The sequence below is a fragment of the Phyllostomus hastatus genome, unplaced genomic scaffold (genome assembly GCF_019186645.2).
Source record: "Phyllostomus hastatus isolate PE091 unplaced genomic scaffold, TTU_PhHast_1.1 phas_contig_80, whole genome shotgun sequence".
Classification (NCBI taxonomy): domain Eukaryota; kingdom Metazoa; phylum Chordata; class Mammalia; order Chiroptera; family Phyllostomidae; genus Phyllostomus; species Phyllostomus hastatus.
The window spans coordinates 24,611,118-24,683,206 of NW_025333960.1; positions in this window are offsets into that span (position 1 = coordinate 24,611,118).

The following is a 72,089-nucleotide window of genomic DNA, read 5'->3' on the forward strand; positions in this document are numbered from 1 at the left end:
ATACTGTGAAGCTGACTCATTTGGACTTTATAAGGAGTGAATCTATTACAAAAAAAAGGTTATTGAAGAAAAGTGTATTCTTAGCAATGTAGATAATTGTAATGACATTTATTAATGCTCACAGTAATAGTAATGGCAATGTATCACCCTTAACTGTTTGCCACAGTCAAAACTGTTCAGCAGAATAGTGTTCCTTGCTTATTGTTCCAAAAAAAATGGAGATGAACAGACAGGAACAATGCCACCACCATCAGTCTCCTGTCATGATACTCGACTACAATACATCAGGCATGTTCTTAAAGTAATGATTCTTTTTTTTTTAAAGATTTTATTTTATTTTATTTTTTAGAGAGGGAAAGGAGGGAGAAAGAGAGAGACAGAAACATCAATGTGGGGTTGCTGGGGGTCATGGCCTGCAACCCAGGTATGTACCCTGACTGGGAATCGAACCTGTGACACTTTGGTTCACAGCCTGCACTCAATCCACTGAGCTATGCCAGCCAGGCCGAAGTAATGATTCTTAATGACTCTCCTTAGTGTGGGAAGATGGTGACCTAAGTGAGATGTTTAACAACCCAGAGCAAGGGTGTCAACTAACTTTCAGACAATGCAATATGAGGAAAACTGCAATTACTACATGATATACCAATAATAAAACAAGTTCTTTGTGTTCCATATCAATCACTGCATAATACTTCTGGAAATAATATCTAGCAAAAATAGAAAGACATTAACTATAGAGGACAGTTGAATTCAATTGTGCACATTTGGTAGTAGATAAGAACAACTGATGGATTAAAACAAAAAGGAAAATTCTGGGGGAAAAGAATATGTTAACTGTGGCAATATCAGAGTTCAGAAAGAGGAATGAATGAAGAGGACAAAGGTTCATGGTGAAGCCTTTACATTGGAGAAGAGACTGTTATTCTCATGTATCAGTGAGCAAAGAAAAACAAAAAGCTAATTTAGAGAACTGAGTTGAGAAACTCTAAAAGAGGGAACTATAAATGCGATTTTCGGTGATCTCCAGAAGAATGTAACTCAACTACAAAAGCTGAGGGTTCTGCAAAAACTATGTATAGTCAGGAAGAGAGTCAACAATAACTTCAGAATAGAATTGTGGAATATGTTCTAAGTGATCAGCAATATGCAATCCTCCAATATCCAAAGCTTTATTGTCAAACTGAAGTGGGTGTTTTGGATGTGTTTCTAAGGAAAAGGAAAAGTAGACAGTGTATAGTGAGAGGGAACAGGCACAACTAGCACACGGGAGGCTCTTTCTTACAGAAATCTTTAACTGGTGGCCAGAGATCTAACATTTAGGATGTAAAAATACTCTCAAGGCATTAATGTCAATTAAAAGTCAAAATGTTGGTAAATGAAGCACGTGTTAACTACTGGTTCCAGCCATATGAGGTGAGTGGCATTCTACACGAGGTCCCTATCATCTCCCACCCGGTTACTGGAATAACCTTGATTGTCCTCCCTGCTTCTACATTTGCAACCGAGTAGTCTGTCTCAGAATGAAAGACAGAGTTGTCCCTTACAATTATAAGGATTATTTCATTTCTCTATTCCAAACTCAGTAAAGTTTCCCATTTTACTAAAAATAAATGCACAAATGCTACTCAAAGGTTTTACATGATCTGGCCCCTGTTCCTTTTCTGAACCCATCACCCACTACACTTTGCTTTGTTCACAGCTTTCTCGATACTCTGGGCCCCTCACCATTCCTTGAGCACACTGCACAAACTCTTACATAAAGCCCCCTGTCCTGGCTGTTCATTCTGCCTGGAAGTCTCTTCGGTCAGACATGTGCATGGTGAAGGCCCCATCTCCTTCTGGTTTTGTTTGGATTCTACCTTCTCAGGGAGACATTCAGAAGTAACCATATTTGAACTTACCACACTCCATATACCCCTGATTCCTATTACTCTGATCTACTTTTCCTTTTCTTGTAGAACTTAACACATTTTAATATTCAAAATAAATCATTTATTTATTATGTCTCTCCACTGTTCATCACTACCTGCTAGAATATAAGCTCAGAAAGGCAGTAATCTGTTTTAATCATCAACGTATCTTAAATACATCAATGTGTGCCTAGCATTTCATAGGCACTCAAGAAATGTTTGATACATAGTGAATGAACAAATATACTTTTTGAGGCTCAAAAAAATAAGAAAAAATTATATTTATTCAACAAGAAAAGAGCAGGCATAGGTTTCCCACCAATATCTTTACAATTTTTAAATTAACATGTTGTCCCTTAGTATTTGAGATTATCCTAGGTAAACTAGAAATTCCATTCCAATTTTTTAGAAGAAATAATTATTGTAGCAGAATAAGCTAGATAACACCAATAATCTGTTCCTCTGGTTGTTGTAAGAGAGAAACTGCCTAGCCAGGGATTACCTCTCTCTGCCATAAAACTAGTTCCTATCCCTGGAATCTGAGTTTAATATATATATATTTATATATATATGTATGTATGTATATATATAATATGTATATATCACTGCCAAACCAAGTGATATACATAAGTGAATGCATTTAATTCTAAACCATCTCTTTATCTGTTTGTCAGCTGGGAGAACAGGACTCTGAGATACTGGAGGATAGTATGCCACAAGATAAAAAATCCTGAATCCCTGAATATTACATGGAAGATAGACACCTGTCAATCATTAACACCTGCATTTGACAGTTATATGACTGGCAAAGACACATTTATTGTGTAAGTCACAGAAATCTGTGAGTTTATTTGATATAACAGCTGGTATGACCTTAATGTAAAAAGAAAAATTGGCTAGGGCATAAAATTGGACATCATAAGTTTGTATATGTCACAACTACAGAATTCTTGGTGGTCTAGAACTGTGCATTATGCAGTTGAAGTGGCCAGGATGAACCATGTACTTAGTGATATTGGTGGAGTCAAATGGTTGAAGAAGCTGTTCATAAAAATAGAACATACAAAAAGCCTAATTTCACCACTATATTTATTTGGAATACAAATATAAGATAAAAGAAACATTAACTTTAACACAGAACTCTAACCAAATGTTAGGGCAAAACACAATCATTGTCAAGTGCTACTCAGTACTCTGATCATTTTATTTACCCAAAACTTCAACTCGATCTTAACATAAAGCTGTGTATAATTGAAATTCCAATGTTATAAGAAGCAATAAAACTAGACAAATTCTAAGGAATTTATTTCTAAGTCACATTTACTTATTACATAATGAAAAGAGTATGAATTTAGGGATTATATCATCTGCTAAAAAGAGTTTGCAAAAATCCTGCTTGGTATGAATTAAGCTAAAAAAGTATTCAAATGCTTTACTGTAGGGTTCACAGAATGAACAGAAGATTGGCAATTATAGGTAGACTGTCATGGACATATTTTCCTCATATATTTTAGAAACATGTTATAAGTCATAATATACTGCACATGTACTTATTAATTAGAATATGTTTCTCTATTTGAAAGAATACATTGCTGAATACAATGGCAAAAGGCTTCTATTTTTAAAATATTATAATTTAATTCCATTTACAGATTTAAGCTTGTAACAATTATAGTTTCTTAGTACCTTTTTCAAAGCCTATTTATTATTCAGTTGCACTCATTGGAGAGCATTTCCATATTAAAGTTAACTTTAATTAACTGTGGTGGAGTAGTGAGTAGTACAGAAAATAGTGTTTTTTGAAGTTGAAATAGGTTTGGCATTAAAATTTTGGGGTATGTACTAGCAGACCAACATAGACCCTGTGGTCTTTAGTGAGTGCAAGTAAGTAATGGATAATTTTCTAAAGAGCTATTATGACACTGTGTTTTGGGGCGGAACTCACTGTGGGAGTGGGGGATGGGGTGGGTGGAGGAGAGCAAAGGGGGAAAAATCAGGACAACTGTAATAGTACAATAAAATATTTAATGAAAAAATATATATACTACATGAATTAAATAAGTGTGGTTGATTGGAGGTCCTGGTAAAGGCTTAAGCCATGTTTAGTTCACATGGGGGATTAGTAAAGGATTGTATAATTTATATTATGAAAGAGGAAGCTCTAGTTTGTGATCTTGAAGATTGTATAGTTACATATGAACCGCAGTTTTAGAAAGTGATAAATCACTAAAGGTTGGTGGCGACAGAGTGAAAAATACTTAATTTCAGGAATAAAGTGTGCCTTCCATAGAGATATTGCAATTTTTGAGGAGAATTTTCTGTTTATGATGAAATACTTTCAAAAGACTAAAATTGGTCTGGAACAGCATAAGTTTGTCACGGTGATGACTAGAAAACAGATGTATAGTTTAATGACTAATTTGAATGGAAAGAAGTAAAAGGAAGAAGAAAAGCAAGTGGAAACTTGCCTATAGAACTTCGAACAATTAGGTCCTAATGTCTTCAGTGCAGGGGAGTCAAAACTAAAGTTTTCATGAGACAAAATATCTTCAGCAGTAACCTCAGATTTTACTGAATACAGTAATAGTGTATACTGATAATATTTTTGCCCTAATTATTTGATCATGTTCCTAATGCATATTGATTTCTTTAACAAATGGAACCTAGCAATATATGCTTTCTTATGTCTTTTTGGACTGTGACATCCTTCTGAGAAGATGTTGAGTATGCATTTTAAAAATAAATTAATAAAGGTACAAGGAATAAGAAGCACAAATGGCAGGTACAAAATGGGCAGGGGGAGGTTAAGAATAGTATAGGAAATGGAGAAGCCAAAGAACTTACATGTATGACCCATGGACATGAGCTAAGGCGGCGGGGGGGATTCTGATGGGAGGTGGGTGCAGGGCAGAGGGGAGTAAAGGGGGGAAAATGAGACAACCATAATAGCATAATCAGTAAAATATGTTTAAAAAATAAATAAATGAATGAGAGGATGTGTGAATGACTGTCTCCCATAACATGTACAAAAATAAGTAATGAATATATCATTATCAGATGGATATAAAAAGAATTCATAAACTCATTCTTCAGTTGCTTATCTAGGTACCATCACTTTCAGAGTTTTAAAATTTCAAAAGAAAAAACAAAGTTCTTCCCTCTAGCAAAAGTAAAAATGCTTTTTCTACATGTGATCTTTGTGCTTAAAAGAAGGGAATTAATCTGGCTAGGGTGGCTCAGTGGATTGAGCACTGGCCTGCAAACCAAAGGGTCATCAGTTTGATTCCCAGTCAGGGCACATGCCTAGGTTGTGGGCCAGGTCCCCAGTTGGGGGTGCATGAAAGGCAGCCACACAATGATGTTTCCATACCCTCCTTCTCCTTCCCTTCCCCTCTTTTTAAATATAAATAAATAAAATCTTTATTAAAAAAGAGGAAAACCAGAACCTTTTGTAGATGTGAGTATCCCAAGCTGATGATTAATCTTAATAAAGATTTATAGGTATCATAACTATTCATAACTTAAAAGATTGAAAATATAAAATTGTACAGTAGCAAATTATTGTAGTGGAAACATCTATAAATCAAAAGTTAGAAGATATGAGTTCTAGATCATATTGCATCTGGTAATTATAATGACATTTTACCATTTGTACCTTATATTTTAAAAAATGAAAAACAACATAGCAAATATTCTGTCATAGTAATTTTCAGGTAATTAACTGGATAAAAATTGTTTTTTTTATGTTCTAGATGTCATGAAAAACTCTTTATTACATTATTTAATTTATTTCATTACTTATATTTTATTGCTTATGCTATTACAGTAGTCTCCAATTTTTCTCCTTTGCCCCCCTCCATCCAGCACCCCCCACTCCCTCAGGCAACCCCCATACCATTGTTCATGTCCATGAGTCATATGTATGAGTTCTTTGGTTACTCCATTTCTTATGCTGTACTTTACATACCAATCACAATTCCATAACTACAAATTTGTACTTCTTAATTCCCTCATCTCTTCAAATATTCCCCTCATATACCCCTCCCATCAGGTAACCATAAAAACACTCTCCATATCCATTATTCTGTCTCTGTTCTTGTTTGCTTAGTTTGTATTTTAGGGTCAAGTGTTGATAGATAGGCACTTATTATCATTTTATTGTTCATAGTTTCCATCTGTTTCTTTTTCTTAAATAAGTCCCTTTAACATTTCATGTAATAATGGTTTGGTGATGATGAACTCTTTTAGGTTTTTCTTGTCTGGGAAGCTCTATCTGCCCTTTGATTTTAAATAATAGTTTTGTGAGTAGAGCAATCTTGGCTGTAGGTTCCTATTTTTCTTAACTTTGAATATTTCTCACCGATCCCTTCTAGACTGCAAAGCTTCTTTTGAGAAATTAGCTGACAGTCTTATGGGAACTCCCCTGTAGATAACTAACTTCTTTTTTCTTGCTGCTTTTCAAATTCTCTCTTTATCTATAACCTTTGGTATTTTAATTATGATGTGTCTTGGAGTGGGCCTCTTTGCATCCATCTTGTTTGGGACTCTCTGTGCTTCCTGGACTTGCATGTCTGTTTCCTCCACCAAATTAGGGAAGTTTTATTTCATTATTTTTTCAAATAGATTTCCAATTTTTTGCTCTCTCTCTTCTTCCCTGACATCTCTATGATGTGAATGTTGGAATGCTTGAAACTGTCCCAGTGGCTCTGACACTATCCTCAGTGTTTCTGGATTCTTTTTATTTCTTGTTGTTCTGACTGGTTGTTTTTTGCTTCCTTATGTTCCAAATCATTGATTTGATTCTCAGGTTCATCTACTTTACTGCTTTTTCCTTGTAAATTCTCCTTTGTTTCAGTTAGTGTATCCTTCATTTCTGACTGGATAACTTTTGTGCTGTTGAGGTTCTCACTGAGTTCCTTAAGTGTCATTATAACCAGTGTTTTGAGCTCTGCATCTGATAGATTGCTTGTTTCCATTTTGTTTAGTTCTTTTTCTGGAGTTTTGATCTGTTCTTTCATTTAGGCCCTCTTTGTCTTCTCATTTTTGCAGGGTTCTTTGTCTGTTTTTATGTATTAGGTAAGGCTTCTATGACTCTCTATCTTGGTAGCATGGCTTAATGTAGTAGGGTCCTGTGGCACAGCCTCCCCTGTTATCCAAGCTGGATACTCGAGGTTTGCCCTTTGTGTAGTTTGAGTACAATCTCATCTTGTAGTTGAGCCTTGATTGCTGTTGGCAGATCAATGGGAGGAATATAACTAGGCCAGTCAGCTTCAAGGACTGGCTGTGATCACTCTCCACCACCTCTGCCCTCTGTGAAGGACCAGCTATACAGGGGCAGGGTGGGGGTGCTTCAGTATGATCTGTAGCTGTCGACTGGGTTATAGTCTCTGGTGTTTCCTAGATGGTACAGACCAATGTTCCCCCATCTGTATTCTGCCCAGGGCCACCCTGCATGAGTTGTAAAGCAGTCTGAGATGGCTGCTACTGTGCTGGGCTTGGAGGTTCCTAAGTGAAGCCAACCTGTGAACTTGGGCTGGCTGCTGCTATTGCTGGGCCTGGGCCACTTAACAAGAGTTAAGGGACCTGGAGGCTATGGAGGCCAGCTATTGCTTGTTTGAGATGATTTGGTAAGTTGTGAAGCATGAGCCATGACCAGCCTTTCATATACAATAGCAGCTTGGGTGGCCAATAAGTTGGGTGGGATGGAGTCTCTGGGGATCTCCAGCGTGGAGCAAACAGTGTTAGCTGGTTTGATGGGGTCTCAGATATGGCACCAGCCAACTGGCTCTGTGGCTCTGTGGAGGGAGGGTTCAGAAAAGGGACAATGGCTTCTGCTTGCCTATCAGCCTGGGAGAAAGCTGTCTCCCAGCTCTTGCCTTTATGCCAGACACTTCAGTTTTTCCCTGTATGCTACTGGTGGCTTTCAAGCTGATATCCTAGTGCTGGAGCACTGAGTGAGATTGTCTGAGTGAGTCTGTGTGGGGTTCTTTAAGAGGAACTGCTTGGGACTCCAGAAGTTTCTTCCACTAACTCAATCCCAACTGGTTTTTGCTGCCAGAAGTTATGGGGACTCGTCCTCTTTCACTGGAACCCTGGGCTGGGATCCTGCAGTGCTGATGCAACTTCTTGGTTCCCAGATATCCCTCCCAAGTATTTATCTACCACATGTGGATGTGGGACCAGCCTGTTTCACAACTCTGCCCATTCTATCAGTCAGCATGGATGTGGTTTCTTTAATTCCATGGTTGTTGGATTTCAATTTAACTCTATTTCTAACAGTTCAGAGTGATGGTTGTTGTATAGCTTAGTTGTTATTTTCAGTTTTGTGAGTGGGCAAGCCATGTGTACCTATGCCACCATCTTGACTGGAAGTCTAATCTGTATTTGAATAATAACCAAGTTTTATTATGCCCATTCCTTTGGAACTAAGGGAAATGAAGCATACAGAATTAAGTGACCAGCCCAAGGCTATGCTGAATGAATATTTGAAGTAGATTCTCTGTCTGCAGACCCTGAGATCTTAATCAGTATGCTGTTCTGCTTCTCTAATGCCAAAAAATATATGTGAAAATATTCCTTCACAATATATGTGCCCATGATGGGCATACTCCATTCACCATAGATACTCATATGTATTATAATTTAAATACTTATCATTCTACTTAAATTGTCCAATTGCCTCCATCTTCAATATCTACATATATAGACAAAGTCTGTTTATCATTTAAGACCTATGTCAAATACAATCTCCTTTGTAAGGCAATCCCAGCTGATGAATAAAAAAACATCTCCTATCTCTGATAACACTTTTAAAAATAATTTTCTATAGTAAAGGTTGTAACTATTCTGAATAAGAGATTTTAGCCAGATAGCTTACTATCCAATAAGAGTGTGATTGCCCAGTCATTAGAAAAATTATTGTAGTCACTTTTACTGCTCAGCTTTATTGAGGAATAATTGACAAAAAATTTATATATTGGAGGTATACAACATGATGTTTTCATATGCATATTCGTTGTAAAATGATTCCCACAATGCAGCATCTCACCATGCATACCACAATAGCGATATTCATCATCTCAGCTGCATTTTTGTATGTGTGCAGGAAAACATATAATATCTATGATCTCAGTACATTTCAAGTACATAATACAGTGCTATTAACTATTGTCACCAAGCTATACGTTCAATCTGCTTAATTTTTTAACCCTGTGTAACCGAAACACTTTACTTTTTGACCAATATCTATTACCCCTTCCTCCCAGAGCCTGGCAGCCACCATTCTACTCTCTGCTCATAACAGTTTGCTGTTGCAGGTGCCACATAATGAGATATTTAGTATTTGTCTTTCTGTGTCTGGCTTACTGTACCTCACATATTTGTCCTTCAGTTTCATTCTTATTCTCATAAGATTTCCTTTTTTTAAGGCTGAAAAATATGTATTTGCATATATAATACATATATGCACATATATGATATATAGTCATAATGTATAATATGCACATATGTACTATACAATATTTGTGTGTATGTATAACATGTATATGTACATGTGAAATTTTATTTATCCATTTATATATTCATAACACTTATGTTGTTTCCATATCTTGGCTATTATGAATAATCATGCATTGAACATAGGAGCACAAATATCTCTTTGAAATATTGGTTTTATTTCCATTGAATATACCCATAATGGGATTGCTAGAGCATGTGGTCATTCTAGTTTCAATTTTTTGACAAATCTCTGTACTTTTTACATAATGGCTATACCAAGTTTTATCTTTGTTATAGATAACATGTATAAGGGTTCTTAGGCATGTTTTTATTCTATGGAGGCTTGCTTGTAGTAAGCAATTGACCATTGAATAACTGTGTTATTAAAGCATTTTGAAAAAGCCTAAGTTCTGAGCAAATGAGAGATATTGTCAGTTGTCATGATTATTGAAAATTTAACAAGTCTTCCTAAAATTCAAAATAAAAATATATTATAAGATTTATTTTATAATATAGAGTATATCCTATTTCCATTCTGCCATACTAAACAAGTTTTCTGAAGAAAACTTCCTCAATAAGATTATTAATTTAAAATCTGAACATCAGGACATGACAATATCATTGCCCCAGTTTAGATCCTATGTTTAGAGTCAGTTAAAAAATCTTTAATTTCTGAAGCTAGGAAAATTGGCTGAACAGCTAGCTGACTGGTTCAGTCAGCTAGAAATCAGTCAAATTTCAAAGACATGAAAAAATACATTTCACAGTAGCAAGAATCATAAAGTTGCTGAGCTGAGTAGGAGTTAAAAGAACCTGGGCAAATTAAAGCTGGCTTGGTAAAATAAGAGCAAATCAAATCCTCATTGACCTTCTCAAGCTAAACTAATACTATGTCTAAAACTTGGACCAACTGCACTGAATTTTCCATTGTAAACCTTCGTATTGTAATAAACATTTAGTCTTTCAAACTTTCAGTTTATGGTCCTCTTCAGTCATCTTTCTTGGTTTGCTCCCCATGTTCTGTCAAACTACCTCACCATATCAGCATACAAATTTCCCTTATTTTGCTTTATTTGTGTATTTTTGTCTTTGGTGGAAGGGAATGCCAGTGTTTGTCTAGAATCTTATGACTACAATGCAGGATGTGACTCCCTCCAGCTGAGGTGCAATGTAGAATGTCTCCTCCTCTGTCTTGCTGGGAAGTCGAGAGGAAGTTTGTCATTCACACTGTTTAATGTATTTCCTGTAAGTGTGTAGGAAATGCCCATTTGAAGTTCTGAAGCAAGCTACCTTGATGTTCAGAGAGATGAGATAAACTACTTGATGAAAGAAATCATGTTCAAGGAAGAATGCTATGAGAGAAAGGCAACCTGTTTATTTACATGAAGATCAAAGAACCTTTACATGAATTGGAACTACATATTTTTTCCTGAGTAATTGGCGGAGGATAATCTACATGGCAGAAAGAAAAGTGGTAAGTCTTTAATGACTGTAATTTGATTTTATGTATTAAAAGGTTACTAAACTAACTAAAAAAATATGCTTGCAGAAATTTTATTTTTAAGGAAATATTCTATACTTTCCATAATTATCAATATTAAACTATAATGGAATAAGTTAAAATTCATTAATATTACATGTTTTACTTTTAAGAAAAAAAAGCAATTGGGCTTGTCAACCACAAAGAAAGTTACACTTAACAAATAAATGTTATCAATGATTAAAATCTTTTATAATCAAAGCCAGTAGAGTATTGTACAGTACAGATGCCAGGATAATTTAATACAACAAACAAAATCTCTCTAAGTACCCAACACCATAATGATGTGCTACCCAATATAATATTTTTTCTCTCTATAAAAGGATAAATGTTACCCCCTCCTCCAATGAGAAACTTAAGAGTAATATTACATGTGAGGGAAAACCACACATTCTTAAATCATTAGCGTTTCCCTGTATATGCAATCTATCTCCTTTTCTCTCTTACTAAGATTGACTGAGTTTCAAAAAATAAGGCAGGGAAAAATGCAATCAACTTCAAAAATTACTTTGGCACAGCATGGCAAAACACATCCAATTAAAACATTAAACACTGTGCTAATAATTATGTTTCCTATGGAGCCTTTTTATCAAGGATTTCAAAGTCAAATTTACAGTTTCTCCGCTGTGCTTTGGACATCTCTAATTCTGATGGCCGACAAGTATTCCTCCCCTTTCACCTTCTTAACCTGTGCTCAGAGTTCTAATGAACTGGATGGACAATCATTCTGCCACCAGATCTGTGACTTGGAGGCTCCTTCATCTTCTTTTGCCTTTGCTCAGCTAGCCAAGTGGCTGATTCTCAGTAAGCACAAGTTGGCTGATTTTGAAATCTTAAAAATTTGAACTATAAGCTTTTAAAAATGAATGAACTTTTATGATTTTCAGTCATAAGAGCTTAGTTTGAAGTACACTACCAAAAGTCTGCCTTCACAAGCAAAAGGTAATTAGCAAGGAGCATAAGTGAAACATTTAAATTAGCTCTTTTAAAGCTTTTTTAAACAATGGCATTTCTAAGTACATTGTCTGTAAACATGTGCCACTGCCTTCATAGTCTATGTATTTTTTAATATGCCCTCTCTTTTTTAAATAAATAGATGTTGTGTTTGGCTCAACTATTACATATATTATCAAAATTCCTATACATATTATTAAAATTAACTAAGAAAATTTCACCTTGTTCCTATAGTCATGCTGCTTATGATCTTTGATCTCTCAACAGATCCTTTCTGGGATTCTGTGACTAAATTTATTTTCCTTGGTTTAAAAAATAACTATCTTGTTATATTTATATATAAATATTTTTCTTTTTATATTTTCATCAGGATGAAAATATTTCTTACTGTTTTTATGCCATTTTATTTTGGATGCTTGGTGTTAAACTGCTCTGATACTTCTAATTTCCTTGAAATTTCTTTGCATGATTCAAATATAATGGTTGCCTTAAACTGAATTAGACTCCTTTATAACCATAGTTTTAAAACCACTCAATGTAAAGCCCTAGATCATCTAGAGTCTAATTTCAATCTGTTATTAACTAGCCTGGATCATATAGCAATCCAGAAAAAGTACAATAGTATTTAGTGTCTTTATTGTTAATACAAAGTGAATGACCTTAATACATTTTTTAGTGTTAAAAACTATACGGTTCAAAGTTAAAGCTTAATGTTATGCATCTTGAGGTTCCTGATACTTCATTTGCTAACAACAATGATACAATCTGCACTGAAGGTCAGCTCTCTAGAAGGTACTGTGGAGGATGCGTTAATATGAAGATGAACAAGAAATGCTTATATTGGTACAATATTTACCTGTCTGTTTCCATATATATTGACTTATTTGGTGCTCATAGCAACTTATGAATTAGAAAGGAAGCTATTATTTGTTCCATTTATGAGATAAAGGCAGGTAGCTACAAAGGTCAAGTAGTTATCAGGAAATTCCAGACCTAGTGAGAGAGGCAGAACTAAAACTACATAAGATGTTATTATTGTTACATATTGATTAGTGTACACTGTTCTTGAATGACATTTTTTAGACTTCTCTTCCTGAACCACATAATATTGTCCCGCTGTGAGAAAGGCATTATAATTTTGTATTTACTCTAATGTATCTCAAAAGGAACCTTGTTTAATGACATAACATTTGTAAATTTCTTGGAATAAAGGAATCATTTAAATGCAAAGTACTGCTGAACATTATCCCCTGTACTCTCCCACTGGGCACATTAAAATCAAATAGAGCTGGCTGTGATCTTTTAGAAACGCAAGAGTGTCATAAATTGACTTTTTGCAACTTGCTACACCACCCCCTGGAGAAACTGTGCGCCTCAGGCAGATCTCCGAGAGGGGTTATGATGCCCAGGCCACAAGTTCTCCATAGAGCATGACAGGGGTAAGAAACTGAGAAGTTGAAAACCTTTCCTAAACTTGCACTTAGTTTCAAATCAGCAGGCACTGGGAATTAGTTTCTCACATAACTTGAGCAAATGCATGCACAGAGATCAAAGTTGCATAGGAGGAGAAATGTGACTCTTAAAATAAAAAAAAAAAATGATGCTGCAAGTCTGAGAAAAAGAACTCTGCATGATTGACCCCTGTTGGTGCCATTGGCCATTTCATGGACCTCCTTCTACCTATTTTTCTCTTATTTTCCATTGTCACTTTCAACACAGACCTTCAAATAATCTGGCATTGGTATCCGATCGGGTTTGCTGCTCAGGTTTCTTTAATCATCTAAATTTCCCCAAATCCAATTATCATAGATTCCTTCCTTGCCCAGGATGTACCCCTTTTTCTATCTAATATAATCCCTAAATTTCAGTTTGGGATAGAAAACACTTCACAAGCAGTGCCTGATTTTCCTGTTTCACCCAGGCTGTTATTCTTGAGGCCCTTTTGCTTATTTAATGTTTCTCACATGTTTCCCAAATTTATTTCAGTTTTATCTACATACCAAATATCTCACAAAGTTCTGTTAGACACACCCTTCATATTTTTAAATTATTGATGCAAAATTTATATACAATGCTTTAAATTAAAAACTCAGTAAGTTCTGACAAATGTATACATCTTGTAAACAAGACCTCAAATAAGATATGGAACGGTTCTACCACTACAGAAAGTGCTTATCCAGTAAATCCCCATGACCCCATAAGGTGCATCTTTTCTGATTTTTATTTCCATAGGTAATTTTTTTCTGGTCAACTTCAAGAAAATGAATTCAGTAAGTACGCTTTGCTACTATTTCTGTTTTCTTTGCAATTCTAGATAACATTTAGCAGGTTGAGGAATTTTTTTTCTATTTTTGGTTTGTAGAAGGATTTTATCAAGATTGCACTTTAAACAGTGTCAAATACTGTTCTGCACTGAAATAATAACATATTTTCCTGCATTGTTCTGCATTATTCTTTCCTGCATAAATTAACTTTTATCAATTGTTAAAATATTAAATATTTAAATTTACAAGATAAATCCAACTTTATATTGTGGTATTATCTTTTTATATATATTATTGGACTTAATTACCTAAATTTTAAAAAACTTGTATAAATATTCATAAGTGATTTATACATTTTTTTCTGTTGTCTTTGTCCAGTTGGTACCATGGTAATTCTCGCCCCATAAAATCAATGGAGAAATGTGTCTTCCCTCTTCCTCTATTTACTGAAAGATGTTGTTTAAGACATAATTTCTTCTTTGAATGCTTGATATAAATTGCTAGTGCTGTCATATTGGCTTAGAATTTTTTTTGTGAGATGGCTTTTAATTAACATTTCATTTTCTTTAATAGACATAGGAAGCTTTAGATTTTTTTATTTATTCTTGAATCAGTTCATCTGGTAACTTTAGAATTTCAAAATTTTTATTACATCTAAGCTAGTTAATTAATTGGCATAAAGTTGTTTATCATATTTCCTTATCTTCATTTTGTTGTCTTTATGATCTGTAACAATGGCTCCTTCTTTGATTTTGATATTGGTAGTTTATATTTTATCTCTCTTTTTATTGATTTATCTAGCTAAAGCATAATCAATTCTATTTTTTCAAAAAACAATTTTTGTTTTTTCTCATAGTTGTTCATTTTCTATTTCATTGACTTATACTCTTATAAATATTACTTCCTTCTTATGTAAGTTTGGATTTAATTTGCACTTCCTTTTCTATCTACTTAATTGGAAAGCTAGATTTTGATCCTAAACATCTCCTTATTTAATGTGAGCATTTAAGGTATAGTTTTCCCTCTAAAATCTGTGAAAGATATAGTTTTGCAGATTGTGTGTGTGTGTATGTGTGTGTGTATATATATATATAATCATGTAATACATATAAACATATTTGGCATTTAATTTATGTAAAGTTCAAAATATTTTCAAATCTTCCTTGTGATTTCTCATTAGACCTTAGATGTATAAGTATTTTAACAGCTTTATTCAGATATAATCTATATACCATATACTTCACTCATTTGAAGTTTACAGTTCAAGGCCATTAGTATATTAAGAGTTGTGCATTCATCACCAGAATCAATTTTAGATTATTTTCATTATTTCAGAATGAAGCTCAGTATCCCGTAGCTGTTAACCACTTAACTTCTCTCTTCACAGCCCTAGACAACCACTAATCTACTTTCTGTCTATATAGACTTGTTTATTCTTGACATTTCATATAAATGTATCGTATCATATGTGGTCCTTTTGACTGGTTTCTTTCACTTAGCGTAATGTTTTCAAGATTCATCTATGTGGTAGCATGGTGCATTTTATTATCCATTCATCAGTAGATGGATAGTTAGTTTGTTTCCAAAATCTACATCTTGGCTATTAAGAATAATGCTGCTATGGCCCTGGCTGTCGTAGCTCAGTGGATTGAGCGTGGGCTGCGAACCAAAGTGTCGCAGGTTCGATTCCCAGCCAGGGTACATGCCTGGGTTGCAGGCCATAACCCTCAGCAACTGCACATTGATGTTTTTCTCTCTCTCTATCTCCCTCCCTTCCCTCTCTAAAATTAAATAAATAAAATCTTTAAAAAAAAAGAATAATGCTGCTATGTACATTTGTGTACATGTTTTTGTATCTATATATGTATTTATTTCACTTGGATAAATACCTAGTTATAGAATTGCTAGATCATATGGTAACTCTATGTTTAAGGAACTGCAGACCTTTTTCTTTTCTTTTTTAATGGAGAAATTTTTTTATATTTTTTAAGATTTTATTTATTTTTAGAGAGGGGGAGGGCAGAGGTGGGAGGGGAGAAAGAGAGGGAGAGAAACATCAATGTGTGGTTGCCTCTTGTGCACCTCCTACTGGGGACCTGCCCTGTAACCCAGGCATGTGCCCTGACTGGGAATGGAACTGGAAACCCTTTGGTTATCAGGCCAGCACTCAATCCACTGAGCTACACCAGCCAGGTGCAGACGGTTTTTTTTTTTCAAAAAGGCCAGATTACTTAATATTCCACAAGCAATGTACAAGGGTTCCAATTTCACCATTCTCACCAACGCTTGTTATTTTCTGTCTTTTTGATCCTAGCTATCCTGCTGGGTGTGAATGGTATCTCATTGTGGTTTTGGTTTGCATTTCTCTGATCTCTAATGATAATAAGCATCTTTTTTATGTACATACTGGTCATTTGTATATCTTCTCAGAAAAAATGTTACTTCAGATCCTTTCCTCATTTTTAAATTAGGATGTGTTTTTATTGAGTTGTAAGAGAATGGTACATATTCTTGATATAAGTGCCTTATCAGGTATATAATTTTGAAAATATCTTTTGACATTTTGTGAGTTGTCTTTTCATGGTATCTTTTGAAGCACAAAAATTATTGTTTGATGATGTCTCATTGATTTGTTTTCTTTTGTTGCTTATAGTTTTGATGTTACGTCTATGAATTCATTGTCAAATTCAAGGTCATAATCTCTCTCTTTTAACTGGTGGACTTTGAGAAAAACAGATCACCCTCTATAATGTGGGTGGTCCTTATTCAATCAATTGAATGCTTGAATAGAACAAAAGACTGAGCAAGAAAGAATTCCCCAGAAGACTGTTTTTGGATTTTATATGCAACATCAGCTCTTCCAGTTTCTCATAGTACCTTGCCAGCCTTTCTATGAACTGGAATACGGGCTCTTCTGGGTCTCTAGCCTTCCAGCCCACCCTGTAGATTTTGCATTTCCCAGTCTTTATAATCATTTAAGCCAATTCCTTATAATGAATCCCCTTGTACACATATACACAGATCCTGCTGGTTCTGTTCCTTTGAAGAATCCTAACTGATACACATTTTTATATAGAGAGTGGTTCTACAGCAGGGGTGTCAAACTCATTTTCACCAGGGGTCACATCAGCCAAGCAGCTGCCTTCAAAGGGCTGACTGTAATTTTAGAACTGTATAAATGTAACTACACCTTAACAGTTAAGCGAGAGCTTGGCACTGCTACCAGGTAGTAACAAGGTGCCAGGCCAGGTGAAACAAGGTGGAGGGCAGGATTCAGCTGGCAGGCCTTGTGTTTGCCACCTGTGTTCTTATGGAACAAAATTTTAGGGATGAGTTTTTTAAATTGATTCTGGGGTTTCTAGAATAACTGCTTAATCTGATTAGATTTAAAGATACTAATAATCTATTTCCAGTAGTAAATAGAGCACTGATAATCCATGGCATGATCTGTCAATAGAGATAAGCAAAAACATCACCACTGTATGCTCCTAATCAAATACTTACAGGAAGCGAGGAGCTACTTTAGAGTGTACAAGATCTGGCCAGAAAGTATCCAGCCATGTAATATGAACAATAGAGACATTTATTAAAGAAGATACAGGATACAAGAAACAATGTACATAAGAAAATGACACCTCAGTCCCCTTCAAAGTAGGCACCTTGGGACTTCACAGAGTTGTCACAATTCCCATCAGCTACCCCATAGTATTTTCCTGAATCTCATTGAGGGTCTGAAATCTCTTTCCTTTGAAAGGTGATTTTATCTTGGGGAAAATCCAAAAGTTGCAAGGTGCTAAGTTTGGGCTATAGGGGGCTGAGTTACCTGTGTGATCTGATGTTTCACCAAAAAACTCTGCATGAAACATGATGCATGAGTGGGTGCATTGTCATGATGAAGCTGCCAATCACCGGTTGCCCAAAGCTTTGGCTTTCTGAATCATCTGAACAGTTTCTATGGAGCAGTGTTCAAGCTTAACACAAAATTTGATGCAGGTTCATTGCTCTGCTTAGCTATTTTGAATGTGATGGCCACACAGTATACATGCTCACTCACTGGTGTCTACTGCCCCCACTGACAAATACAGTGAAGTTGTCATTGTTCACACATGAGCATTTCAGTTCATTCTCTTTGGAGGCAGGTTGCACTGATATTGTAAAAACCATTGCCATTATATTAACAATGATTGTACTTTTCCAGACAGACATATTTTCATATGATACTTTTCTAAAATGAGATTGGCTGGTTGCTCCTAATGTTGCTGGATAAAACAGGGAAGTCAGGGACAAAAAATGAAGTCAGGGATTAGAATTCCTAGTTTGAGCACCATGTAAATGACTGAAAGTTTTCACGTGTGCCCCAGAAGAGACCCCACCCCCTTTTACCTATAACCATAGGACTGAGATGGTTGAAAAACAAATCCAAAGTCTCCACCTGTGAATGGCTGAATTACAAGCCAAATTGAATTCTAAGCCTGACATGGTATCTACTTTTATTAAGTAAGAGCACAGATTGGGGAGAAACGGGATCCTCAAAACTGGACTTGGGATGTATGCAGAGAACATGATGATGCTGGGGACATCGAGCCCCTAAATTCGAATGTGCCCGTTGAAATAGCCTCACTGCATCCATCTGAGGGAATTCACCTTGTATTACCTGAAGAAACTCTAATGGCCTCCCCTTAAACAGTGGCCTTGCAAGACACCACTGATTCTTCTCAGGACTCATCCCCACTAACCCTTTTTGCTACTGTACTGATAACTAGATTCAAGTCCCGCATAACCCCAGAGCATGACCCACAAGGAGATGTGACTTAAATGTTCTAATTTATAGAGACAGAAATTCAGAGAATATGCATGGGGATGGATATTAAGGGAGTGTGATAATGGTGAAGGAAATATAAATATAGGTCAGCCTAATTTATTAATATGGGCCCATTAAGCAGAAATTCTGCATTTAATATTACAGCTCAGGGAGTTAGAAAGGGCTCTAATAAGATTGGGAAGGGCTGGTTGCCTGAAACATGGACCAAAATGAGCTCACAGTAAAATGAGTTAGAAATGCAATACCTGCCTTGGTATGCTATAGAGGAAGAGATGCAAGTATGTGGGGAATTGGGAATCTTAGAGTAGATTTGTCATCTAAGAACTATCTGAGAGGATTTAGAAAACATGCCTCACACCACTGATGGTAACAAATAAAATATAATCATTTGTACAGAATTCTGCAGTGGCTCTTCTCTGTAGGGCACATCTCATAGTGAGAACTCTGGTCACTGAACTGAAAAACACAATGAAATGGGAGTAGTAATCGGGTCCACGGTATCAAGCACAAAGCAGCAGCACTCAACCGCTGAAGTCAAAATAGACATACTTATCTGAATGGGCATCAAAGTCAGAGCAGCTCTCAAAGTCTCATGACTCAGGCAGACTTATGGTGTTGGCTAGCTCATCAGGTTGTTCCTAGAAGTGAAATAGACAGAAAGTCTACTGAAGTTTTACTTGGTCTGTATAAGTAAATGAGTTTTAGGTTGAGTTATTAAAAGTCTAACCTGAATTATAAAAAGAGAGAGTCTTGGCCCTGTCAAATCATTCTTAGACATAAGCCAATTTGTAGACCTTCCCCAAAAGGACTGTGTCCTTTTACAAAAGGAACTATGTAGCGGGGAAAAGGAAATAACCAGACATTTCAGGAACTTCTAGACTCTGGCTCTGAACTGGAACTAATTCCAGGAGGCCCCAAATGTCACTGTGGTTTAATAGTAAGCAAAGGGGCTTACGATAGTCAGGCGATCCATGAAGTTTCATCTCAGGTCTTCTTCAGTGTGTCCCCACCACATCCTGTAATTACTTCCTCAGTTCCAAAAGAAATAATTGGATTAGACAAACTCAACATTTGGCAGAATCCCCACCCACATTGGTTTCATTACCAGTGGAATGAGGACTATTGCTGAGAAATGGCAGGTGGAAGACATTAGAATCGCCTCTACCTTGGAAAATAGTAAACAAAAAGCAATACTCCATTCCCGTAGAGAGTGCAAACAACAGTGCCACCATTAAAGACTTGAAAGATGTTAGAGTAGTAATTCTGACCACATCCTCATTCAAGCAGTTGCCTATTTGGCTTGTGAAAAAAACAGGTGGTACTGCTCTTGGCAAATGACAGAGAATTATCACACGACTTAATCAGGTGGTGGTTCCCATCGCTATACCAGGAGTGGTTTTGTTGTTTATGCAGCTTTAGGCATTTGCTGGTGCTTGATATGCAGCTATTGATCTGGCAAATGCTTTATTCTCCGTCCGTGTTAATGAAGACTCTCAGAAACAGTTTGTTTTCAGATGACAAGGCGAACAGTACAGCTTCATTCTCCTACCTCAGGAGTATACCAACTGTATACTTCTGCTGGGGCTGACATTTTAAAAAAAAACAGTACCACAGACTACATGCCTTAAACAATACAGATTTATTTTCTCACAGTTCTAGGGGTTGGAAGTCAAGGTGTCATCAGGTTTGGTTGCTCATAGGACTTTTCTCCTCGGCTTATGAATAGTTAGTTACCTTATGGCTCTGTCCGCACCTGGCCTTTTCCCAGTGCACGTGCAACCCTGGCATCTCTCTCTCTCTCTCTCTCTCTCTCTCCTTACAAGGTCACCAGTCTTATTGGGTAAGGGCCTCACCCTCATGACATTATTTAATTTTAATTACCTCCTTAAAAGCACACTAAGGAGGTATATTTGAGTTTGAAAATGTTTGAATATGACTACACATAGAAGACATAGTGAAATAATAACAAAACGAGCTATGATGATACATGGAGCCTAATATTTGACATGAACTGAAGTTTCGTAGTAATAGCTGCTATTCACCTCCAGGTGATTGTTGTTAGGTCTTAATTTTATGCTAGTGTTATCACATCTAATTTTCCATAAAAATCCAGACTTTAGAATTTTGATATGTAACGTATTTATTTTTACATAATTAATTTACCTCCTTAATTACAACCACATTGGAGGCTAGGGCTTCAACATAAGGTTTATAGGGGACAAACGTCAGTCCAAAACATACATTCTCCAGTCCTATTCAATATAAAGTTCACAGGAATCTTAATTGCCTTTTCCTTCTACAAGATATCACACTGGTCCACTACATTGGACTTAGTTATGAAGTAGCAACTACTTTGAACTTATTGGTGAGATATTTATGTGTTAGGAATGAGAAATAAAACTGACAAAAACTCAGGGGCATTAATCTCAATAAGGTTTCTCAAGATCCAGTGGTGTGGGGCATGTCAAGATATCCTTTCTAAGGTAAAGAAGAGTTTGCTGCATCGGTTCTCTCCTACATCCAAAGAGACACCATGCCCAAAGGGCCTCTTCAGATTTTTGAGACAACATAGTCCTTATCTAGGTATGTTTCTGTGTCTTACTTACCTAGAGATCCATACATTTACTAGTTTTGTGTGAATCCCCCTCTATTTTTGGACTTTGTAAGAAGTCTAGGCTGCTCTGCAAGCTGTTCTGCTAGTTGGGTCATGTGACCCAGCAGATCCAAGGGTACTGAGGTATCAGGGGCAGATAGGTATGCTGTTTAGAGCCTTTGGCAGGCCCTGGAACAAGAATTGCAGTACAGGCCTTTAGAATCTTGGAGCAAAGGCCTGCCATCCTCTTTGGATAACTACTCTCTTTTTGGGAAATAGCATTTGACTTTCTACTGGACCTTAGGAGAGGCTGAATGCTTAACCATAGGCCACCAGATTACCATCAACCTGAGCTGCCCTTCATGAAACTGAGTGGTATCTCACCCAGCAGCTCATCAAGTTTGGTGTGTACAAAGTCTTCCATCATTGAGCAAAAGTGCTATGTATGAGAGTAGGCCCAATCAGGGCAGATTATAACCAGAGAGCCACCGGAGACCTATTAAGATGGCCTATTAGTATTCACAGACTAAAGAAATAGATTTGAGAGCTATTTTTTTTTGTATAAGAGGCTGCTGAAGATATAGGACTGGAATGAGAGCCTTACAGACATTCAGGAGATGAAGCAAAAAGTCCCAAGGATAAAACCTGGGAGAACAACAAAATTATTTATAGAGACATTGGGATATGTTGGGATATGAGGGATGAGCAAAAAAAAACATAAAAAATCGTAAGAATGAAATTGGTACGTGAGTTTATATTCTAAAGAAATGTGTGTTTGGTACTTATGGGACAAGTAGGGCACATTTATCAAATTGTCATTTGTGAAAGTAGGGAGTTAGAGAGGAACTGAAGCTAATATATGGGGAAATGGATAGTGTGGCAATGCACAGCATGGGTGGCAGATGTATTATTGTTAAAATATTCACTGTTCTAAGGTCTTCCTCACCGGGCCCATCCTGTGAAAAAATTATATTTCCCACCTAATCATTGTTGTATTGGAAATGTGACTTACCTTGACCATTGAAGCATGCATGGAAATGACAGGTTGCCTTTCTAAGCAGCAGCTGTAAGAACTAGGGCATGAGTCTTTTGTATCTCTTTCCTTCTGTCACAAGAGTGGCTCTGCCTTAGACAGCGGCTTTTCCTTCACGTAGATCCCAGGGTGAAGAGAGTATAGGGCAGAGGCATAGACCACGTGTGATGCAAATAAGAATGGAAGTTTTGTTTTTGTAGGTCACTAGAATTAAGGCGACAGTTTTTATTATAGCACTACCTCATGAAAGCTAATGGATACCTTGTGGAATACAATGTAGTAGCAAAAATAAACTCATGTTTGCATGAAATACTTAGTGGAGATTGAAAAAAATAAGTACAAAGTAATACCTTTCATGCAATATTAGTTAAGTAAGTTAGAAGCATACCAAGTGAGTCAAATTACTTATTTTAAAAAGATACATACAAATTCAGTGAAACATAACCAATACATTAGATTATTTGCCTGTGGGAGCTAAAGAGAATGTAAATGGTAAACAGATAAAAAATGTAAAACAATAACTGAATGTTAGCCTACATGTGAGTGTGCTTACAATCATAATAGCTATATCCTTAGATAAGAGAAATATTTTAAATGTGGATAATAATAAGAGGGATGTAATGAACTCAACCCTTTGTACCTAAGAACCAAAAGCAGAAACAGACAACAGTATTGAAGAGAGCAAAATAAAAAAAAAGAAGGAAAAAACAAATTTTAGGGAAGTTTATAGAGGAGGATGCTTCACCAACCAGGCTGAAATTTAACAAATGCCATGAAAGGTTAAAGAAGATAATAATTGACAAGTGGCTATTTGTTTGGCTTATTATAAAGTCACAAAAATAATCCTTTGTTTCTATAAATGTAGGTATTATGAAAGCATGGAGCTGATTGAAAAGGGAAGTTTGGAGGCAGTTTGTCAGAAAACTGTGTAATTGCATCTATCTCTCCCTCCTAACCTTTTGCAGGAAAGTGGAGAATTTGATAATGTTAATTGTATGTCTAAGCTAGGAAAAAAATAGTTTCATTGGTTTTGTGGTAACAGCACCTTAGAAGTGTTGACCAGTTTACAAGGTATTGTGGGAATTCAACAAAAGTTGTTAGATCACTTTGTGTTGACTCTCTGATAGATTACAGCTGTCTCGTTCCATTCCTGAACACAGTACAGTTACTTTTAGATAAGCTCTTATTTCCTTGCTGTGATTTTTATTTACTGAGCCCAATGCAATGGTCTTTGTCAGCTCAGAGTGGGAGTAGGCACCAAGCAGGTATGGGCTGCGGATCCATGCTATTCTCCCCATGTATTTTGTGTCCTTGGCAGAATATCAGAGGACATGCTCCCTTGTACAAAGATGCATGCAGATTTTCCCTCCTTCTACTTCATATTTGCCTACAATTCACAGCCAAATAAAATATAGTTCTGTACTTTTTCTTGACATCCTCATGATCCAGCTTTTTTATGGCTACAATTCTACAATTATAACCTTAGAGCTTCCTGATCTGATGCATACTTTTCTCTCTTCTCATGCTCATTTTTTGGGAAAGATGTCGGAGAGTTTGTGATACGGAAGTAAAATGTTAATTTCTCAAAAATGCACTTTTAGTTTTAAATTCTCAATAGGAAAAGTATATGAGGAAAAAAGAAATATAAAAAAATAGTACAGAAATTAAAGGAGGTAATTCTTTTAAAAATCAGATTTGAAATTTAAAAAATTAAAAATGTAAATAATTAAAGCAAATTATTGTATGTGATTAAGTTGAAGAATACAAGCATTTAATTCTTACCCTCTATTCACTTCCACCTCTTAAAAGATTCTCTGAAAATGCATTGTGTTTTACATAAACTAATTTGAGTTTATGACAAAATGAATTTTCCTGAAGTTTGATCCAAAGAACAATAGTCCTAAGATATCCTTCAATATAAAAAGGGAAAATTCTACCTACAATATTACGTTGGAGATCAGGAGTCTGCAAGGTAATCCACATTAATGTATTAAAATCTGTAAGACAAACTGAGTTACAGGAACTTGTTTAATTTGATTTAATAAGGTTTTTTCAAACTTATTTGAGCCCATAACTTTTTAAATTCAGTAATAGCTATTCATATGCATCAGAATTGAAACATTTTGGATGTGCTTTAGTAAATATGGCAGTAAATATGATTACTAAAGTGCTTATAATATTCATTCAATAAATATTTATTATAAATGTAAAGCCAATGAATGTGTGATGTTTAAGGTGATTACCTAAACAATACCTTAAGATATTCCAGTTAGGTGTTTTTATCCCTTGTGAACAGAGGAAAAAAGAAAACTTAGTATAATAAAAAAATTCCCAAAGGTCATACTTTTACTTAGTTGATAAAGTCAGAAATTAAGAAAAATGTATTTCCTTTCAATCACTTTTTTTTGCACTAGTGCCAACATATGGGGCAAATATTTATTTACTTAACAGCTATAGATTACCACATTGTATAATTCATCCCCCCAAAAAATTTTCACAACCAAATATTATGCTATAACAATGTACAGTGATCAGAGAGTAATAGTCATTTTTTTTGCCTGTACTTCCAGTACATAGCCCAAATATTAGAAAGAACTTAAAAGACAGATTAAAAGTAATGTTCTAAATTAAGGAAAAGACAAATTTTAACTTGTTTGTTTCCTCTTTAACTTAGACTTTTAAGAGAAGCCAAATACTGTAATTATGGCATTCATTTTGCTGTAACAAGGCCAGACCATAATACTTTGCACTGAGCAGTGAAAATGGCCCACTGAATTCTTTCAAATATGAATAAATGTTATAATATATTCTAAAAGTCTTACCAGCATAAAATGACCTATACATTGGCATAAATTCTATCAAATCCTTTAACTTTTCCTGTTTCTACACCCTGAGAGACCACACCTTCTGGAAGTGAGCTCCAGCTCGTAGGATTAGCAGACAGGCAGTGAAAAGCCGCGGGAGCGATCTGCTCAGACACTCAGGCATTCCTGACTGTGCTGAGGGAGCAGGAGCCAAGGAAAGGCGTCCTGCGTCCTGCTGAAAAGCAAATGGCTTCTCCATTGCTTCAGGAAAATTTGACCAGAGTAGACCTATTGAACACAATTTAAATCTATGTTTAAATGCATTAATATATTCCAGGAGACCTAAATATTTCAATAAACTTTCACCATGCATTAGGATCTTTGGTTCATTATAGAGAACAACTAACATTAGTCTAATATTATTCATGAAATGTGTCTAAGTTTTTCACTTCATGACTTTTTAATATAAACTTAAAATAGGCCAAAATAGCATTGATTTTTTTAATATTAAAAATAGGATTCTTGCCAAACAAAGCAGCATCTATAACAGTTTTTATTGCCATAACATTTCATAGACTTCAAAGAATCTAGTATAATATGTACACCTAGCAGGCATTTATTAATTTCATTTTCATTGACCGGTGAATATGGCAGGGTGCTGGATGCAGTCTGTTGTCCACTCTTCCCTTGTTTCACTGTGAGGACTTTATCCACCTTGGCAAAGGCTACCTTGGAAAAGACTGTACTTTCCAGTGTCTTTTGTATACAGCTATGGTACAAATTTACCAATTTTATCAATGGGACATGAACAAATACCATATTTGACACTCTTCAGTTGTACCCTTTAAAAAAGAAATGGCTGCATATTCCCTTAGTCTCTTTCTCTAATTCTGTGGCTGAGACACAGGAAGTTTGAACCTGAGATGGAGGCTACATGTTGGAGATGGCAGATCTGTCTTGATAGCCTTGGACTTCAAGGGGGGACCCCCCAAAATTGGAATTATCTTTTAGAGGGCAGGTCCCTTGTAGTACAGGTTTTCTCTGTTAGGTAAGTGTTCCAGGAACCCTTCTATATCAGTGTACCAGCTGGCGTTGCTGTGAGAGGCTATGTTCAGTGTCGGTGAATTGTGTTTGAAGACTCAATGCATTTGCCTATTTCACAATAGGTGATTTACGAGCACACCTGCCCACACTGTACTGAGTGTTCAGTAGTTTTTGACCAAAAATGGCAAGACCCCCATGCCCCACCCTCCCTATTCACCCAATCTTGCCCTGAGTTACTTTTTTTTTGTTTCCCCAGGTGAAAAAAAGTCTTCAAAAGAAAATTTTTCACTAACATAGAAGAAGTGAAGCAAAAAAATGTCAGCAGCCCTAAAAGGCATCAAAATTGACAAGTTCAAAAACTGTTCTGAGCAGTGGAAAAGCCATCTCAATATTTGATGTATTGCATCAAATGGAAAGTACTTCGAAGATGACTGAAGTTTGAACATATAAGAATAAATACACAATTTTTTATAAGTAAATTCCTCAATTCTAAAAAAAATATAATGCCTGAAGCAGTCCATGGATTTATCACAGCTTTACCATGGTCTTACAAAAAGTCTTGAAAGATTTATCAGAGCTTAAAATTAAGTACTCACTTACTGGGCATTGAAAGCCCCTAATGATTTGGCATCTGTCTACCTGTTTATAATATTTGCCATGGTTCTCCATACACTCTGAACCAGAACCACATGACACAGTTTGCAGAACATCCAAAACAAGTTCTAGGAGACCATCCACTTTTTATATTGTTACCTTCTTCTGCACACTTTTCTTCCTTAAGAATTTACTCACGGGTAAAATCCAAACAGGGTGAAACTTTAGTTCTCCACCCAGGAAGAATAAGTTCCATCTCAGCCTGGACAGGCTCTGGTGTCTACCTGTGTTCCAGCAGTTACCGCGACACAGCTTTACATCTGAAACAGAAATATGTGGAGGGCACATCATCTCTCATCTTCTTATTTTCAAGCTTTGAGTATGACGGTGCTTGGCATGTGGAAAGGGTTAACAAAGTGAATGTTGAGTGACTCAAATGAGAAATAATAACGATCACTGTAGTAACGAAAATGTATATAGCACTTACTGCAGGCCAGGAACTGCCCAGAGCACTTGAAGTGTTTCAATTCAATGAACTTCATTCTTAAAATCACCATATGTGGTATTTTTCTTCATTTACAGATGAGAAAATGGATCAACTTAACAGAGATATTAAACAATTCCCCCATGGCCACGCTGCTAGTGGGAGAGACCCAGCATTTACATGCAGGCAGACTACTTCCAGAATCTAGATTTGTAAACCCTGACAATTCAGTTCCTGGTTTAAGATCATTCAGTATCTCCCCATTTTTGACAGAATAAATTTCACTGTTTTTACAGAGCAAAAAAGCCCCCTTCTCTTATGGCCCCTACATAGGCTTTCAGATGTTTATCATTCAGATCCCCAAAATTGCTTTCATATTGCAATATTTGTCATTTTGCTAACACAGTTGTGTCAGGACACTATGTATATAATTTTTTCTTCTTGAAAGGATGTCTACTGCAATCTCTGCATTCATCTGACTGGGGAAAGCATTGCCGTCTTGTGAGAATGTTCATCCATCACTGTTTCTTTGAAGACCTCCTAGACTGATCCTCTCTGAAATTTACATTCCTTAGTGACAAAAAATATGAAGAGATGCTGGTCAGACAGAGGCAAACTTTAAGAATGATTGCTCTTTATTGTTATACGCATAGATAAAAATATTAGAATTAGAATTTGGAGAGGCAAAACTGGCATTAGGATGCAATAAGCCAAAACAAACAAACAAACAAAAATACATAAAACAAAAATACATAAAACAAAACGTGTTTTTGTGCAAAACCGCAAGTTCCAGTTGGTTCCCTTTGTTGCTTTTTGGTTTAATTTACTGGAAACACAAATTTTTATAAGAGGCATGGTAGAGTAGCAATAAAGATCAAGTTGTCAACATATGGTTTCATGTCTAGGTAGTTTGTGAGATTAATGCATCTGCCTATGGGTTATGCTTTGCTAACTCCAGCTCTACAGGAATGAAACATCATGAGCCGCAGCGTGTGCTTTATCGCCTAGCATGTGGCCTGCCTGCGGATGGTCCAGAGAATCAATGTCCTTCTATTAGTTTCCATATTGTGTTTTATGAGTCCCATTCCTGAATGGTCTGGTCATTGATGATACTTCATGTTAAACAGCGGTTATCTGATGAAGAGAGCTGAGCACCGGGGATTAGAAAACTAATGCCCGTGAGAGGGTAATTAAATGTTATATATGGGCATTTTGCAGCCACACAGGAAAGCAAGATTGAACTCTCATGTTAAATGGAATGAAAAAGGTCAAGTGAAATACATACAAAGACAAAATAAAATAAAGAATAAAATAAAAAATCAATTCGCTATAAAAAGAAGCTACAATTTAAGGTTTCACTTTCTAAAGCTACCTATATTCAACCATGAATACCTTTTCATTTTAAGGTTTTTTCCCCTAGTATTCTTTTAAGGGGTAATTGTAAGAGATTCCCCAAATGTAACGGGAATGGAATTTGGTTTCTTGCACTGGTAGTGTTTCTGGCTAACTGAATACCTCTATCACTAGATTGGGGGAAAGGGGAGAATTGTTAGTGGTGATGATGATTTGTAGGGATAGTTTCTGGTGCCGAGGGTCACAGTATAAACTGTTTAAATTTTATCTTAGTCTTTACGAAATTCAAAGTAGACCATCTCAAATGGCAAGAGAAAATTATGTCGTTGTATTTCCATGACCACACACTACTCTCTGCTTTGGAGGACACTAGATTATGCAAATGCAGCACAGAATAGTCAAAAGAATATGAATTTTGGAGTGAAAACTGGGTTTTAATTCTGAAACTGTTACTACCTAGTTTTATGAATTTGAGCAATTTATTTAATCTCATCGGAAGATAGCTTTTCACCTATAAAATATAAATTCAAAAGGAGTTAAATTTGTAGATTAAAAATAGCATATGTATAAAATCTGGTTTATAAAGTGATATGCATTAATTTCATCAATATTTTACTAATACAAACAAAAAAAGCAGAATCTGTAACAATTTTCTTCAGAAATCGAGGATATTTGATAAAACTTTCTTCCATAATGAAGTAAGCAGCCTAAATACTAAAGAAAACTAAAATTGTTTTAATGCTAATTTAAAATACGCAGAAACTTAAGAAGCACATTTTCTTATGAAAAATAAATCACAAGAAAAATTATATACCAGATGAAGTTATTATTCTATTAAGAGAAATTAAATAGTTAAAGATCTATAGAAGTTAAGAATTTTGCATCATTACTGTGAAAAACATTTAGTACCAATGCTATTCTGTTTTATTCTCTGTCATTTATTGTGACATTGAATCAAATGATTATAAAAAGTCAGAATTGAACTAATTATGAAAATTTTATCTTTTGTTGTAAATTTATACCTTAGCACTCCTTCTCTATCTCCAGCTTTAGATAACTCTATTTCTAATTTTACATTTTGCATTTTAACATTTATTGATTTGATAGGCTTACAGAATACTGTCCTTTTACAAGAGACTATTCTTAGTTGAGCAAAGGTCAGTGTTGTAAGAGATGAGGCTGAGAGGTGGGGTTACTCAGACAAAGGTGGGTGTTCTGATGTTAATCAGGATGAGGCAGAACAGAAAACAAAACCCTACACATGTTGCTAAAACTAGTAATACCAGCCCAGTGGTGGTGCTGGCTTCCTTGCAAAGGTGAATGCTGAGCTCTAAGGTCAGTCTTGTTTCTTGTAAATGTGCTGCTTGTAGACAAACGTGACCTTATGTGACTGCCATTTATGATTCATAGTGATTATGATACAGATGCAATTCAAATTCAACTTGGTTGGTGCTTTATAACTAACCAAATCTTCCCCCTAGGATCTTTCAGATGTAATGGCTTGAAATAATGCTAAAAATCTTTTCTACCTCTGACAGTACATAAATCTGGATTCAGGTTCTCAATTTGTACCCTTTTTGTGCACAATATATTTTTCTGTAAACACAATTTTTTTGGTCTATCTAAAGAGATGGATATGAGAAAAACCCTTTGAAATAAAATGACTGATTTTTTTTAAATAAAGCATTTGCATTTTTAAAATGCAAATGAGCCCTGGCTGGTGTGGGTCAATGGATTGAGTGTCAGCCTGTGAACCAAAGCGTTGCTGGTTTGATTCTTAGTCAGGGCACATGTCTGGGTTGCAGGCCAGGTCCCCGGTTAGGGGCTCTCAAGAGGCAACCACACACCGATGTTTCTCTCCCTCTCTTTCTCCCTTTCTTTCATTTTCTTTAAAAATAAATAAATAAAATCTTAAAAAAAACACAAAATAATATTGAAAAATGGGAAAAAGCAATGACACTTTTAAATCCTTTTTCTGAAGTGGCATTGATTCAGAAATGAGGTTTCTTTACTGAAAAAGAGTGAAAGAGAAGGTCAAGGTATGTTGAAGTCACAAACTAAGTGTATCAGTGGCAAAAGAGGAGAAAAATCAATTGTAAAGGACTCAGTCATTTTTGAAAATCTGATAGATATAAAATGAAAACTTATTGTGCTTTTAACATGCAATCCCCTGATTAATATTTCATTTAAGTATTTTTATTGGCTTATTGGCAATTTGGGTCCATTTTTCTGTGAATTTACGTTTTTCTTCCCTTGCTGTTAAATAGTTTGTCTCTATGCTTCAAGTACATATTTATTCCGGATCCTAACTTGCTGCATATTCTTGGCAGGATCTGTGTAAAGATGGCATAGAAAACATGCACAGGATTCAGAGTCCTTAAATTTAGGATGGTGCATAGCCTTGGAAAGGAAGAAAGGAAATCAGTTGAGTGAAGTTGTATATCAACTCTTGAACATTTTATTTGTTAAAGTTTTTAAATTAAATATAGCAAAATAAGACCTATTCAACCCCACCCAAGAATGGTACTGCTCAGGGGGTCAGATACCTCAGGCATGAGGGTTTTGGTGGTTGACCCGGTAATTTCAGATTGGCATAGGTTCTAGTCAAGGGGTATAGGTTCTGGAATGGGATGTAGAAGAAGGGAAAAATGAAAATCTTTTTATAATTTTCGACCAGCTGTGGCAGCACAAACTATAAAGTTTCACCTACTGACTTACTTCTTTTTGTTTTTTCTGAGACAAGAAACCAGTCAAAGTTCTAGAAGAACTCCTCTCAAACTGGGTCAGTGTACTGTGAAGCAGGTGGATTCAAGCATCATGAGAGATAGATTGTAATTGTTGTTGTAATTTATCATCCAAGTCTTTGAGCATTGAGGTAACTCCACCTCTTGACTGCTGGGAAGGTTGGCCATTGGTAGCTCACAGCTGCATGTCACTGTGGGCATTGTTCCCCGTCAAAGGAAACCTCCTCACCTAAGTTACACCCCCGTCCCAAGACAGCTGCAGCTAGTGACAGGACAGTATAAGAGGACAAAGGCCTGATTCTCTCACCTTGATATGAGATTCTCTGAAAGGCCTCTCCCTTCTGAGTTCCCTGCGGAAAAGGCTGAAGCCATTATTGCCCCTGTGACAGACTTTAATCTACCTTATGCCTATTCTTGCTGCTTTGTCTCCCTCAAGATCAGTGTTTGTGAGAGCACTCTTCAATGAGCCAAATCTCAGACTTTCAGATTCTGTTCTTAAGGAGCTCTTTCTATGACAAAGCTCTGAGCTTTAAAAGATAAAAATAGAAGGAAATTTTTTTGTGTTTTCATTTAAACTGTCAGCCCAATTTGATAGCTAGAAAAAGAGGTCAGAATTCAGAATAAAATCTTTTCATGAATAAATCAGTGCTTTGGAACACAATATATTTTTACCTCACTTTTGAGGAATCTAGGCAGAGTAGGACAAAGAAGTGTTCAGAAACCTCGAGGTTGATCTCCATTTATCAAATTTATGAAGGAAGGTTGGTGTATTTCTATGCATTCATAGTTTTAAGCAATATACTAGCCTCCTTTCCCATGTGTTCATTTATTCAACATCTACTAAACTATACTCGTATGAAAGTTGCTGTGATAAGCATAGATATTTCAAATAAGATGCAATCCCCAAATTCAAGGAACTAGTGAAAATATAAATAATAAACCAAGAGTGATGAACAGTGTACCAGATGCTGTAATAGACATTTACACAGAATCCTATACAAGGAGACGGAAGAAAACTAGATGTGTGTGAGCAGTTGAAGACTTCCTGGAGTAAATGAAGACTGAGTTCAACTTTGATGGACAGGAAGAAATTATTTAGGCAGGAGATATGGGAAGGAGCAGATGGAAGTATTTTATGTGGGAATGATTTTATGTTCTGAGACAGTTATAAGATTGAATTTGTTGTGGTTTGGTATAACTGATATAAACATTTTTCAAAATAAGGCTAGCGTGGTAGCTAGTTCTCAGGCTATGGTGATTCATGGTATAAATGGATTTAAATTCAATCCTTTCAGAGTGGGGATGGATTTTTTTCAAGGAGTTACAATAGAGAAATCTCCTGATCAGACTTATGTTTTACCTGCATCCCTAACTGGAAGTTCAAAAATGTAATCTCACAGGTCCTGGATAATTATCCAGGGTATGCAGAGTAGTCCTGCTCATTTTCTAAGACTTAATAACATGATACAAATAATCCAGATCTGTGTCCATCAGGGTGGTGCCCAGGGGGGTTTATGGGAACTAACCAGGGACAGTGACACACCCTGGGGATGCAACAGAGAGAACCCATCATCACACTGGACTTGACTGGTTACTAAATCCCAGTTTCTCACAATTGAAACTAAGGACCTAGGAAAAAAATAAAATTAATTTTCAAATTACATTAAATTTCCTGAGGGGAACAAAGGGTGTGATGAAGAAAAAAATCCCAAATAGCTGAAAGAAAGAAAGCAGCAGTCATGAAAATAAGAGTTGAAGTGCCCTGTCCCATAGGAACCTCTTACTGGTCACCCTGAGGGGAACCATGCAGGCTAGGTGATGCCAACCTAGAGGTCAGCCCACCATCCAACTGAGCTCAGCTGATAGCTTTCACAGAGGTCAAGTCTAGGTCAAAGAACAGGGTGGAGAAGTTTGGCGAGTATGCAGGAATGGGAATCGGGGTTAGTGAAAAATTTAAACTATAGGAGAGGAAAACTTATTTTCCCTCTATGATTCTGAGTTTTTAGCTGGGACCTCTGTAATAAAGATACATAATAGAAAAACAAAGTTTATTAATATGTATACCTCATGTATACAAGGGAAATACCCAAGAAAAAATAAGTAACTCCCCAAATTGGCTTAGAACTCAGGATTAAATAACATCTTAATAGGGGAAGGAGAGAGGGAGTGTAGGTAAACCTCTTAGGGGAGAGTAAATGATTTTCAGGAAAAAGAATGGGCCCTTAGAAAAATAGATGGGAGATATTATAGTTTGTGGCAAAATTTACATGAGGGTGGTATCAACTTCTAGTTTCCTCTTCTGCAATGAGTCAATTTTCCGTGGTTGATGAAACTTCAGGGGATTGGATTTCTGATAATTGAGTTTCTTTTGGAGAGTTTGTCTTCAGACAGATAAGGGGAGTTCAGAGAAAAAGTTTCTATTAATTTGTTGTTTTTCAAGTGCCTATATCTCAAAATAATCAATATACCAAAGCAGCACATATTTGGGGTGTCATAGTTTGCTGCTCGTTAAAACATCCTTGCAAGACAACACATACAGTCCCTTCTTCCTGCCTCCTTTTTTCCTCCTCCTCCTTTTTCTTTTTTCTTTTTCTCTTCCTTCTTCTTCTCTTCCCCCTCTTCTCCCCACCCCTCTGTCTGTCCTCACCAGTAAAGCTGAGGCAAATAATTGCAGTTATAAAATTATTAATCCCTCCTCCTATATTCATTTTTCCTCTTTTTTTGAACATATTAATTATAGTTATCAGAAAGTCTTTGTCTGCTAACTCTATTGTTTACTAGGTCCTTTGTGGTCTGCTTCTACTGTCTTATTTTCTAACAATTTTATTTCCTTTTTACATTATCTGAGACCTTATGTATAAAAAAAAACTCTTAGAGAATTCAGATGGTGCCAACCTTCACCACAGAGCTTATCTTCCTTCTGTGGTCAGGCAGATCGAATAGATGGGGGCTGATCAATTTGGTCAGGAATTAGACTGGGTTGGGGCTGAATTATGGTTTTGGTAAAATTCAGTGTACCTCTGTTCATCCTGATTGTAAGTCATGGCCTTTCCATGGTATTTATCTCCTAAAACTTAAAATTACATCAGACTACATTTGCTCTTATAGAGACTTTCAACTTATCTCTCCAGCCTCTTGACCTAGGCAGCTTCAAAATTTGTGCAATGTCTTGTAGGCATGGAGAATCACATATTGAAGTACACACTCCCTCCATTTAGTGTGTTTTTTATTTCCCGATCATTGAAAGATTGAAGCTCAGCAAGAATCTGTGTATTTGATTTCATTCAACTGTCCAATTTGTCACTCCAGCCATAAGTGAGAACAAAAAGCTTTTCCAGTTTCTCTTTTCCCCACAGCAGAGTCCTTCTGCCTAGGCCAGCACTGATCTTCAGTCCATATTCAGAATTGACAAATGTCCCTAGACCTAAAACCACCTGTGATCATCACCTCACTTGGGGTGATTCTCTTTTCTCTATTATTGTAGTTTCCCTGGTGTTCATTGCTTTCACAGTCCTTTGATGCCTTTAAAAATGGAATTTCAGTTTGTAATTTTCTGCTTTTCTCCAATTGATGCAGTAGAAGCATTGGCCCTTCTGACTTACTGTACCACTGATTTGTAATGTCAAAAAAATTCTAGACCTTGTTCCCTCTCAACATAATAACATTGCTTTCTTCATTCACTGATTTTTTTAAATGAACAATGTAGAAAGATATTATTCATGTATTAATGTTTTTAAATAAGTTGGGATTTTACTGATCATAGCAGAATTTATGTGCATTTGAAAAATAATAGTACACATATTATATTTTCAAACTGTAGGCAAAATGTTTTGGCATGATAAACACATGGTCACAAGTTATAGATTGGCAACCACAGGATCAGGTGTTTTACTGAAACATACTAGAATTCAGTAGCCTGAGAAGTATTAAAAGATAAACTGAGACATATTACATTTGTAAGAGTCTATCTGAACAAAAGTCAATTATAATAAGGCAGTGCCACAGTGGATATGGTTAGGAGAGCTCTACCAGCAGGAATCAGGGGAAAGACTTTTACAGAGAATAGGCAGAAATAAAGCAAGGCATGTATTTGACTGATTATAGTTTAAGTGTTTGCCTTATTTGGGAAAGGCTTGTTGGCTATTTGTAGTTGGTTTTCCTTAGGTTTTCATTTCTCAATCTTAAGGCATTTACAGGTTTAGGTTTCTGTCTCCTTATGTAGGCTGCTGCGGTATTAGAACACCTGAGTCTAATTAATGACCTTCCTTTTAATTAATTTGAATTAATCAAACTGTGCCAATTCTAAATCCAGACCTCAGAGGCCCCAAACCTCCTTCTATGAAGGTGAGTTTGCCAGTAAATTAGATACTGGTATAGGTTTTATGCAAAAAAGTTCTAGCCTTGAAAATTTTGGTTTAGTTACTGGATTATGTGATATTAACTATTAATGGCATTGTCACCACTCTTAGGAAATACACACTTTTCGTGTTTTTTTATTGAATAGTGTTATGAGACGATTCTGGAGATAGTAAGCTTTGGTGGTTGTACTTGCTTCTTATGAGGAATCCAAGATTTCTGCACATCTTTGGTTGAAAGGATATCTGTTTTTAAGCTAGAACACAAGTTACTCTCAGTCTGTTTTCTAGGCTTTGTTTTCAGGATATCAGATTCCCGCAAGAGATAATGCTAATGGGGATTGGGATGTGCACAGGGCATGGTGCATGGGAGCAGGAGATAGGGCCTGGTGGGTCCCTTCCCTGGGTGAATCCCAGGAAAATGGCCAGGGCTGTGAGAGGACTGGCTACTAGAACCAAGACATAGGTGTTTTTCCAAGAAGGAGACCCCTGTTATCCATGATGGTGTGCTTTTAAGTGACCCATATGTAAATGACCATGCAGACTTTAAAAAGAATATTATTGAAGGTTCAGTGATTAGAAGCTAGTTCTCCCATATTCAGGGCAGTTTCCTCAGTTCTTTCATGACCCCACAGAAAAGGAGAGACTGACCATAACAGAGGAGATAAAATTTCTTAGCAAGTCAGCCCAGTAGCAGCTCATAGTCATATGTAAATAAAATTTAAAAATTTTCCATGTTGCTTCTCCAATCTCATGGTTTCAAAATTGGTAGAAAATGAAGTGCTGAAATGGGTATTCAATAAGTGAATTTATTTTTTAGCAATAATGTGGACATAAAGGCATCACGGTTGCTTAGATACTTTCCCCAAGAAAATTGCAAAAAGAAAAAATGGAATCCTGAACTCACATTAATCTTCCTGAATTTAAACATTTTGAGTATCCTATATGTGCATACATGGGTAATGAAGCCTCACTGAATTCTTCCAGCATTTTGTAATGATAACTGTCATAATTGTAAAAGAGAGTTTCAGAACTGACCCGGCAAGGGGCTGCGCAAGAAAAGGTTGGTTCAGCATCTGTTATAGCATAAAATAAATTAGTAAATATCTTACTGAAGCATCATTCACAAGGGTTCTGTAAGCAAGGAAAATGCCTGGTGCTTCTCTGCACGCCAGTATTCCTCCTAGAGAATACTACATCCCAGGTGGAAACTTTTATATTGCTTGGTGAAATGGATGAAAGTTCCTGAAGAGTTAATATTTTGAAAGAAAGAAAAACATGAAAGTAGAGGTTGTTTCTTATAGAAATAGTTTGCAAAAATAATTCCCATTGTAAAATGTGAGGATTAATGTATTAATCAGAGCTTTGTGAACTCTCACATTAAACACCTTTGTTATGCTAATTCACTTGTAAATGAAGAACGAAATGATACTCCCATTTATTGAATATCATTCTCAAAGGCCTGATTTAGAAAAATAAAGATGTCCTTTACACTTGCAAATGATGCTAAGTTTTAAAACAGGAGTCTATTTCAGCAGAAGTCACCTTATTTTTCCAAGTTGCCACATATCCATTAAGCTTTGTATTTAGTTTTATTCAGCCTATTAAATGTATAAAAGAAATATCTGCTCAGGAAAGAAGTAACACAAAACAACCTTGGAATTCCTTTCCTCAAACTCTCTCATTAAAAGGCCAATATATCATGAACGAAGGCTAATCTCAATACATCTACACCAGAGGTTAACCTGAAATTTTAAAAAGCTGAAATGAGAGGCGATAGCATTTATTGGTGATCAAAGAATTGCAAATCTGGAAGGACAGGTTCAGGCAAAAGCCCAAGTAATGTCTCCATTACAGAACAAAGGCCAGGGATTTTTATGAGGAAAGGAAAGAAGTAATTACATGAGAAGAAGAAAGAGTTTCAATAGATGCTGATAAGCTGAGCTACTTTTGGCTATACATGATTGCTTACTGATTCTGTCTTTAGATAGAGAGTTTTTGATCTTCAGTCCTTGTGGTCAGAATGTCCACAGTCTTTCTGGCTTTACAAACAATTGTTTGTGAGACAAATTTGGTCTGGTCAAGTCCAAACAATCCATCAGTTCAAGGGGGAGACATGCAAGGCAGTTTTCCTGGAACTACTGCTCTGGACTTGTTTTAAAATGGCTCCACTTATGTCAGCTTTCACTACATCAAAACTGCTGGTTAGAGGGTTGAGTAGTCAAAAGAGGTGTATGGTTTACTCTTTAATGCTTTGCTATGAAAATTTTAAATTAATATATTTATATAAACATTAATATATTTTATATCAAAATTAATATATCAAAGTTCTAAATTCCAGATTTAGATGCGATAATGCTAGCATAACATTCAGACCTAATAACAATCACCTGGAGCTGAATAGCAGCTATTGCTACTAAACTTCTCTTTCAATCATGGCAAATATTAGGCTCAATGTATAATCATAGTTGTGTTGCTATTATCTTATTACTTGACTATGTCTTCTATGTGTAGTCATATCCAAACATTTTCAAACTAAAATGCACATTATAATAAACTTTTATCATCTTTCCTTATTTTATATTTAGGGTTTTATACTTATTTTAAATAAATAAATAAATATATATATATATATATATATAACATAAACATGGAGGTTATTATTTTTGCATTTCAGTCTCAAACAGAAATTTGGGTATTAAGATATTTGTAAATAAAAAGGTATTAAGTCTGATAAATTTTAGAATCACAGTTTTAGAAACTTGGAAAAAAAGAAAAATATGATGGCAATTAAAAGTGTATTTTTAAATTATTTTAATTTAAGGCAAAATGGGGAAATTGAGAATGACTGAAGTCTGTAGATGCAAGAAGTGACAATGGAGAAGAGATTAGATGAACAGAAGGACAGTGTGCATAGTATTAACTCAAAGTGGTGGCTGGAGTGGTTGGAAATAAGTTTGTTTTAATTTACCTAATTGCAAGATATACCTATAACTCCTCCATCAGTTATCACCAGTATCAGACAACCTTAGTATCTGTTTCTTAATAGTTTGTTGCTGTCTTCCTCATTTGACCCTAAGCTTCTTAAGAAAAGGGACCAAGGATTTTAACCATGTATGCTACAGAGTGGAGAAATTGATTGTATTAAAACCTCTCATCGTTAATTGTCCATTTGAATATGGAGACAAATGCTAGATGCAGAATGGTGATGGGACAGAGAGGCTGAGAGAGACAGAATGCACAGCCAATTTTGTTATTAATAATTCAGCTATCCTGTCCTCTATTTTTTTTATTGTTGACTTTAAGTTTTCAGAAAATGAATGAAAGTGAGACTGCAACCAAACATAACAGATGACTTAAATTTGACCTTTGTAGAAGTCAAGTTTTAAGTAATAGTTGTGACTCGTGGGATAAATTACTTTGGCAATAGAGGGCAAGTACCCCATGTGCTGAATCAGGTTAAAATTGCAGTGTTTTGTTATACTGTCTTACCATGCCCCGGTTCTTCTGTATGCTAAGGCTTTAAGTTATTCACATTTTGCTCCTAAAAGTCACAGCAAGAAACCATTCTTATCTCTGTTTTTCAGATGAGGAAACTCAAGCAGGAGGTTGTATGACTTGGGTAAGATCAGTCAAAAATCGTTAGGTTGAAAACAAACATCAGATCTCCTGAGGCCAAAACTTTGTTCAAAAACGACATGTTAGCAAATCATGCAGAAATATAATAATTGAGAAAAAATCTGTGAATTTATTTTTCCAGACTTTGATCACTTGAAGTCAAGTTAAATAAAATAATAGTGTAGAAATTTATATAACTTGAAAATTATTTACTTCCTAATATCAAATAACATGTGCAGCACTCAGAAAGCACCTACTTTGTCATGTGTTAGGTGTGCTTGGCATACTTACTGAAATTAAAAGATACAAATTGTATTCCAAGATTTAAGATGAACTCATTTGATGTTGTTTTGATCATTTAAATTATTTAGATTCCAAAACTCAGTCTATACTATGAAGTACATATATATTTCGTGTGTGTGTGTGTGTGTTTCCTTTTTAATGCCAGGACATTTAAAACATATTAATTGGAGTGCATTTCACTCAGGATCCACCCAGGAGTTGTTATGGGTCACTTTACCTACCATGATTTTAAGGACAGAGATCAAAAGAAAAGTCAGATAGCAATCTCAGGAAAATAGACTTCAGTCCTCTGTTATAAAAAAAAAATCTTAGTCAACATTCTACAGAGTTTATTAGATACTCATTTGTATTTTAAAACCTTAAATTATCGAGTAATGAAAGACACCACCATTATCATCCTCCAGTACTTTATGGTTCCTTTCCAGATTTATGTCTGCCTGTAGCACTTGTCACAATGAGATCTTCATATTGTAGAATTGCAAACTCCATGAGAGAAGAGAATTTACCTTTGTTTTTCCATTTTTATGATCCTTGAACTTAGAAAAATGATTCGCATATAATATGTACTTCAAAATATTGATTGTATAACCTGAATTATAGGAAATTGTGAGATAGATTAGATTAATCAAGACCTTTTTGGACACATACAGTTAAGAGGATTTCATGTAAATTGCCTGTGTGTACAGCTATATACTGGTCAAAACAAAAGATATGGTATGTTCCTTGCCCCACCCTCAAAGAACTACAATTATGTGTATAAAACAAGAAAACAAATGAATCAAAACATGATTGTCAAAATTTGTCAACCAAATATTAATGATACATCCATGTTGAGAACTAAAATGATATTTTATTAGAGTAAAGGCTTACTTCTCTGGAAGAGGAAAAATAGAAAAAGAATAAGGAAATAAAGAAAAATTTCAGTCACTTAGTTTTGGAGCTAACATATGTAGACCTATATCTCTGTTTAGGATTTCATACAACTAGCTGATAGACAAATGCTTTTGGATTTAAACATTATCTTTCCAATATAGACAATAATATTTAAATCTTTCCAGAAATCATTGAACTGATATAGTCATACATTTTTTTAATAAAGCAAGTCTACTATGTAATTTTTTTTAAATTCCAAATAAGGTCATAAGTCCTAGTATTTAATTCAAATACTCTCTCTTAATTCCTAGGGCCATATCCTAGAAAGAAGCACAGCATATTATTACCAGTTATACAATAAATCATACTTAAATGCATTAGAAAAAGCCAAGAAAAGAAAAGTTAGGGATTTTCCCCAAATGTTATATATTAATGCAATTATTATATTTTATTTTACTGCTGGTAAATCTACATTGTCTGAATCCATATGGTTATTATAATTATAAGCATCAATTACACTCAATGTGTTACACTAACAGACTTAAACACTGCCATTCGTCTGTCTATTCAGCCAATAATTTTTTGAGTAACTGTGGTACCTCTGTCTTGAAAATATTTTAGTGGAGGAGGAACACATTACTACATAGACCAATAGGCAAAAAGTTAGGGAAATAAAGATACTATGGACACTCAAATTTTTCTTTGGGAGTTAGGATATTGGTCAAGATAAACTAGGCTTCCACTGCTTAGAAAGCAACTTCCAATTTTCGAGGCTCAATATATAACATGTATTTCTTACTCATGCAAAATCTATGGTAGGTATTTAGGAGGTCATTCCAAGATCCAGTCTGAGAGATGCGGGGCCATCTGGAGCACTGCTGGTCTCCCAAGCACAGGAAGACAGAAATGGGGGAATCACTCAGGGTCTTTTTACTGTCTTGGCCTAGGTGCCCCTCATGTAATACATCTCACATTTCACTGACCCGAAATGTAAAAAGGAGACTTGCAAAACCAAGACAGAAAATGACCAAACTAAGTTTCAGAAAGATAAGACAAAGAGTATTATCTTTGACAAGACTCCAAATGATTTAATTTTTTTAATTAAAAAAACAATGGCAAATAATTAAATGAATGCTCTGAAATTAAAACCATAGGTAGGACCATAGGAAGGAGGTGGGAGGAGGTGGAGGAGGGAGGGTGTAGGGAAGGTGAATGGTGGTAGAAGACTTAACTTGGGTGATGAACACAAAATACAGAGCACAGATGATGTGTTCTGGAATTGTGCACCTGAAACCTCAGTAAATTCCATAAAGAAGAAAAAAATACATAGGTGGGACTTCTATTTCTTTTCAAGATAGAGTGGCAAGGAACAGATTTTTTCTTTTGCTTGAAACACAAAGAAAACAGACAAAATATATGAAACAATGGATGAAGAGACATTGGACATCAGACAATAACAGACTATATAATCTGAAAATTGAGAAATAAATAAACTGAGCCCTATAATAAGCCCAGCTACTGCTTTGGGAGGGTTTTCAGGCTGTGGCACATGGAGGAAGAGCTCAAGTAGAGCCTGGAAGACATGCCATGGCTTGGAAAAAAAAGGACATGAAAAGACCAGTCTCTGGGGAGAACAATCCAGATAAAATTCAAGGGCCCCATACGGAACAGGAGAAAGAAACTCAGAGAGAGAACCCTAGAGATCTACAGATAGTCAGCTTCAAGGGGTCGCCAGCATCCGGATTAACGCAATCTTAAACTGGAGTAAAGGTCATCTGAAAAATGAGATGCAACAGTGCCCCAGGTTCACACCGGACTGGGAAATAGCACTCATTTGTACACTCTGGACAGGAAAACCTCATGATATGCAGTAAACTGAGTACACAGAAGGGTCTTGCCTTAGAATTGAGGAGAAATTAGCCCCAGATTGGGTTTTGTTCCAGTTCCACTTAGCAAACTTAAAAACAAGACCAAAAGAATTAAACCTGTCTAAGTAACTAAACAGTATCCCAGAACGACTAAGAATGGTTATAATAATAAAAAAATCTAACATCCAAAAAGGTAAAATTCACGCTGTGAACTATCCAATAAAAAATTAACAGGCATAGAAAGAAGTAGAAAAATAAGGCCCATAATGTGGAGAAAAATTAACCAAAACTGACCCAGAGCTAACTTGGGTTTTAGAATAATTGGATAAGGACATTAAAATAGTTATTATAATTGTATTTCACATATTTTAAAAGTTAAGTTGAGACAGAAAATATGTGAAAAAGACAAAGATCAAACTCCTAAAAATGAAAACTAAAATATCTAAGATGAAAAATACCCTCAATGAGATTAATAGCAGAAGAAAAGATCAGAGAACTAGAAGATATCGCAAAAGAGAAAAGAGGATCATAAAGAGAAAAAAGAATTTGAAAAAATGAACAGCAATTGTGAGATGTGCGACAACTTCAAGGGGACCTACGCACATATAATTGGAATTCCTGAAAGGAGTGGGGAAACCAGAAATGTCTGAAAAACTAATAGCTGAAATTTTTCAAAGTTTGCTGAAAGCTGAAAACCCACAGATTCACAAATCTCAATGAGCCTTGAATCCTAAATGTCTTTTTCCTTAAACATGCACACACACACAAAAAGAGAGCAAGTTACATCACTATCAAATTTCTCAAAACCAATGATACAAGTAAAATTTTAAAACAGCCAGAGTAAAAAGACATGCTATATACAAAGTAACAAAAAAGGATGTAAGAAAATTTATTGTCAAAACAATCCTAGTCAAATATTGAAAACAACAACTACAAAAATTTGTTATCCTAGAAGTTTTCAGAGAGAAAAAGAATTAATCCCATACAAATAACTGTATTAAGAAAGGCATTGTGTTTCTAATTGTAACATTGCAAGTTAGTAGACCATGACACATTGCCCTCAATGTTCTAACTGAAAATTATTTCTAACTTTGAATTCTTTCCCCAGACTACTAATCAATTTGGGAGGTAAAAGAAAGTTATTTTCAGTCATGTAAGGCTGCAAAAGGTTTGCTCCCATGTTTCCATTCTTAGGAACTCATTGGTAATATATTGTATTATATTCTAAAAAATCGGTAGGGAAATGAGACTGGTAATTAGCTTCCATATTGAGAAGAATACCTATTGAAAATTTTGGAGTTCAATGAAGAGAAAACAAAGCAAACAAGTAAGAAGGTTATTAACTTCAGTGAAAACATGAAGTTATAAAAGAAGTGATTGTATAATTTTTTTTTAAATTTTGTACTGCCATTTTTTAATTTACCCATTCAATTAAAGTTAGCAGTTTCTTTTTCTTTTTTTTTTAAAGATTTTATTTATTTTATTTTTAGGGAGGGAAGGGGGGAGAGAGAAAGAGAGAGAGAGAGAGAGAAACACCAATGTGCAGCTGCTGGGGGTTATGGCCTGCAACCCAGGAATGTACCCTGGCTGGGAATCGAACCTGGGACACTTTGGTTCCCAGCCCACACTCAATCCACTGAGCTACGCCAGCCAGGGCTAATGATTGTATAATTTTAATATATTACTTGCTCAACTATAAATAAAATTTAAAGTCATGATATGAACACTGATCATTAATTAACAAAAGTATTATATCATTACAGTGGGAAGAGGTAATTATATATGTGCTGTGTTAGAATGTTAAATCCTTGCATTTTATTTTAATAATATTAAATAATTAATATTATTTAATGATAATATTAATAATATTTAATGCTGGTAAAGTGAGTGTATTATGAATTATTTAGACATTTCAGGCAAGATTGCTGAAATGGCTGAAAGTGGTTGCTTTTGTGGCGGTGCTGGCTTCATGGACATGTGGCCTATGTAATGACACAGGACCCCAGCTCCTACGGGCCCTATGCTTGGTTTAATGCTCTGCTCTTGCAATCTTGAAATGTTTAATAATTGTATCCTTGAGCTCAGATTTTGTAAGTAAAGTCTAACAGAACAATAGAGCATGTGTGTTAGCAAATATCCTTGCCAGCATATTTGCATATAATGCTTGAGATGCCCTATAAACACAGAGTTCCAGTGAACCCAAGATAAGTGTGAGTTCAGCAACGTTCAATCGAGTAGGAAGTATGCATATTACAGCTACAACTGAGTTAGTGGAAGTAGAACTTCCCCGAAACAGCCAACCACTTACACTTAACATGATAATAGAAAGAAAAGGAAAGGTAAGCCACATGTAGAGAATGCTAGTAGAATGTGTATGCATGAAAAAGTAAAAAGAAAAAAAAGTAAGTTTTTTTACAGTGTGTCCACTGTTGATAATAATTAAATGCATATTCATAACAAGCTATAAAATACAAATTTTGTAATTTTGGTGATACCATACACAAGTTAAATATTTTTGTATTTGCATTTAATGTCATTGCATAATATTTTAAATGTTTTAGTTAAAAATACATTAAATAAAAAAACCCAATAGGTTAAGAGACATAGAAGAAAGAAAAAAGCTTTGTATTTTAGTAACTTCAACAGAATTTTTTTCTTTTAGAACAGAAGTTCCCATATTTTCTTTTTGTACCAATTAATATAGCTGGCTGCACTCTAGGGAATCAAGACTTAAGGGTGTGTGGAAGATAGAGAAAAGTGAATTTTTGTTTTTCATATAATCCCATTATATTTTTAAATAAAAGTATGCATTATTTTGTTGGAAACAAAAATTTAGATTAAAATATTAACAGTAGTAGGTACAATTAACCAGTGAAAGAGAGGAACCACATGTAAAAATGGTGAGGTGACAGTGAATTCTGACAACCAAAGTTGCTGAGACAGGCCAAGGCATAATGTTAAGAGTATGACCAGTGTATGGACTGAGGAAGGTATGGGACAAATTAAGTCGAGTCTTATAATCCATTCTAAAGAGCTTGTATTTGATTTTTCAAGTGATAGATGACATTGAAGAGTTGTTAAATGGGTAAGATTTCACAGTTTTCACAGGAGTGAAGAAGAAGCTGAAAGAGGACAGTTAAACATTTTTAGGCGAGGCCTTCTCTAGAAATTGTAATACAATATGATGATTAGAAATTAGACATTTGAATGAACCATCAGTGTATCAAGATTTATCTTAAAGTGATGTGGGAGAACTAATCAAAGTGATTGAAATTTTCCACAATTCTTTCAGAATGAAAATAAAAATAACACTGTAGTTTTTACAAAGAAATTCATTTTTCATGAATAATTATTTTTATTTAACCTGAATAGCATATTATTTTATTCTATTACTTTGTAGAAAAAAGGCCAGAAAATGCTTTCAGAACTTTCTCCCCTATCACATAGGTGTTTTATCTTTCAGTTCACAAACAGAAGAAGATTTTTGTTTTCAATTATGTAAATGTCTTAGAATTTTCTTAAACAGAGTGATTCTTGCCTAAATGCAATGGCTCCTTTGCTTGGTGGGGAAAGGGCAAAGCAGGGAATTATTCACCTCAACTGAATAAATTGTTTGGAGCCAATTCAGTCACCAATTAAGGTGACTTAAGTTTGTAGAGATGAATATAGGCAAAGGCAAGGCTACATTTCCTTTGGGGCAATAAGGGATGATGAAAATCATCACTGAGCAGCTAAAGGACAGAAAAGCATTCAAATATCCATAATACTCCTCAGATGATGTGCCAGAAATGTATTTAAAACGTTAAACTATTGTTGCACTTTGAAAGCATGAAAATTCTAAACTGCAAAGATAAAATAGGAGAGATAACATAGAATCACAAATTTGTGGATTTTCCCTCTTTTAATAACTGACAAAAACACTTTGATCAAGTGGATTCTGTTGACAGACTTTTTTTTTTTTTTGCAGCAGCAGATGGAAGAAACTCTTATCTTGAAGCTATGAAACAGAACAACTGTTCTTGAAGATTGCTTTGAATGTCAGTTTTTCTGTATTATGTTTAGAGATCTGAAATAGACAACAATGTGTGAGATAAAAGATACAGTGCAGCATGTATTCTAATACATGGTAATTTATTGCCATTTTTACCACTAAATAATGTATTCTTGTAGTAAATATCGCTCCCCATTCAAAAGTTGTACCACTGTGTACAAGCAATTCTTCTAATAAAAATTACTTTGTACAATATGAATGTCTCTTAAAACATCACATAAAATACTGTTTAACCTGGCAGTTTTCCCTGTTAATTCAGTCATAGTTTTTGAAACCACATTCATTTGATTCAATACTAATGGACTAGCTGAAAAGAAGATGAAAGAAATGAAGTATTTTTATGATTAAAAAAAAAGAAGACCTAAGGTAAAGCTGTCAGTAGCTTGATAAAATCCATGTGCCTTTAGGAAAACTAATATCAGATTTTAACCATGTTTTCTAAAAAGGAGATTTCTCTTTGCATTCGGTAACTAAATTGGCACAGTGGAAGTATTAAGTGACCTTTGACTTTTGTATATGGGATTGCAGTTTTACTAACAGCTCAAAAATAGCAAAATAATTTTTAAAAAGTTGAGATTCCAAGTTGTTTTATTAACAAAATGCAGATTTTTTTTTAGTAAGTGGTGTCATTATAGTTTCAACAAGGAAAGCTTTGTAGAACCAAGTAACAATTTTTATACTCAACCATTTTCAGGCAGATAGTGTAGTTGGGGTTAGCTACTGAAATAATTTTGAGGGCTGTATCCTTTAGAAGGATTATTTTCTTCCTACCTGGTATAAGTAGTGTTAGTTTTAATAATACCCTGCTGGGAGGAAAAAGGTGTTAGGAGTCATATAAAGAGAGCCTTCACCACTGTCTTGCAAGTATAACATTTGAAAGTTTGTTCAGAAAAATTCTTCCCTGGATGGTGTGGCTCAGTGGATTGAGTGCCAGCCTGACAACCACAGGGTCACCAGTTTGATTCCCAGTCAGGGCACATGCCTGGGTTGCAGGCTGGGTTCCCAGTTGGGGACGTGTAAGAGGCGACCACACATTGATGTTTCTCTCTCTCTCTCTTTCTCCCTCCCTTCTCTTCTCTCTAAAATAAGTAAATAAAATCTTTTTAAAAATTAAAAAAATTCTAATTAAAACTAATAGTAATCCACTATACAAAAGAAGATATATGGACATGATTATTAGACACGTCCATTTTTTATAAGAAGCTTTGAACTCTGCAGTCTTTTTTTTTTTAACTTTTGAAGCCCAACCTAGAAAGTCTTCAGAGAAGTAAATGAGAATCTTGGAGGAAATTGTAGCCCTGAAGTTTTCATGGCTCTTCCAAGGGCAGAGAGAGCAGGGCATTGTGAGGCAGACATTCTTACGTGAGCATGCACTGGGTTTTTTATTTGGGTGTTTCTAGAATAATTGGGGAAATCTTGGGATCTTCCATTTCTAATTCCATTCATGATCCAGAGATGGATCTTTCCTTCTTTAACTCATATGAATTTGGTGGTGTAACTAATTGCTATTTTAAAAAATCTACTTTCTGATCACCATAGATACACCAGCTTCTAGGGAAAATCATTAATTACAGAAGGGGATTGATTCAACAAGTAGTTTGAATTTAACCAGCTGAAGACAGTGAGCAACCAATGCTAATCAATGCTTTGCACACTAGGTCTTTGTAGAGAAAGTCTGAGGTGGGAAAATCAGGCAGGATACACTTCTGCACATCCCACCTGCCTCCCTAGTTATGGCTTTATTTATTTTCTTTAGATCTTTTCTTTAAAACTTCCATTTCTCTTTAGCTTATGATTAAATCTTGCATTGAAAGCCATTTATTTTACTTTGGATGATAGATTGCTTGTGCAAAGAAATTGGACTGCATTAATATATCTACTATTCTATGTATGCAGAGAATCTTGTAATCTACAACAAAATGTCATAAATATCAAGGAAACATAATATCTTCTGTGAAAACATTCTATAACTAAAGTTTACTATTAAAAAAAACCTGAAACACCAATGCTTTATTTTATTGACAAGCTCACAACAAAAGTGAAAATATAAAGTATGTATACATAGAGACATTTTATATTTCAGCAAGTACATTATTTTCCCAGTTAGAGTCACATGTGATAGTTTGGTGGGAGAGTGGAGCCTCGCATTAAAGATGGGCTTATCATTTATGTAGATATGCATGCTGTCATAAGAAAGCTCAAGAAAGACAGATTTGCCTTTGCTCTCCACACTGCTAGTGTTAACTATTAGAGTTTGTTTGTTTAAAACAAAGATGACTCCGAGTTATTACAGGAATGCAACAGCTGTCATAGTACCCTAAATATGCCATGCGTAACCAGGCGGTTTTTAAAGATTCAAATTCCTAGGATGAGCTAGTGCCATAATGAGTTAACATTAATTTAATTCTTGTGACTTGTCCAGTGCTTTCATTATATGAACTCATTTAATATTCACAACACCCTAGGACCATTATTGTCATCACCATCATAAGATGTGAAACTGAGGTGAAAAGAACTATGGTAAATGCTCCAAGGTGAGAGCTGGGATTCAAACCAGACAATCTGAGTGTAAGCTACACTTTTAATCCCTTTGTTTTACTTTACCTTCTCATCTGACCTGAAACTACCTCATTGATGGTTCATGTCCATGTGTTAATGGGGAGGAGTTATTGTATTTTATCTGTGTTTATTATTTATTTACCTCAGTTCATTTGGGCTTCTCTAACAAAATACCACAGACTGGGTAGTTTTATAAACAACTGAAATATAGTTCTCACAGTCCTAGAGGTTGGGAAGTCCAAGATCAAGGTGCCAAAAAGTTGCTTTTTGTTGAGAGCTCTCTTTTTAGCTCAAGACTGTTGCCTTCTTGCTGTGTCCCCAACATGCTGGAAGAGGCAAGGAAGCCCTCTGGCACTTCTTCATAAAGGCACTAATACTGTTTGTGAGGGATCCACCCTCATGACCTACGAACCAACCAAAAGCGCCTTCTCCTAACACCACCATCTTCAAGGGTTAAGATTTCAACATATAAATTTGGGGAATACAAACATTTAGACTATAGCACTACTATTTATTTTATCAAGATTTTTCTAAACAAATATATCTTGCTTTTTGTTGTCTATTCTACTTCATACTCTGTTGGTGGGAATATGTCAATTGAGAGGCATAGACATACGGATTTCTCAAAGTATGTTCTTGCTTTCCTTCTCTTGTTCTCATACACACACAGGGTAATGCTTTAGTGTACACTTCTGGGTAATTTATGTGAGAATATGAAGGAAATATTTTTGAAAGATTATGTAAGAGAATAGAGTGATGTCAATTTAAGTATAGATTTTCTTTTCAAATAATGTTTTTTTTTATTACAGTTCATGTTATGAGTTTCAGGTACACAGCCCTGTGATTAGTTATTTATATAACTTACACCAATAAATCTAGCAGCATTCTGACACCATATATAGTAATTACAATATTACTGACTACAGTCCCTTATGTGGTACTTTGCAACCCCATAACTAGTTTTGTAATTGCCAATTTGTACTTCTTAATCCCTCTACCTTTTTCACCCAGGTGCCCAATGGCCCTCCCATCTAACATCCGTCAGAATGTTCTCTGTATCTATGAGTCTGTTTCTGTTCTGCCTGTTGGTTTATTCTGTTCTTCAGATTCCACATGCAAGTGAAATTGTCTGGCATTTGTCTTTTTTCTGTTTGATTTATTTTACTCAGCACATTACCCTTTCGGTCTATCCATGTTGTTGCAGATGGCAAGATTTCATTCCTTCTTATGGCTGAATTAGATTCCATTGTCTATATGCACAATTTTGTCTTCATCTGTTCTTCTATTGATAAACATATAGGTTGCTTCTATATCTTGGCTATTGTAAATAATGTTGCAGTGAACATGTGGATATATATATTTTTTTCAATTTAGTGTTTTGTGTTTCTTCAGATAAATACCAAGAAGTAGACTTGTCAGGTCCTTCTTTATCTCTTATTATAGCCTTTGTTTTAAAGTCCATTTACTCTAGTACAAGTATTGCTACCTCAGCTTTTTTATTTCCATTTTCATGAAATATCTTTTCCCATTTTTTAACTTTCAGTTTGTGTGTGTTTTTCTATCTGAAGTGAGGCTCTTATAGACAACATGTGTAAGCTTCTTATTTTGTTATTTATTTAGATACTCTATGTCTTTTGATTGGAGAATATAATTCACTTGCACTTAAAGTAATTATCAATACATATGTATTTGTTATTTTATTATTTTTTTCTTTTTTTCTTAAGGAAGATTCTTTAACATTTCATGTAATGCTGGTTTGGTGTTGATGAATTCATTTACCTTTTTCTTGTCTGGGAAGCTCTTTATCTGTCCTTTGATTCTAAATGAAAGCTTTGCTGGGTTTTAATCTTGGTTGTAGCTCCTTGTTTTTTATCACTTTGAATATAGAGTGGCAATTTCTGCTGGTCTGCAAAGTTTCTGTCAAAAAAATCAGCTAACAGACCTATGGGATCACCCTTGTCAGTAACTAACTGCTTTTCTCTTGCTGCTTTTAAGATCCTCTCTTTGTCTTTAACCTTTGGCATTTTAACTATGATGTGTCTTGGTGTGGTCTTCTTCAGGTTCATTGTGTTTGGGACTCTCTGCACTTCCTGGACTTGTATATCTATTTCCTTCACCAGGTTAGGGAAGTTTTTCATCATTATTTTTCAGATAGGTTTTCAATTCCTTGCTCTCTCTCTGCTCCTTTTGGCAGCCCCATGATGCACATATTGGTATGCTTGAAGTTGTCTCAGAGGCTCCTTAAGCAATCTCATTTTTCTGGATTCATTTTTCTTTTTGCTGTTATGATTAGTTGTTGTCTGCTTTCTTATCTTCCAAATCACTGATTTGATCCTCTGCTTCATCTCCTCTACTGTTGATTCCCTGTAATGTAATCTCAATTTCAGTTATTGTGTTCTTTATTTCTGATTCCTTTTTATGTTTTTTTTCTATTTCCATTTTTATACTTCTTATCTCTTTGTTGAAGTTCTCACCAAGTTCCTATACTCTTAAGTTCATTGAGCATCCCTATAATTAATGTTTTGAACTCTATCTCTGGTAGCATGCTAGTCTCCATTTTGTGTCCGGAGTTTTGTTCTGTTCTTTCATTTGGGGCATGTTTCTTTGTCCCTCATTTTGGCTGCCTCCCTGTGTTTGTTTCCATGTGTTAGGTAGAACTGCTATGTCTCCTGGTCTTGGTAGAATGGCTTTATGTAGTACGTGTCCCAGTGGCACACCTTTCCTTGTCAATGATCCAGTTGCTCCAGGTGTGCCTTCCTCCACACATGTGGACTGTATATATGCTCCTGTTATAATGGCCTTGATTGCAGTTGGCACATCAATGGGAGGGGTTTGCCCCTACTAAACCTGCTGCAAGGGCTGGCAGCAACAGTTTAAAGATCTGCTGTGCAGAGGTTGACCCCATGAAGCAGGACACACTCCAACAGGGCTCTAGTACCTGCTGAGTCAACCTTCTGAGTGTGTCATTTGTGAAGGAAGTTGGGTGGTCTGAAACTGCCCACTGGGTAACTTGGCTCTGTGGCCTCCAGGGAGGTTGCAGACCAAGGTCAGCTACCACCTGTTCCCTGCCTGGGGCCACCCAGCATTAGCTACAAAGTGATCTGCAAATGGCTGCTACTTGTGCTGAGATTGGAGTTTCCTGGGAGAGGCCAAATTGCAAGCTAAGGTGAGCTGCTTCTTGTGCCAGGCCTGGGGCCACTTAGGAAATGGTTTTGGGCATGTCAAGGCCAGATTCTGCTTGTTTGAGAGATTTTAAGAAAGTCTTCAGCATGAACCAAGACAGGTAGTTTGTATGGGAAAGCCACTAGAAATGGTAGGGTGGGCCTGAAAAGTGGGTGCAGTGAGGTTTCAGGGAGTCAACAGGGCAGGGCAAACAGTGTTACATTGATGAAGTCTCAAATATGGTGCCCACAAAGGGCTCAGCAAAGGCACAATGTCCTCTGCCAGCACTCCTGTCTGGGAGAAAGCTGCCCTTCCAGCCCTTGGCGTGATGCCAGTTAACTCAGTTCCTCCGGCTTTGTCTCTGGTTTCTTTAAAGTTGCTGCTCCAGTGCTGGAACTCAGTGGGAGTGAGTCCATGTAAGCCCATGCACTGGCCCTTGAAGAGGAACACCTGGGACTCCAGACGTCTTCCGTCTTATTCAGTCGCAACTCCTGCTGGTTTTTGCAGCCAAAAGTTATGAGAACTTCTCTTTCTGGCACTGAAACCCTGGGCTAGGGTCCTGGTATGGGATTGGAACCCCTCACTCCTTAGGGTGGATCTCACAGCTGAGATATTTCTCAGGGTTTTTAATTGTTACAGGTGGGTGTGGGACCATCCTATTCCACGTCTCCGACCCTCCTACCAGTCTCAATGTGGATTCTTCTTTATATCCTTAGAGGACTTTGTTTAGCTAGATTTCAGGCAGTTCTGAATAATGGTCATTCTGCAGTTGAGTCATAATTTTGATGTGGTTGTGGGAGCCTTCAAGTACCAAATTTACCTACTTTGCCATCTTGACTGGAAGCCTTATATGTAGATTTTAAAGATAATTTTGCAATAATATTCTGCTAAAATCAAGATATGCCAAATGTTTTCTCTTAGGAAGAAATAATATAATTATAGTGCCTGGTTGGAATAACAACAATCCCAGACACAATCATCACTTTTCATGTCCGCAAATTGGATTGTGTCAGTGTGCTCAAAGATCACTCTTACATGGATTCCTAGCACACCAGTGACTATTGTAGAAATGATGTCCATGCAATAATTTACAATAAGAATTATAGCTGTCAGATAAACTATATCTTTCATGTTTAATGGTAAGAGAATTTTTCCCTTGTTGTCTAATTTATGTTTAAAGACAAATTATAAGCTGAGTATTGCTCACTAAACACAAAAGAGAGCAAGGAGAGTTGGAAAGAATATCCAAATTCAATGTGAGTTGGTTGTCATATTCTGGTAACTACACAAGTGCTCATTTCTGAAAGGAGAGAACCGAGATTATAAAAAGCAATTTTTCTTGCCATCTTCCAATGTAATATTTTGTGATTTTGAAATGCTCTCATTAATTAAAAGATTATTGTTCAAAAACTAAGCAATCTATACTTTCACTAATTTTATGAATATCTAAAAATTTGTGAGTATACATGTTTTGAGCACTATTATACATATTAGTTGTGCTAAATTTAAGTTCTTCATGAGAGAGATATCATGGTAATCCTCACCAGGATATCTGTGGAAAAGCCCTTTCCATGCTTGGGAAACATTTCATTACATTCTGGTGCAGAGCTAGATAATAAAAATGATATGGCTCAGAAATAATATAGAAGACTCCTTTTTACTTACCTATAACTTCCATTTTTGTCTTTCTATCATTTGAATTTTGTTAAAATTGTCATTCAGTGACCATTTAAAAATTATTACAAGCTTCAGCCTTTATTGGATTTGGAACAAATGTGAAACCAAGAAAAACAACAAAAAAGTAACTGGCAATTGTTCTGAGTATTCATGTTTCTCCTAATTCACAGGCAATCACATCCATTCCCACCCTGTGAAACCCAGCTATCATCAGTCACCTTGGTCTCTCAAAACAATCAATCTACATAATGAGGAAATATGAAAATCCTGGGGTCAGAAAAGAACTTTTGCTTCTTTAAAGCTAAAGAATGTTTCATTAACATATCATAGCAATTTCAACCATGTATTCACCATAAATTGGATAAATATTTGTTGTGCTCTTCCCCTCGTACCAAGTGAGGGAAAAAATAGTTTCTGAGGTCATCTCTTTGTATAAATTATCTTGAAAGAAACTAGATGTCTCATTATATTACTTTTAATCTGTAACATGGGTATGTTTTTAAAACCTATTTTTAAAAAAGGAACAATAAAGAATCAAAACTTGACCCTATACCTAAGTGTCTATCCTATATTAATCTAGCATGATGTGTGATGTCTAGCAAGTAGCTTTCTTTTAAAGTAAACAAATTGTTTAAGGGTATGAAGAAGGAAAAATTGCAAAATCCTAAAGGGATTTGAGTTTCAAATTTTAACATAGAAAATCATAAATTAGCAAAAAGAAAGACATCTAATTTTTAAAAAATATGTTAGAGCACAACACTGCAGGGCTCGCCATGCTCTGAAACAATTTGTTTATATGAAATCAAGTATGATAATTATTAAATATATAAAATTTTCATATTGCTCTAAGTGTTTGATCTCAAAATAAGTCTGATGATTTGAAATTAATTCAGAGTTATTTATGATTTTCATATAATAATATATCAGGGTCTTTAGATATAAAAAGGGTAAACTCAGTGAGGTAAACCAACAGAGCGAAACCAGGCTGAAATACAGTAAAAACTGTGAAAGAAAGACAGTTTCAGTTTGGAAACCATAGTCATGGAGAGCATTTGATAAAATTGCTATCAAGAGGCAAAAAGAAAACTATGGCACAGATCTCTTCATGAAGAGGGTGTTTTAGACTTGACTTTTGAAAACCTGAAGAAAAATTTGGTGTAAGAACATAACGGTATCATCGTTCCCAGCAAGAATGGAGAGGAGAGAGTTGGTGACAGAACTGAAATTGAACCTGTAGCTCTAAAAGAAGTTCAGTGCCTGTGCAAAATTTTTGAAGAGCTTTACAGCTACTTAACATCCCCTAAGGATAATTTCAAGCAAGAAGCTTCTTGAAAGAGGAAGAAATGTGCTCAGCAGCTCATCAAATATAAGAGCAAAATGTGCAATGCCAAACAAAATAGAGCTGAGGGCTGTGTTCTTGTCTCCCTGGCAACCTCTAGGCCTTTCAGAGCTCTCAGTTCCTGAGAAAGCGTTTACTTTCTTCTGCCCAGAGAGCATTCCCTTTCTCCTTTTAGGTTTTCTCTTTTTCCTTCTATTACTTTATTCAACTTAGCTATCTTTGACTTGTGGAGTCCATTCATTTATAGATTTATTGGATCCCGACTGTTTGCTAGTTACTGATGTCAAAAGATGCGGATGATGCAGTACCTGACATTGAAGAACTCATGCACTGAATGAGCTGCTGACAAATCAAACTCTAAACCTCACTTGCAGACCCAGTTCACTGATGGCTTACAATGTTGGACTCTTATTTACATGCACACTGGCCATCCACATAGTTTTCTTCCGTGAAGTGACTGTTCAAGACTTTTTCCACTTTTTCATATGTTCTTTATCATTGTACTATTGAATTTTAGGAGTTTTTATATATTGTGGATACAAGTCTTATTACCAGTTTTCTTGGGAGGGGTGTCACTAATATTTTCCTCTAACCTACTACTTACCAGCTTATTTCATAAATGGTGATTTTTGCCATTTTTACTTTTCTGTTTTTCCCCACTTGCCTTTTGTTTGTTCTCTTTCTCTGTTCTTTGGGGAATTAGTCAAGAATATTTTCATACTTTATCTGATATCCTTTATCACCATTATAGTTATGCCTTTTGTGTTATTTTTTTAGTGGTTGCTAAATATATAATTTAACTTATCTAACATTTACTTTAAAAATAATTTTGCTATTTCAGAATGTATGAAATTAATCATTATATATTTATATTTCCAATTTATCTTCTATGTTTTCATCATATAGTTTTCTTTTTCTTATGCTATACACCCCTCAGTACATTGTTGTTATTGTTTAAACAATCAATGCTTTTTAAGGAGTGTTAAAGATATGCCCATACATACAACCATGAATATATATATATATATATAAAATAATTTTTAATGGCCTTTATGTTAAACAACACATCTATAGTGTCTTATGTTCTTTGATTTATCCTCTAGAATTAAGTTTCTATATATAGTGTCATTCATATTCCTTTAATCTTAAATTTTTTACCTTAACCTGGATTGCAAGTTTAATGGAAAGTACCTGTTTTTCAGCTTATATCTAACTGAAAATGTCTTTATTTTGCTTCTTTTAAATGAAGACTAATATATACGATACATTTCACCTCTGTGAGTATATGTAACTGGTCAGTCCTCATCTTTTGCTAGCACCTGGTGTGAGTGTTGAACTGGATTTGGGTTTGTTATTATTTTGGTTGCATTTGATTAAGCATGGGTTTCACATGTACGCAGGCGTATTTTGTGTGGATAGTGGGGGGCTAGTTTGTCAGATAGTTTTTCTCGTTGCCATTTTTGTCTTCAGTTTACGTGTCCCATTGTACCTGTATCACCAAAAATAAAACAACAAAACCTTCCTCACACCCTTTATCTTGTTCTATTAGTAGAATAATGATACTTGTTACTTAACACTTGTAAGCCCAGTGGTAGTGGGGCTGTATTCTGTTTAATCTTCAGCTTTAAACAGGCATTGGGTCCCTGGGCCTCAGGGATGAAGCCTTCTTAGGGCTTCGGTCCTTCCTTCAGGTATAGGCCAGCAAGAGAAATTTGACTATTCTTTCTAAAGTGACATCCAGCACCATCATGCCAGTTTTTCTAAATTATTATCCTCTATGTTTGAGCCCCAGTACTTTTTAGGATTTATATTTAATTAATTAATTTGTTAAATTTTATCTGTTTTATTCATAGATAATAACTCCCTTAGGGAAGAAAGTAAGTCTACTTTTTTGACTTTCAGATCCATAATCGTCAGTAATGGGCCTAGAGCATAGCTGCAACTCAGAAAATCTATTTGAAATTATGAATGCCTGTTTTTGTTTTTGGTGAAGGATTTGTTTTATTTTTTATATAATGGTTGTTTTTATTTAGTTTCCAATGTGCAGAAAAGATGCAAGAATAATCCAAGAAAACCCTGTACGGCATGTTCAGTGTTCGGCTCTGCTCCTCCGTGACATCGCTGTGTTTCGCCAAGCAGCCTGTGGGGCCTGCAGCTGGCACCAGCTCTTCGTGCTCACTTACGGTTGCAGAGTCACAAGCAAAGGCAAGTTCCTGACGTGACTTCTCCGGTAGCCCTGGGGACCAGCAGTCTCCCCTGCCTTCCCATTGTGTGCTGTTTATTAGATAAGACTCCATGAAACTTACAAAACCCCTGCTTTTTAGGTTTAACTGACCAACTCAACCTCAGCCCAGGAACCCCAAAACATTCTTCCCAGGGACCCTAATAAAATAATGTGCCCCCTCCTGCCAGTCTCTCTATGTGTAGTCTGTTTTGACTTCCCTGTGTATGGCCCCTTAAGCCTGTCATGTACCTCCTCAAAGACTTGTAAGGAATGTCTTTATTTCAGTTTCTCTTGTAGCCTTCTGTTGAACAGAGGCTTATCATCTGGCATCCTGTGCTCTGCTTAATAAACGTTAATTTAACAAGCTCACAACATACCCATTACCCAAATTTACTAATTACTTACATATTGTCCTTGGATTTAGCACATCCTCTTCTCTTTCCTTCTGGGAGTATATATAGTTTTTTCTGAACTATTTAGAGAAATTTATATCTTTTATCCTATTCAGCTCTTAAATATTAGTAGTATGCATTTTCTAAGAAAATGGCTTTTAATTCCACAGCCATCATACCATTGTCAAAATTAGGTAATTTAAACTCTTTAATTGGAATAAATAGAAAAATCAATGTTAGAATTAAATCCAAACAAAGATGCAATAAAACATATGTAGACTAAGTACCGGAATTAAAGGGTAAAGATTATCTGACTAGAATAAAAATAAACAACAAGTAATATGTTTTGATGACAAGAGACTTACATTAACAATAAAAAACAAAGATAAATTGACTGAAAAAAATTATAATAAAACAATAGCTAAAAAAATGACATTTAAGTTAATATTAGACTAATTATAAAATAAACTCAAAGGCAAAATGTTTAACATGTTTTAAGTATATAAAACACAAACTGAAAACAAAATCAAAGGAATTAAAGTAGAAAAATTAAAGTAGGAAACTTCATTACAATTCTGTCATTTACTAATATAAGATTTAGATAAAACATCATTAAATAAATGATGCAGTAAAAACATTCATAAAATTTTTACATAGAGAATTTTACATGCAACAATAGCAAAGTATGTATTATGTCAAGTACATACAAAAATTTATCAAAATTGATCATGTGTGGCATTAAAAAAACTAACAATAATGTCAAAGGATTAAAATCATATTTTTCTTTTGATTAGAGTGGACTTAAGGTGCTAATCAATATATAAAGTAACTCTTCCACAATGTTTAGAAGTTGATCAATATATTTCTACATGGTCAATGGCTAAAAAAATCACAATGAATTTAAAATAGATTTTAAAGTGAATAATAATAAAAATACCACATACTAAAATGAGTGGCATGTAGTAAAAACAGTATGTGGAAGAAACCATGAATAAATGTATTAGGGAAGGAGAAAGAATAAAATCTATGGTGTTTATCTTAAGAAGTTAAGTTTAAAAATTTCAATAAGAGTGTATAAGGAAGCAAAATAGATAAGATAATAAATCTTTGAAATAGAAAATATAAGTAAAATAGAGAAAAATCAATAAAGCCAAACATTTGTTCAATTAAATGGATAATATAAATTGATAAACTTCTTGAAACTTGATAAACATGAGAAAAATGGACCAACCATTAATAAATAGGAAATGATAAAAGGGAGAGTACTAAAAATCTTAAAGACATAAATATAGGTATGTTATATTTGATTATAAATTTGACAATTTAGATAAAATGGAAAAATGCCTAGAAGGGAAAATTAAAACACTCTGGCAGGTGGGTTGGGTGGGTGGAGGGATCAAGCAAAAAGGAAAATGAACTCATGGACATGAACAACAGTGTGGTGATTGTAAGGGGCGGGTGGGTGGAGGTGGAAAAGGGTATAAGGGGGATAGATGGTAATAGGAAAAATACAATAAAAAAGAAAAGAAAATTAAAATATTTGTAAACTATTAAAGAAATTGAATCTGTAATTTTCAAAATGTCTCATCATGCAATCTATAAACTAGATAAATGGCTATACTGACGAGTTTTCCAGACATTTATGCAGTATATAAAGCACTATTACACGAACTTGTCCAGAAATGCTAAAAGGAGGAAACACCACTCACCTTGCTGTACAAGGCTGCTTTAACTTTAATACCAAAACTGTAGGCCAATTACTCTCATGAATATGAAGGAAAAGCCTGTGTAAGTTAGTAAATCAAATCCTTAGGAAATAAAATTCAGCAATGGACAAAGGTCACAACTATATTAGTTCAGATTATATTGAGAATGCAAGATTTTTTAAATGTATTTACAGAAAAGCATACAAATTGATTCATGCATTTTCATAAAGTGAACACACCTGTGCAGTTAGCACCCAAAGCAAGAAACAGAATGATGCCAGCACCCTAGACACAGTCTGTCCCCTCACAGTAAATACTTCATCTAAGTATCCACAATTTTCATTTCCTTCCATCCAACTTTATTTAGAAATTATTGACATATGTAAGTTTGAGGCACACAAGGTGGTTTTTCAATAATTGAAAAATTAATCAAGATAATTCACCATATATATATATTTATATTTATATAAATATTTATATTTATATATATTTATATATATATTTATATTTATATGGGTATATATATAAATAAGAGAAAATCATATGAAAATGCCCTTAGGTTAAAACAAAAATTTGATAACCTTTGAACATCCATTTATAACATAAAACCATAGCCACCCTCAGTGTCCATGGAGGAATGGCTCCAGGCCTCCCTGCAGATACCAAAGTTCACCCATGTTCAAGTTCCCTGTATAAACTGGTTTACTATCTGCATATAACCAATGCATGTCTCCAGTATACTTTAAATCTTGTCTAGATTACTGATACTATATAATACAATGTAAGTGCTATGTGAATAGCTGTTATACTGTATTGTTTAGGAAATAATGACAAGAAAATAGTCCGTTTATGTTCAGCACAGATACAACCACCATAGGCCAAACTACATAATGCATGTCGGCAACAGTATAGCACTGCTGAAAAATATTTTTAATTTAATTATTTTCAAATATTTTTAATTTAATTTAATTTAGATTTTTAGAAAGAGGAGAAGGGGGGGAGAAAGAGAGGGAGAGAAACATCAATGCTAGAAGAAGCATAAATTGGTTTCCTTCCGCATGCATCCCAGTCTGACAAACCCACAACCCCAACATATGCCCTGAATGGTAATCAAACCAGTAACCTCTCGGTTTGTGGGATGAAGCCCAACCAACTGAGCCACACTGGCCTGCTCAACAATATAACTTTTTAAGAATATTTTTGATGCATGGCTTGTTGAGTCCATGGATGCAGAACCACTAATAAAAAAGGCCAATAATACCTGAGAGTTTAAGAATTGCAAGTAGCTTCTTTACTTAATTGGCTTTTTACTTATTGGCTTTTAAAAAGCCAACATAAAGATAAAATATGAAAAATTTTCTACCTAAAAGTTTGAACAATACAGGGTGCTATCATTTTTTCTATTTGCTTGAAGCCATAGCCAATAAAGTAAGAGTTTCTGAAAAAGGAAAAAGTGGACTTTTCTCTTAAAAACAAAAGGTATTAATTGAAAAGATAGATATAAAACTTTCATTTAGTGTGCATAGCGACTTCTTCCCAAAGAGTACAGTATGAAAAAGGAAAAATTATAATAACTTTATAGTATAAAAACATGACAAACACTACCTCAGTCAGGTAATCAAGTTCAACATCCACGTCATCAATCATGTAGATAGTATCCAGGCTTGATATGATGTAATGAAAAATAGCACATTTACCTCTGCAGCTTTCCTCCACAAAACCCATAACCTCAGTGTAATCACCAGAAAACTGTCAAACAAATTCTAATAGGAAGTGTCCCACAAAATACCTGAACAGTATTTCTTAAAATGTTGAGGTCATTAAAAACAAGAAAAGTCTGAAGAAGCCGCCATAGCCTAGAGGAGCCTAAGAAGTCATAGCTACAAAATGTAATAAGGTATTTAAAATGAGATCTCAAAACAGGTAATGAACATATAAAATCTGAGAAAACGCTAATAAACTATAGTCTTACATTAATAATAGTGTATCAGTATTATTCATTAATTATGTCAAATGTACTATATTAAAACAAGATACTAAAATATGAGAAACAGTCGTGTGAGATATACAGGAACTCTCTGTACTATTTTAATTATTTTCTGTAAGTCTAAAGTTTTTCTAAAATTTAAAATTTATTTAAATTACATATATATATTTTTTACTTACAAAAAAAGGTATGTTTTGAAAACTTTTCTTCCAAAGGGAGAAGATATTTCTTCCAGAATAACAGTTGTAATTCTAGCTGATCTGGGTCTGTATATGGTGTAAATGAAGCTAAAGACTCATGAAATTGGTCATGCAACAATCCCCAAGGTGTGAGTTAGAGTTGGTCAATGCACATGACACATTATGAAAAAAAATAATTTTTCATCGCAATTTGAATTATTTCAAATATAATGGCAACCTCCAATTGGAAACAAAGCCATTTATGTCATACTTGTAAGAGCTGGCTTTTTAATTTTTTTTAAGATTTTATTTATTTATTTTTAGAGAAAGGGGAAGGAAAGGAGAAAGAAAGGGAGAGAAATGTGGATATATGGTTGCTTATTGTACACTCCCAACTGGGGATCTGGCCCACAACCCAGGCATGCGCCCTGCCTAGAAATTGAACTGGTGACTCTTTGGCTTGCAGGCTGGCACTCAATCTGCTGAGTCACAACAGCCAGGGCAGAGCTGGCTTTTAAAAATGGGTTGCACTAACGCATTTCATTGTTCATCCCTTGGGAGTCTATTTATAACATTATTTATATGTCAACTTGATGGTGTTCTTTCATCACAAAAGCTAATTAATTTACAGGTAATTGGGTCATAAAACAAAATACAAACAAAGAGGGAAGCTTGTTATATTTAGGAGTGAAGTTATTTCCTGCAGGTGTTGGTAGAGGAAATTGTTGGCCATAGAAAGTTCAAGCACAAATTGAAACAAGACCTTTTCATGACATTTATACAGCATAAAGGTTACATACATTGCAATGAAAATTTAACAAACGCACAAAGAATTATTTCAAAGATTGACAAACTTACATTACTGTAAATTATAAAAAATATATTAACTCAAGTGCACATCAGTAGATGAGTGGATAAAAAAGCTTTGGTACATTTATACAATGAAATACAACTCTGCCATAAAAAAGAAGGAAATCTTATCTTTCGCAACAGCATGAATGGACCTGGAGAGTATTATGCTACCTGAAATAAGCCAGTCAGAGAAAGACAAATACCATATGATTTAATTTATATGTGGAATCTAATGAACAAAATAAACCAACAAACTAGAAACAGACTCATAGATAGAAAACAGATTGACAGCTGTCAGAGGAGAGGAGGGTTGGGGGACTGGGTGAAACTAGTGAAGGAATTAAGCAAAACAACATAAATTGATAGACACAGACCATAGTATGGTGATTACAAGAGGGCAAGGTGGGTGTGGGAAGGTGGGAGTGGGTAAAGAGGGGATAAATGGTAACAGAAAGAGACTTGACTTTGGATGATGAACACACAATAAAATATACAGATGGTGTATTATAGAATTTGGCACTTAGAACCTATGTAATTTTATTAACCAATGTCACCCAATAAATTTAATACAATTCAAAAAATAATATTACTTATTATCCTTAGCCAACATGATATGTGTTGCTATATATTTGTTTACATTTTTATTTCTAAATTTAAGTCTAAAGATAAAGCATGCATACTGTTACCTATCATTAGTATATAATAGCTAAAAAACAATATATGCTCCTATGTAAGAATGTAGTACATCATATTTATTAACACCCTATGACAAAATATAGTTACTCATTGAATGTGTTTTGAAAGGAAACTTTCTGCCCTTGTATGATGCAAAGTTTTCACTCCCAATTCCACAAGTAAAAAGTTTTGAGGGGACATTTTTGGTCTCCTGGTTCTTCTCACATGAGAAAAGAGCCATCATTAGTCTAAATTTACTAGCTTTGGTGTATTGTGGTTTACATCCCCAGCATCCAGTTCCACTTGCTTTTTTCAAAATGACCATAAACTTTCCAGTTCTGACATTCAGGTCGGAGAGAACACTCAGTTCTAAGTATGGACCATTTCTGCCTTAACTGATCAATGTATTTCCATACCCTTTTTCACAGTTTTTAGTTCAAGATTAGACATGGTAAACAGATCCAAAAAATAGCTTTTTCCTAACCATAGTGATTAACTCAGTGACAGGAATTGAACTTTGATCAAAATGGCTGTGTGAGATAGGTACAATTCTATCATCGCCACATCACTATTTTGATTTCTCTCTCTACTGCCTCTCTCTTCCTTTTATTCTCTTTAAACGTGGATGAAATAACAAGTAGCTTCAAAAGCTGTCTATCGCCCCATGCAGCCAAAAAAAGAGTGCAGCTACAAGATAAGTGGACCCACATAAAGCTGAGAAAAAGTAGGGGAATAAACTGCATTCTGAGTTACATCACAGATCTATGAAATTATACCAGCCCGAAAGTGCCCTTGACTACTGGCCTTTCCAGCATTACAAAAACCTCTTGTAATGAGGTGTGTAATGTTATCTACAGTGTAAACAGATCTGGAGATCTTATATTGCTTAAACACACACATACACACACACACACACACACATATATGCTCGTAGGTCATCATGAAATATTACTTTCATGTATAATGCTGCATTTCTTACTTAACCCGACGAAGCTCAAGGAAAATGGACTTGCCTCTGTGTCTCTATTTCATGTGAAAAGTCCACATGGGCAGGGACTCTATAGGTGAAAAGAAAACTAACAATTTCTTTCCACCTCTCTATACTTTCTAGCAAACTGATATGTAACACTAAGAGCTTGGTAAATGGAGGCTTGTCTTATGTACCCAACTTTCTATACACGTGAGTGGACAAGTGTATCTCAGTAAGGAGTAGAAGACCCATTTTCATCTCAGGTCCAAGCCACATTCTTATATCCAACTTATTTAAACATTTAGTTTAATTTAGTTTATTTTTTATTTTTAATTACATTTTATTAAGTTATTACATTTGTCCCAATTTTTCCCCCTTTGTCCCCATCCACCCAAGCAACCCCACTCCCTCAGGCAATCCCCACACCATTGTTCATGTCCTAGGTTCATGTGTAGGTTCTTTGGCTTCCCCATTTCCTATACTGTACTTTACATCTCCATGGCTATTCTGCAACTACCCATTTGTACTTCTTAATTCCCTCATCTCTCCCCCCATTTCCCCTTCCCAACCAACAACCATCAAAACACTCTCCATATCCATTATTCTCTCTCTGTTCTTCTTGTTTGCTTAGACTGTTTTTTGATTCAATTGTTGATAGATATATGTTTATTACCATGTTATTATTCATAGTTTTGATGTTGTTTTTCTAAAATAAGTCCTTTTAACACTTCATAAAATAACGGTTTGGTGATGATGAACTCCTTTAGATATTTCTTTCTGGGAAGATCTTTATCTGCTCTTCGATTCTAAATGACAGCTTTACTGGGTAGAGCAATCTTGGCTGTAGACCCCTGCTTTTCATGACTTTGAATATTTTTGGCCAAACCCTTCTAGCTTTCAAAGTTTCTTTTGAGAAATTAGCTGAAAACCTTATGCGAATTCCCCTGTAGGTAATTAACTGCTTTTCTCTTGCTGCTTTTATGATTCTTTCTTTATCTTTAACCTTTGCCATTTTAATCATGTGTCTTGGAGTGTGCCTCTTTGCATCCATCTTGTTTGAGACTCTGCGCTTCCTGAACTTGCATGTCTATTTCCTTCACCAAATTAAGGAAGTTTTCTTTCATTATATTTTCAATAGGTTTCCAATTTCTTACTCTTTCTTAGATGTGAATGTTGGACTGCTTGAAGTTGTCCTAGAGGCTGCTTATACTATCTTCATTTTTTGGATTCTTTTTCTTTCTTGTTCTGATTAGTTGTGTTTTGCTTCCTATGTTCCAAATCATAGATTTGATTGTTGGGTTCATCAACTCTACTGTTGTTTCCTGGTAAATTGTTCTTTATTTCAGTTAGTGTATCCTTCATTTCTGACTAGATCTTTTTTATGCTGTTGAGGTTCTCACTAAGTTCCTTGAGCATCCTTACAACCAGTGTTTTGATTTCTTCATCTGATAGATTGCTTATCTACACTTCACTTAGATCTTTTTCTGGAATTTTGATTTGTTCTTTCATTGGGCCGTATTTCTGTATTTTCTTGTTTTGTTATTCTCCCTGTGTTTGTTTCTGTGTATTACATAGAGATGCTATGATTCCCTGTCTTGATAGTGTGCCCTAATGTGGTAAGTGCCCTGTACAGTCCAGTGGGATAGCCTCCCCTATCATGTAAGCTGTGTACTGGAAGTGCACATTTCATGTGGGCTGAGTACACCCTCCTCTTGTAGTTGAACCTTAATTGTTCTTGACATGTCAATGGGAGGAATTAACCCAGGCTAGTCTGTTGCAAACTCTGGCTGTGACCACTGACCACCAACTTCTGCCATCCATACAGAATCAGTTGTTCAGGAGCAGGTTGGTGGCACTCCAACAAGGTCTGTAGCTGTCCACTTGGTGTGCAAGTTCCAGGGTTTCCTGGGTGGTGCAGGCCAAGGTCGTCTCACAACTGTGATAAGCCCAAGGCCTCCCTCCATGAGCTATAATGCAATCGGAGATGGTAGCTACTTGTACTGGGCTTAGAGGTTCCCAGGAAAAGCCAAGCTGTGAATATAGGCTGGATGCTGCGAGTACTGGGCCTGGGGACAGTTAACAAGATATACAGGGATTGGGAGTTCACTAAGGCAAGCTGTTGCTTATTTGATAGGATTTAAGAAGTTGTGAATCATGAGCCCAAACCAGCCATTCATAAAGAAAAGTCACCATTAACAGTTTGAGTGGGCCTGTGATTTGGGTGGGCTGGAGTCTCAGGAGATCTCCAGGGTGGGGCAAAGAGTGTTAGATTGATGGAGTCTCATATATGATACTGGTCTGTGGCTCTGTGGGGGGAGGGCTCAGAAAAGGAACAGTGGCCTCTGTATACCTTTATGTCTGGGAGAAAGCTCTCCCCCAGGTCTTGCCTTGATGACAGATACTTCAGTTCCTCCCTGTATTTTACTGGTACCTTTCAAGTTGCTACTCTGGTGCTGGATCTCAGAGGAAGTGAGTCTGAATAAGTCCATGTGTGGGTTCTTTAATGGGAACTGCTTGGGACTCTAGAAGTTTCTTCCTCAATTCCTACTGGTTTTTGCAGCCAGAAGTTATGGGGATTAATCTTCCCGGCCCTGAAACCTTGGCCTGGGGAGCTCTTGGTGTGGAGCTGAGATTTCTTACTTCTAAGATATCCCATTTGAATTTTTATTCACTCCACATGGATGTGGGACCAGCCCATTCCATGTCTCCACCCCTCCTACCTGTCTGGATGGATGTAGTTTCTCTAATTCTGTCACTGTCAGACTTCCATTCAACTCAATTTCTGACAGTTCTGAGTGAATATTTTTTCCATATTTTAGATGTAATTTTGATGTGGTGGTACAAGAATGCGAGCTGTGTTTACTTATGCCTCCAACTTGACTGGAAATCTCAGGTCCCACTTTATCAGTCACACCTCTTACTTTGAGAGTCATGGTCACTTTCTGTCACATCAGTAATGTGTCCCATAATCCTTATTTGGTCATCAGTTAATTTTGCATAGTGTTTCCATAGCTTAAAATTGAAAAAGAAAAAAGTGGTCAGTTTAAGGTCCATTCATACATTATAAATGTATTTGTTTTGCAAGTTATTTATGCAGTAAGCTCCAATAATTAATAACCAGAAAAATGCATAATGTATCATCATCTACAGATTTTTAAGGGCAGCCAACCAGATTTGAAGTTAAATTACTATAATACATCTCTGCTTCTAGGCTAGATAATAAAGAATGGTTGAATAACTGGACAGAAGTTTTACAGTAGTAATAATATACCTTATTAAGTACCAACTACCCAGAAGACTCATCACTCCAAACTCTACGTATTTTCTTGTCTTCCTAACATAAATACTCCAGGTATGTTTAGAGAAGTTCAGGAACTTGATCAACAGCACTGATGGTTTGACAAAACAGGTTTCTCAGAACCAGCCTGAATTTCTACTGCATTATTTGGGGAGGCCAAATGGAGACTTAAGACACAATTGAGTGCCTGCTGACTTCCTCATTCCCTGAATTGATGTTGGGACCTCAAAGTACTCATGGCTCTATAGGTTCCCCTCATCACTAAGTTTCAAGTCCATCTACTTACTACTACTATGACTTTGAATAAATTATAAAACTTTTATGAATATTTTTTCCTCAGAAAAATGTAAATTACATATTACATATGTAATTACATATTATGGAAAATATGTAATTACATATTACATTTTCCTTGGAAAAAGTGTAAATTACATATTACATTTCTAATTTAGGATTAGGGCCAGTATAAAATGTGTTTGAACAAATGAAAGTGTGAGAAACATTGATTGGCATTCAACAAATATTACTTTGATTCCTTTCCTTAAGCAGCAGTTCTAAAGGTTAACTTGTCAAAGGCTCATCTTATTCAGAATACTTTGGTGAAACCATGGAATATAAAAAATGAAGCTCAGACTCTTTAGACTCATGTCCACGATTCTACACTATGACTAATGACCCTTTACAACTTTATTTCCCAACACAGCCCACCATATTACTGTGGTTCCCAGATCAAAGCATGCACTGCATGCCTGGTACAATCAGAAATGTTCTTAAATTTGTCTGGAAATTTGTTCTTCTCTTCCTGTTAAAATTCTACTTATCCTTAACATTTACCTTATATTTCTTCTTCTTCAAAGTCTTCCTTAATCTCTCGATCATAGGTTATATCCTCTGTATCCCCACAAACCTTGTATTTTTTTGTTCATTTTGATTTTGTCTGTACTTTTAGAGTGCACCTCTACCTCTTCTTCTACTCTGTACAATGTAACTAAAAATTTCTTAATTAATACTTATTAATTTTTTGTTATGACAGATAGGCTTCAAAGAGTGTGAGAATTATCTGAATAATATTTAGCAGTCATTCATGTGATAAGAATAAGATACTGGGAAATATACACATCTGGAGAAGGAAAAAAAACTCAGATATCAAGCTGAAGAACAATTTCATTTTTGAGATGCACAGAAAGAAGAAATTCTTGTGTGTTCATCTTATTTCATTCACAATGAATAGAACTTAAGTATTTGTTTAAAAACGTGAGACTTTGGGAAAGCATTTTGTGCGTTTGTGAATCGGGAGGACGGGCACCAGGTCCAGAGGCTGACTCAAAGCCGTGGGCAAGCACTGTTATCTGGTATGTCATGTATCAGCTTTTTCTGAGATTAATTGTGTAGACATATGAAAAGGGTCTATTTATTCATTAAAATTACAAATACGAAAGCACTTTAAAATGCTAGGCAACACTCACTTTGAAGATAAAACTCTAATGTATGTTTCTCCACAGTTGATACATTGTAGGAAGTTAAGGGGTTGGCCCGGGTGTATTCATTCTCTTTTTGAGGGGTGGGAGATGCCTCCGCGGAAAGGAAAGAAAGTGACCCAGCTAGTCTCCTTGTCAGACCTTTCAGAAAGTGTCTAATGGCATGTTTTCAGAGGAATAGAACTGAGCTATTCAACGCTGGTAGAGGGGTCTTTCTGCATAAAAGATTAATTAGATCCCAAATCTATACAGCATAGGGATGTCCCAGGAGAATAAGTTTGAGTAAGTGATACAACTCCCTGGGGTAAAAAATGATTTTTTTTAATTTAAATGACCTCTTCTGTTTGAGGTAAACACATAAAAATTACTTAGAAACCTCATTTATTACTCTGGGCTGGACGTGTATGTCCAGTGCAAGAAGAATATTTATCCACCATTTTAAACTGCATTCTTTTTGAAGAAGAAATGTTATTTTATTTAGTCTGCTATATTATTGAGAATGAAAATCTTGATTTTTATACAGAAAATTTAAGTCCTTATGTAGCTGACTACTCAGAAATAAAAAAGTAAGTTGATATGTGAGCTGCATATCTAGAAGAAATATTGGCATTTTAGATGGCTAATTAATGGTGACTTGTAGGACTAAAACATAGGTTTGTGCTACTGAATTGGTCTGAAAAAAATCACAGTTAGGAACATTTACATAAATTTTTATTTTGTATTTCACATTCATCTACTTTTTGTCAGGGTATCAAAAAAGTCCACTTTTGTTGTTGTTGTTTTTCCGTAAGTCCTCTGAGACTTTCTATGTTTGTTGTTTAATTTAGAAAAAGGGTCTTTTGGGTTTCATACTATTTCTTCTAAGTGAAATAAATGACTTACTGTATTTTTTAATGTCTCCAGGATTTATTTTACTAGGGCAATATCTTTTCTTAATAAAGGAAATATAATTTTCCCTCCAAAATTATACATATCAATGAAATATATGAATAGCTCATACAGGACTTAGAACTGTAGATAATATATCACAGAGATCATCAAATCCAAAGGAGCACACCCACTTACAGGAAAGGTAGATTCAGCAAAGATATATATTGGCCCACTTGAATTAAACATTTATTATATAACTCTAGAATTTCCTAAACACTTAATTCAAACTGGCATAGGGGCACAATTAGCTCAGTATTTATGCTGAAACTGAGGAAGTAAAAGTCTGCTCACTATGAGGCAGTAAAATGAAATCAGGTGAAGTAAGCACTATTTTATATTTTGTATTTACTTTGGCACTTCTATTTGAAAAGATAACTTACATAATCATAAGAAGTTAAGCACTCAAACATACTGTAGAAATGAAATGTGAGAAGGTGAGTATGGTTTAGGATTAATGTACAACAAACGAAACATAGGTTGTGTTTTCTGCTTCAGTCTAAGATGTAGATTGGATGCATTGTTTCTCCTGAAACAGCTAAGAAAAATAAGACAAAATATACGAAATGGTGGTTTTTGAGACACTGAACATAAGACAATGAAGTGAGCCCTGAGAGCCCAAAACAAGTGAAGTGAACCCTCTCATTGTTAAAGCCCATTGCCTTGAAAGTTTTCTGGGAGGGGTGCAAAGAGGGGTAATCCAGTCATAGCCCAGTAGGCTCCCTGAGTCAAGCAGATGGAGCCGAGTCCAAGAGACTAAAGAGGGTGTGGTGTGCAGAGAGAACACTGGAGGGAAGAGACTCCCTATGCCTGCAGAGGATCCACCTTGAGCGTTCAGTAGAGTGCTGATTAGGGCATTCATGTGAGGAACAGATGGGAGGCTGGGGAGAGAACCATCTGAAAGGGCTAGAGGGGATGTATCATACTTGCCAGTCTAGAAAACTTCCTGATTCACTTGATATTAGACACACTACTTAGAAGGACTTAACTTTTGAATTGGGCGTGATTTGCCCTAGACTACATGCTCCTCTAATCCTGATTAATGAATAAGAATACCAGGAAGGATCAAGCTACTTTCAGGTAACTTGGCTGCATTCAAGAAAAAAGATCGAGAACATACTACAGAAGGAATCGGCATGCAATAAAGTAAAATTCGCAATATCTGTAAAAGAGAACACCTTTTTCTTTGTACTACTCACTAAACTTCTGACACCAGATGTGTCAGTTTTTCCACACCAAGCAATCCCCCAGTTCTTGGTGGACACTATCTTGGTGTCTTACAATTTAACACTCGAGATATGAGATTTTACCTATAGGGTGTCTAATGCATTTACAAGTACTTTGTTGAAATAATTTGCATTAAATTTAATAATTTTTCTAATTTATACCAACATAACAATACTATAATTAGTAACAGTGAATAACTGATATGAAATTGTGTTTACTCAAAATGGATTAATATGTATTTTTGAAGTATTCACTTTTTTTATTAGCATAATAAAACATTTTGACACTAGTTGAAATTATTCACTTTTTTTCCCTCATGACATTGCCTCAAAGCTCAGAAATTAGAATAACATTTATAGGTTTCTCTGATGTAGTAAGGTGACAGGAAGGATATTAAAGCAATTTAAATATACAGTATTATATATGGATTTTTCTATGGTGACTTTTTAAAAGTTTTTTTTATTGTTTTTGGAGAGAGAGAGAGAGAATTGTTGTTCTACTTATATATGTGTTTATTGGTCGATTTTTGTATATGCCCCAACTGGGGATTGAACCCTTAATCTTGGCATATTGAGATGATGCCCTGAACGAATAAACTACTGGGCCAGGGCTTAAGGTAACTTTTTGATACAGAGTATTATTATGTATTGCAAGCAAAATGTGTTTTTGAAAGATTATGTTAACTACAAAAACAAGTAATTTTGTTATGAATAAAGTTATACATTTTATT